Here is a 64,267-nt window from a genome sequence, read left to right as displayed (position 1 = left end):
GCCTCTCCACAGCTGTGCTGGGGGGATCTCGGGGACAGAGGAGCCCCACGTTGTACCCATTCTGCTTGGGCATCCGCCATGATGGTTGACTCAGAACAAAACGGGATCAGTCCACAGAAGGTATATTGCATCGTCCTTTCGGACTAATAGGGGGACAGGTGGGCATCTCCCTTCATGGCTCCACTTCCACATATCCATCAGCTTCACTCAGTTGGTCTGACCTTAATCAATTCAATAAGCGTGCCTGTGTGAGAGAATGGGAGCTCGACCCATCTGATCAGAGGCAGAGGGTGGAAAAAGATGGCCTCTGGCTCAGTTACCCCCTTCGTGTTTATCCAATAAGCACTTTATAGTTTACAAAATGGTGTCCTACCAACAAGCCTGCAAGTATTCGTATCATGCCCATTTTATAGATAAGGAAACGGACCTTATTCATACAAAGACATGGAGTCTTTGTATCTCTAAGGCCTATCATGCTGCCTGGGACACAGTAGGCACTTAAATATTTATTGAATTGAGACAAGAACCAAACCTTTTATCTCCTCACTCCTTGGCCTATCTTTGACCTTAAGATTGGTGATAAATGACTGAAGGCCGCTGGACAAGGTGGCCTCTTGGGGTCCATTGGGCTCAGTCTTCCCTCTTGACCCTTCAGATCCTGGAACCATCATTGACCCTGGGGGCAGAGGTATCTCAAATGACAGATGGTACCTTTCACTACCTCCTGAGGTGTCACCATTGGCCTGAGAGAGAAATGATAGAGCTGGAGGGTGGGTCCCAGTTCCTTGCTTACCTGACTGTTAATTCCCCCTGGGCCTATTATTGATCTCGGAAGGTAGACATAGGTATAGAGATGTCTCACTACGTCTCTTCTGAGGGTTAGACAGAGATGAGAAGAGTCCAAGCTAACAATGGGAACTGTGGTGCCCAGGCTGCTCTTCCTTGTCATCCTCTCTCTCCAGATACCAGATTACAAGAGTGGGGCAGGAGAGCAGAATCAGGTAGGTCTTGAGACGATGCAGCTATCACCACTAGGCCTTGACTCTCCAACTTTCTTTGCTTTCCAAGAAAGCAGAAGCTCTGGAGTTTTATGAAGGGGAAAGAATGAGCATTTATTTGGCACCTACTATGTTTTAGGAACTTTGTAAATATCCCATTTGATCCTCAAGAACCCAGGGAGAAAGGAACTATTATTATCTTCATTTTACAATTGAGGAAACTGAGGCAGTCAGAGGTGACATGACTTGCCCTGGGTCACATGGCTAGTAAGTGTCTGAGGCTGGACCTGAACTCATCTTGACTCCAGGCTCAGTGCTCCATCCACTGTGCCAACTAGCTGCCCTAAAATGTTGGACACCTGTGGGCACCTCGGATCAAGAGTCTGAGGGCCAGGGCAGAATGGGAGTGGGATAAAAGAATGTCAGGGCTGAGGGGAACTCTGGGAACCATCTAGTCTGAATGCTTCATCTTATGAAGGAGGGGATGTACATGTAGGGGGGGAAAGACCGTGCCTGAATGTTGAGAGGTGGAAGCTCTTTTAGCTTTTAGTCCAGGGACTTGCCCAACGATAAGGAAAAATTGAGGGCTTGGGGAGGAGGATGGAACATGGAGAACTAGAACCTAGACTTTTGTTTGTTTTGTTTTGTTTTTGTAGGGCAATGAGGGTTAAGTGACTTGCCCAAGGTCACACAGCTAGTAAGTGTCAAGTGTCTGAGGCTGGATTTGAACTCGGGTCCTCCTGAATCCAAGGCCAGTGTTTTATCCACTGTGCCACCTAGCTGCGCCCAAACCTAGACTTTTGAACCAACATCCCAAAGCCCGTCGGCCATCAGCTTCTCACTTCCACTCTTACACACAGGCTCCCTTGCAGAGGCAGGGAAGCAAGGTCAGGTCCTTGGAGAAGGGGGGAACACCCTCTCCAGTCCCTCCCTAAGCCAATGCTAATTGCCAACACCTAACTGGCTAACCTGCCCTGACCCCCAAGGACAGGGACCACACTGAGATTAGCTTGTGTCATAAGCCTCCTAGTTTTTAAGGCCGAAGGGAGATTTGGGGGCTCATCTCGGCAGCTTAGGCGATCCATTGTTTCTGAGTGGGGGTGGGGGAGAGAGGACCCTAATGCACCCTTCTGAATCCGGAGCTGTCTCCTCATAGGCTGTTGGGAGTACTTAGCAGAGGAGGAAACTAGGCCATGGGCTTTTGGGAAACTCCCAGGGGAGAACTGGCCAGGTGATTAAAACGAATTGGTGGCCACTGACAGGGCCTTACAGAAGTCAAAGCGCTTCGTCTCACCGCTTCCTTTCCCAATTGTCTACTGACTTCATTGCAGTGTGGCTCCCATGTGTGTCACAAGGCTTACGGTTAGAAGCTGCTGATGGGCTTGTCATTGGAGTGAATTGAGGCTGAAGACCAATAGCTACTTTGTGAAGGGGTTGGTGGTGGTGGTGGTGAAGTCAGGGGGAATAGTGAAAACCTGGAGGCATCCAGACCCCTGTGAGCCAGCCTGATGCACCAATCTATAAAAGTGTGGACTGAATGCACCTTCTGAGCGTTTCCTGCTCTGATGTTCTCAGACTTAACTTTCTGGCTACATCAGAGTCCTCTTAGCCAGGGCAACAGAGGCAAAATCCTGCTGCTGGGGCCCCTGCCCAATCATTCCTTAGCTAAGGCTAGCTCGGAGATCGACAGGATTTTAGAGCTTAAAGGTACTTTTGGAGACCAGTTAGTTCAACCCTATTTTATGTAGCTGGAAACTGAGGAACCCAAAGGAAAGGCAGAGACTCCTGAGGTCACCTAGCTAAAAAGCAGCAGGGCCCAGTCTTCTGATTTGAACAACAGTGGGCTTCCCCTCTACAAAGCAGGCAGCCTTGGTTCATAAGGGGAACCGCCTCCCAAGAGCATTTGCTTTTCCATAGGGAGTCTTGTGGACCAAAAAGCCTATTCAGATCCCTTAGGAGAGTGTTGGTAGTGTTGGGGGCAGGATATCTTGCCCAAACTTCCAAGGCCAACAGTAAGTCATTCTCCAGGGCCAGATAAGGGGGAAGGATGAGATGGATGGAAGGAGGGCAAGTCAGGTGTCTCACCACATTGAGTTACAGTATCACCTGCAGAATCAGTGTAGGGGCAGGAATTCCCCTTTTGAGTTCCAGAAGATAAAGGTGTTGGCAGAAGGAAAAGGACAGAGGTGATGCAACTGATTTCAACCCTAGAGGAGAATTAGAAGGGCCAGTGGCCCCAGGAGCTCAGGCAGGAAATGGGAAGCAGTGTCGATATTTATGCCATTTGAAGAAGGGTATTGACGTACTGGAGTGTATTTGTCGGAAGGAGATGAGGATGACAGTATAATGGAAAGAGGTCTGGGCTTGGCGTCATGAGACCTTGTTTCCAACATTTACTGGGTGACCCAGGCCAAATAACCCTTCAGTCCCTATCTACAAAGTGAGGATATAACATGGCTAGCTCTTCCTTCGAAGGTAGTCACAAGATTTGGATGAAAAAGGCCTTCAGGGGCAGCCAGGTGGCGCGGTGGATAGAGCACCGGCCCTGGAGTCAGGAGTACCTGGGTTCAAATCCGGCCTCAGACATTTAACACTTACTAGCTGTGTGACCCTGGGCAAGTCACTTAGCCCCAATTGCCTCACTTAAAAAATTAAAAAAAAAAAGGCCCTCAGAAACCATCTTGGCCCATCCAGGCCTGAACAAGAATCCCTTCTGGGGGCACCATCAACAAATGGTGACCCAGCCTCCTTGAGCATCTGCAGTGAGGACACATGGAGACCAAACCTGCCAGTTCTTACCTCTGGGTCCCTCTTCCATGTTGTGAGTTTTATCCACATGCCCCCAAACCCTCTTCTCTTAGCGAAGGATTCCTGGTTCTTTAAACTGTTCTGCATACAATCCAATTTACAGGGGGATGCACTAAAGTGTGTCTAGGGGCCCTTCTAAAGTCCTAGCACTTAGAATGAGGATAGGCCTTAGAGACTAGGCAGTTCAACCTCTCTCCAATGTAGAGGAAAGGAGCCCAGAGGCTGCCATGCATCCAAGGCTGTACAGCTAGCAAGCAGCTACCTGGTATTCCAGTAGTTTTTGATGCTTTGGGTCCTTGTGGTTCACACCAAGAAATGTGCTTTCTGGTGGGTCATGTAAAGTTCCTATCCCCAGCTAAGCCACAAACCAACCCAAGGATAAGAGCCCTTTGTTGCTGGAACCCTCTCTGTGTGTGCTTCAGGCCTGGGCCCACTGAACCACTTGGATACAGACTTGTTAGTAACAATCGTATGTGGAAGAAGGAACACTACATGGGGAGTGGCTTAAAACTGAACTGGACACCCTGTATTTGGAATCCTGAGACTTGGGTTCAAATCCTGTCTCTGCCATTGACTGTTGATGCCAGTTCGAAAAGTTGGGTCACCTTTGAGCCTCACCGGGCTGTTTGTAAAGTTTTTCAGCCCATTTTAAGTGCTAAAGAAATCTCAGCAATTTCTCTGGCCAAGCAGTGGCTGGTGGTTCATCTTTGAATTAAGCCAGGGACAAGTGAGAGAGGAGCTTGGCCTTTCATCTTCGTGTCTAGCCCAGTTTTTATCACTGACATCATACTTTAGGGAAGCCTAAGTATTGTTGTAGGGCAGCTAGATGGCACTGTGAATAGAGCACGGAGCCTGGAGGCAGGAAGACATCTTTCTGAGTTCAAATATGGCCTCAGACACTTATTAGCTGTGTGACCCTGGGCAAGTCACTTCACCTTCATCTGTACAATGAGCTCAAGAAGGAAATAAACCACTCTAGCACCTCTGCCACAAATGGTGTCGTGAAGAATCAGACTGAAAACAACTGAACCACAAAGGATTATTATTCAAAGCTGACAGAGGAGAAAACAGGCTCAGTTGGAAAGGGACATACCCAAGGTCACAAGCAAGACAAGTCAGTTCTTAGACCTAGGACTTCCTTTCAGGAAGGCCCTTGGAAGGATCTTTTCCAACCTCTGTTTCTCTGACCTGAGGTTCATCTTGGGATTAGAGTGAATCGACAAAGAGCACACAACTACTTCGGTAGAGCCAGTGCCCAAACTCCTAAGGGCCCCACCTGTGAAGATACTCCTGGGTCCTCCAGGGTGGTGAGGTGGATGGCACAAATGTGGTCTTTCCGCTGTTGCCTCCGCCAGCCTTGACCAAACCCTCCTTCAGGCTCGTGTGAGATGCTCTTCTCCTGGGGACGTGAAGGGTGGGGAGCGGGAGCCGGGGAGGCCCTGTTCTCACAACTGCCCTGCCAGGTAGGTCCTGCGGCTCATCAGTTAAGCCACAAGCATTTATTAAGCATTTACTATGTGCCCAGCACTGCATTAGATACTTGGAGATACAAAGAAAAAAAAAGTCCCTGCCCTCAAAGGAGCTTACATTGTATTAAGGAGACAAGTATTATCTCTATTTTGCAAATAGGGAAACTGAGGCCCAGAGATTAGAAGTGACATGAGTCACATGATTACTAAGAGCTTAGAAGCAGGACTTGAATACTGATCATCACCCAGACATCAGTTCTTTCCACTCTGCCACACTGGACCTGTAGGGAGGCCCAGGCTGCTCTTGAACCCTAGGTCTTTTCATCCCAAGATGAGCGAGTCAGGACAGGGCCAGAAGCAGGGGTGGGGGGTGAAGTTACAGGATATGCTTAAGCAGCCCCATATGGTGCTACCTCCTCTGTTGGCCAGTGGATGGGCTTTGGCGCTAGATTAAAGCCCACCAGAGAAATGCTTTCGTCCCTCCTAAGGCCGTTGTCTTCCCAAAGCTGAGTCGAGGTGCTGGTGATGGACACAGCTCGCCTGCTTTTCGAGGAAAGGTGGTTGTCCTCCATCTGTTGGTCTGGCTAGGCGTGCGGGTCTGGGGAAGCCATGGCGGCAGCAGAGATTGTGCAGGATGGTCCAGGTCTGGCCGGAGGTGCCCCAACACCAACCCAAGGGCCTTCTGTCTCCAACATGAAGAGAGGCCTGTGACGGCTCCCCCTCGTCAGAGTGGGTTGTCAATGGGGAAGGAAACTCCAGTTGCCTCCTGACCCCTCTGAGCTGACAACGACAGCAGATGCCCAGAGCTAGTTCTACCAGGGTAGAGGAAGGTGGAGCCTCTTATGGAGACAGGGATGGGGGGGGGGGGGGAGTCTCGGTGACTGTGCACAATTACAGGGCCTGCTAATTGTATTCTGAAAAACCAGCTGTCTTTGCCAAGTAGTATCCATCGGCTGGAGCTCTGACCCTTAGGCCTAATATATAAAATGGTTAAATCCTCTCAAGGTTCAGGAATTCAATCAAGGAGCTAGCTTGCATCTGGAGAGAGAATGGGAAGGACAGAGCTGGGGGCAAAAGGAGCGAACTGCAGCCTGCTCTCTGAAGGATCTGGTTTTTCCAGACCTCCCGAGTCTGGTAACATTTTCCTCTAGTCTAGCCCCAAAGAGCTGACCCACAAAAGGTTAACGATAGAAAGGGCCTTAAAACAGAAAACATCAGAACTAAAAGTACATCTAGTTCAACCAGGAAATACAGGCCTATCTGGAAACCAGGAATTACACTTGTCCAAGAACACAAAGCTAGTTAGGGCTGGAACCCATGTCTCCAGAACCCAGGGGTAGGAAAACCCTCAAGCCTGGTGCCAAGCATAAGTGGGGAGGCTGTGCTAAGACCCAGAGGGCCTTGGGGCAAGGCTGCTACCTTAAAGCCATAGCATTATCCTACCTGAGAAAAAGGTCGGGAAGCAGAAGCCTGGAGCACCAGAAGCTGGTCTTTGATACCTCCGGTGGCCCATAAGAGAGAGAGAGAGTGTGAGTGTGTGTGACACCTCTGTAGGCCCTGGAGACCCAAGCCTGCTTTGCTCCACCACCCTCCCATCCTCCCAGCTTCCAGTTAGTTGCAGCCACTGGACCTGGACTGCAGGCACAGTGGCCCAGCCCTTTCTGGGCAAGGTCCAGCAGTCCCCTCCCTGCCCTGCTGTGGAAGAAGACACACCCCGCACCTCTGAGCCGGAAACAGTGGGCACAGGCCTCGAAATGTAAATCTTTTTATTTAACAAAACACTATACTTTTGAATTCTGAAGAATGTGTACGGAAGGGAAAGAAAAATATTTGGGTTTTTTTTTCCTTTTTTTTCTCTTTACAAAAACAAAACAAGGATATAAGAAAACATATGTACAGAACAGCTGGCCAAAGAAATCAACCCAAAGCAGGAACTGAATCATGGTGTTTCTAAGTGGCTTGGCCTAGACCTTTTTTATTTTCATTTTTAAAAAACAATTAAATTAGGATACAAATATTAGAAAAAATTGGACATGAGCTGCCAGTGCTCCCAAGGAGTCAAGCTGAGCAACCTATTTTATACAGTCAAACTTAACTGGAGCTCTACCACATTTCCCACTGTTACCTGAAATGATATTGCTTCCTTGCTAGGAGAGTTGTTTATATAAAGGAAAACTGTACTGGGTTTGGAAAAAGGCGGGGAGGAGTGGAGGGAAAGGGAAGGAAGAAAACCGTTCAAATCGGTGGAAATCAGGTCCAAGGTCTCCCTTCCCACCTTGGGGGAGCCCTGGCCATTTCAGTGCCACTCCAAAGGTCCCCAGAGTGCCCTTTGTGACAGTTCGGCAGCTGGGTGGGGATCTCTGCCCAGCTTTGGGGGTGGGAAATCCCGACAGGAACCAGCACATCCCCTTCAGCCTCCCCATCTGCATTTCCGGGGTGAGTCATCAGAGGATTGGGAGGAAAGGCCCCTCCTATTGGCAGCACCCAGCCTGGGGGTGGGGGAGGATCCCTGCCAGCCCTATTCCCCTCACCCCCAATCACATGGGATTAGATCAGACCAGAGGGTGGCTCTGGGTCTCCTGACAGGCCTTCACCAGGAACCACACAGTCTTGGTCTCCCATCTGGCTCCTCCCCAGCCCCATCACATCCATTCTGATGAGGATTCCAGTAGGAGAAAAGGGAAGAGGGGAGGTAGATGGATGGCTTTAGGTTGCTGGAATTATTTTAGATGCGTCACTTCCCTTCCTCCACTTCTCCCCACCCCCCAACCTTCCTAAGAGGCAGCTCAAAGTGCTACTTAAGCACTGGGCTTTTTGAGGAGTAGGGGGTGGCACCTGGAGACCTGCTCTTCACCTCCCAGTGGGAAAGAGGGGAGGAGAGAGGAGGAAGACATGAAAGGAAGATCCTAGACCAGTGTCTGACTTGGTTACTCCAGCTCAGGAAACATGCCAGGGGTTGGAGAGCAGAACGCCTGCCTCAGAACAGAGGAGTTCAGCTGCTGGGCAGAGCAAGGCAGCCTGGGACAAGAACCTTCCACACCTGATTGCGTTTGGTTTCCAGGCAACCTGAGTGGTAAGAAGCAGGAAAGAATTGGGCAGCCCCAGATCTCCCTCCTCTCTGACCCCCCAACCCCCAGGGGACAGGCTCTGGAAAACAAAGTCAGCCAGATTTCAGCAAGAAGAGTTTCCAACAATATTCCTACTGTGAGGGAAACCTGTAACTGCTTGTAGACTCAACCCCCCACTTCCCACCCCCCACCCCCCCAAACACCAAAAAACTAAACAAAAACCTCTTTTGCCCTCCTTTCTCCTCCCTTTACCCTCAACAGTAAGTCACTGGCTTCTGTTTTGGGACAGAGCACTGAGCAGGAGAGAGAAAGAGAGAGAGAGAAAGAGAGATGCACAGAGAAGTCCAGGAACTTGTGGCTACTTCCCTCCCCGACATCCCCACCCTCCATCCTGTCACCACCACGGGGACAGAGCTGGTGATGGGTGTCTGCACTGTTTCGTACTGAAATAAACCTGAATTGGAGTTACCGAGGTAGCTGGCTAGAAACTGAGAATTTCCACACCTGGCATTCTTGAAGGGCCTCATTTCCCCACCTTGCCCCCCCCCCTAGCTGACCCCTCCCCCTCTGCTCTCCTCCATCCCAGTGGGGGGGGGCCATCTTGGGGCCTCCCACTGGCCATGGAAGCTTCCTTCCAAAGGGAAACTTGTCTACGTGCTTGTGTCTTCAAAATGCCAAGTTATTGCACTTTCAGAAATACAACAGCTCTGTGGCTTAAACCCTTCCCCCCCCCCACAACCTCCCTCCCCGACCCCTCACCATGGCTTCTTCTCAACTAAAATGATTCACTACCAAGACATTCTACATCATCTTCAGATTTGATTAAAAGGGTTCAAAAATGGGTGTTGGTTTCCATGAGGTGCAGAGCCGTGGGTGTTCCCCAGGAGGAACAGCTTGTCTCAGGAATTTTCTATCTTCCCTGCCCCCATCCCCGTTTCATTCCCCCCCAAGCCCTCCCCAAACTCCCCACAAAGTGCCCCTCCCCAAACCTTGCTAGGTTCCATCAGCCGCCACAGTCCCATCCCCGCCCCCATCCCTCCCCAATCATCCAAAGACCCAGCAAGGCATGTAGACAGTCAGGAATGGTTATTTAACAACAGAGAAATGCATGGAACTTTGGAGATGGCCTGGAATGGAGACATGGTCAATTGGGATTTGGTGGGGGAAGGGGGGGTGGGGGGTGGAGGCAGGAAGGTCAAGGCTGGCCAGGGCTGGGAGTCTCTTCCTGGGCAACTGCCTCCCATGCTGACTGCAAGGTGGACTCCATGAAACCCAATAAACCAGCCTGGGTGCCCCACTCCTTCCTCCAGGCTCAAATTTGTCTTTTTTTTTTTCCAACTGGGAAGCAGCTCAATTTTGTTGCTGTATGTGTGTGTGTGTTTCTGTGTGTGTGTGTGTGTGTGTGTGTGTGTGTGGTGTGTTTTGTTTGCTTGTTTTTAATTGTTAACTTTGTAAAGTCCAAAGAAACTAAAGAGGAAGAATGGGGTAAGGGGGTGGGGAAAAATCCCTCCTCCCTCCACACCCTTCACCCCCAACCAACCTGCCTCCCTCCCAGTTTTGTAAGCACCAGAGTATTCAAGTCTGTCCCCAGAGGACAATGCTCGCTCCAGGTCCCAGTCAGCAGGCGGAGACTAGACCTTTTTCATACGTGCAGCGGCGTTTGGGTTGGGGGCCATCTTCTTCATCTTCATCTTCTTCTTCCTCCTCCTCCTCTTCCTCCTCCTCTTCTGAGGATGAGCTGTCCAGTGTGAGGTCCACCACGTCAGCACTTGGCTTTCCGTTTTCACTGTTCCCATTGGGGGTGGGTAACAGCCCATTCACATCAGAGGATCCTGGAAAGATATATAGCCCGGGTATTTTAAATGTCAAAGACAGCCCAGAGGCCTGCACCAAGAAGTTGACTCCCTGGATTTTTTCTCTGCTTCCCCTACCAAGCTAGCCTACAAATGCCTTCTAACCCCCATTAAGACACAGCTCATGATTACTGTAAAATTTCAATTAAGCAGAATCTTCCATGAAATGAGATCCCCCTGGTAATAAAAGTTTGGGGAGAAAAAAAAAGAAAGACAGTGTGCTAATAGGAAGGATTTATTAATATTTTAAAAAGTCCTGGTGTGTCCCCCAAACCTGAGTCAAAGATTAGAGCCAAAAGGGGCCTTCAGAATGACTGACTCAAATCCATCCATTTTACAGATGAGCACACTGAGACACCTTCTCAGGCTCGAATCGTGATTGCAGATGTTCAGAATCACAATCCCTTAAAGGGAATGATCAAGGACATTCTCTGGAAACCTAACCCTACAGTTTAAGCAGAGTTTTCATATAAAACATTGGAACAAAAGTTTTCTAATTATTTCTCAGTTAACTCAAATCTGCCTTTTCTGGAGGGAACCGTTCCAGTTACTGAAGAAATCAGTAACTATATGGATGTGAATAGATGGCAGGACAAATCACACCTCCCAAAATATGCGGCCAAGGTCTGAGCGAGCTAGGTTAAAATTCTCTCCACCCTCCTTTCTCCCTCACCCACAGTAAGTGTCCTAGCTCCGTCTCTTCCTAACCTCTCTGTCACTTCGAGGTGAACTCTAAGGCTTCCTCAGGTCATTCAATCTACTGCTGGAGAAGTGAACTCATTGGGGCTGCCCCTCTACAACTGGGCCTCTGCTTTGAAGAGAGCAGGCAGTTTCTGAGAAGGGGCAGAAAGGGGGGCTCGCCTGGGGAGGCATAAAGGCCTTGGTTGCTGCTCCCTGGGGAGAGAGCTTATATTACAGGTGCCCTAGAAACGCACTGTGTGAATGGACAAACTGTTTCTCTTCCATGACAAACGGTCACAGAGTCTTTCTGGTTCCTTCCTGTCAAGTGACTCCCAGACTCTTTCCCCTCCTTCTAACTCCTCCCAGACCCTGCTACCCACTTCACCCACCAAGGACAAGGATTGGGCACTGGGGGCTGCAGCTCCTCTCCTTCTCAGCTCGGATAGGACACCAAGAACCATCCACCAGATACTCGATCTCATCTGCATCCTCGCATTCACTTAGGATCTTGGACAGGAGGCTGGGGATCAGAAAAGGAGGGGAGGGGAGTGAGACCCACGCAAAGGCATAAGGCAGGAGTCCATCTGCATTGATGCCTAAACATGGGATCTTAAGCACTGGAGTTCCTGGATAGAGAGGACTGTTTGTCTAGCTACTGGCCCTTTTGAAAAGTGTTTTCACATCCCTATTTCGAATGTTGTCAAGTAGCAGAAAAAGTCCTAGATTTGGAAACAGGCAGCCTGGTCTCCCACCCTGGTTCTGGCACTTCATGAAGCTGGGTGACTGTAGGAAAGTCACTTCCCCTCTCTCCGGTCCTTCCTCATCTGGTAAAACTGTGACCTCATCTATGCTCTCTACCTCTTGGGGTTGCTGTGAGGACCCAATAAGCCAACATGAGGCTTGGATGAGAAAACAGGAGGCATTTTAGAAACTATAAGGCACACAAGTTACCTTGGGCAAGTCCCAGTGCCCAAGGCAACAATTTAGAAAGCACTAGTTGATCTGTCTTTTCCTCACCAGGAGTTCCCCAATATCAATGAAGCCAAAGGTTTGGATCCTCAAACAGCACTATATAAAACATCACCCGACAGAATTACTTGTAATCTGGGAGGTGATAAAAACCAGCATTTACATAGCACGTTATAATTATTATCCCATTTTATCCTCACAACAACCCTAGGAGGTAGGTGCTATTACTTAACCTCATTTTACAGATGAACAAAATGAAGGAAGACCCATGTTGATGTTAAGCGGCTTGCCCCTGATGAAACAGCTATTAAATGTCTGAGGCTGGATTTGAACTCAGGTCTTCCTGCTGTCCAGGTAGGACAGGATAGAGCTCTGAGGCTTACCTACAGACAGGTTCTCTCTCCTACATACATGAAAGCTTCCATGGCCTGTGACTGCTTTTTCTGATCGAGCTGGGCTTCCTAAGCCAATCCCTAGCATCAGCTTGCCTGGGATGAGATGGGAAACCAACCTCTAAACCAGATCTCCAGTCTCAGAGTGTCTGGAGGCAGACGTTACACACAGAGATCAGGAGGGACAATGTGGGTATGTCAAGTCCAAGGGCAGCCTCTCTAGATGACTATCACAAACCAGCCCCTTTCCTCTTCCTGCCATGGCCTAAAAACCATTGCATTTAAGGTTCTGCAGCTCAACAGAGGCTCAGGTGCACAGCTTTGCATGGAACCTCTCTCTTCCCTCACTGCCCCCATTTCTTCCTGACCCTGCCCTCTGGTATTGTTTAGCTCTCAGGCCTTCCTTAAATAAAGTTCCATTTCCTTACACATAACTGGCTTAATTATTTTGTGAAATCCCCTTTAAATCCTATAACTGTTGGAGACAGCTAGGTGGTACAGTGGATAAAGCACCAGCCCTGGATTCAGGAGGACCTGAGTTCAAATCTGGTCTCAGACACTTGACACTTACTAGCTGTGTGACCTTGGGCAAGTCACTTAACCCTCATTGCCCCACCAAAAAAAAAAAAAAATCCTCTAACTGTTAAGGACTAAAACAAGAGGCAATATCACCTGGAGCTGGTCCTTGGAAGATAATTTCAAGTTAGAGAAGCTCAGCACAGAAGAGGGCTGGCCTTAAAATTGGTGCTGGTATTGTCAAATTTCAGTCTTCTATTTAATCTTTGTGACCTTGGACAATTATTTTCTATTCTATGCTCCAACTTCCTCAACCCATAAAACGAGAACATTACCTATCTCACAGGACTACTGTGAGCAAAGCATCATAGAAAAATCTATTCTTTCAAAATAGATTCTGGAGAAGTTAGTTACCGAGACGGATATGGAATGTGACTCTGAGAATCTGTTTGGTTCTCATTTTTGGTGCTGTCTGTGCATCAAGTTATTTTAGACATTATAATTAAATCAACATGGAGATTACTTTTAGGAAATTACCTTGAAAGTATCACAATCTAATGTTAATTCAAACTCTTAATACTAAAGCATGCTCCAAAGACCACAAGTGAAGTGGGTTTTAGGAGGCTGTTCCAAATGCTTCCTCACCTCTGTCTTCTGTAATTACATCTCCTAAGGGGAGCACCTCCTGCCCCTTCGAGTGAATGCTCTGTCTCTCCTCAAATCATCTTGTGTGTCTCCAGGGCAGGATCTGTTTTCAAATTTGGCTTTCTTTATCCCTTGTACCTCATAGGTTAGGTTATTTATGAGCCTTTAGCCAAAAGCAATAACCAGTTTACACTCCAGATGATAAATGATTTGTACAAAGTTACAAAGGAGCTGGGTGGGATTTTTGGTTCCCTGCTTTCTTTCACCAGATCACAGCCAGGGCCTTCCCCATTAACCAAAAGTGCCACTGCCCTTCTATGGCTACGAATGAGTTTTCCCATGTCATCAGCAATAGCTTTTGGTAACTACCAACCTGAACCAGCTCTAACCATCTGGAGAGAGTCTACCTCTGCAGAGGGCAGTTCTACCTGCCAACGATCAGGTTACTCTGGGAACAGCTAAGCAAGCTTACCATCTGTCGGCCAAGCCAGGAAGGGGATGGCCAAGGCACAGTTCTCCTGTTGACTCTACCTTGGCAACAACATCTCTTGTATCACCTCTTTCTGCTACCATTTGGGTTCAGGCTCTTATCAGCTCTTGCCTGGGCTCATATGCGTCCATGCTTCTGGTTTCCTTGTCTGCAGTCTCCCCTTTTCAACCTATTCTCCACAACCTGCCAAGATATTCTTCCAAATATACAATCCACATTACTTCCTAGGTCAAAAGGCTCCCCACTACTTAGAGGGTAAAATACAAACTCCAGGGCCTTCCATCATCTGGCTCAAATCTAATTTTTAGTCTTATTCTCAATGTTCTAGGCAAACAGACCACTGGCTGCCCTCGCATCAGCTTAGGAAGCCTGTCCTTCCACGCTTAGAGACTGCCCTCTTTGCCCAGCATTTCTCCCCCCCAAATCTCTCTCTCTCTCTCCAGAGTTGCCCCCTCCAGGGTAACCAGCTTTCTCCGGTGTCCCAGCTCAAAGGGAACGTTCTCTTCCTATTCTTCACAGTGCTCTGATCAGATTCTGCCCCCCTTCTCTTTCACAATCTATTTTGTCTTGTGTTTATTTGTGAACACATCTTATTGTCATTAAAAGGCAGTTCCTTGAAGGCAGGAGCAGTTTCCCTTTTTGTCCTTTTGTATCCTTACAGCAACAGGATCCTGAGACTTAAAAAAAAATTTTTTTTTTTGCAGGGCAATGGGGGTTAAGTGACTTGACCAGGGTCACACAGCTACTAAGTGTCAAGTGTCTGAGGCCGGATTTGAACTCAGGTACTCCTGAGCTTTATCCACTGCACCACCTAGCTGCCCCTGATCCTGAGACTTTAAACAAACTATATGGAAAAAGAAGTGAAGGAGTCCTACACCAAATCCCTTTTATGAGACAAATATGGTGCTGATACCAAAACCAAGAAGAGCCAAAACAGAGAAAGAAAATTATAGACCAATCTCCCTAATGAATATTGATGCAAAAATTCTAAATAGAGTATTAGCAAAGAGATGACAGCAATTTATCACCAGGATAACACACTGAGACTTTAAATGATTCAACAAGTTTCTCCAACACTTTTGAGTACAAAGGCTTTGGGGTTGGGGAAGAGTATTCAATAAATCTTAAAGCAATGGAAAAGCAAATTAGCAGTCATATACCTTTCCTTGCAAAAGTTTCAAAAAGGACCTCTCCCTTTGTCTTTATATTGTTGAACAAGTCTGTGTTAACAAGTTACTTTCTCGATTTTAATTCTATCCCTCTTGCCTTCTCCCCACCCCTCTACTCCACAAGACTGTTGTAAGGAAAAGCACTTTGTACACCTTAAAGGACAATAGGAATGAAATTGATCTCCATCATCTCCTCTTGTGTCTCCTCTCAGGCCCCAGGAGCCCATGTGTACAAAGTGCTTTCTGCCCAGGCAGTGACACTCACTGGCCAGGCTTTCCAGATTCCTCGCCCCAGGGCTGCTACTCAGGCATCCCTTACAGTGCTGGCATTCAGGGCGTGTCATGTGCCCGGCAGTACTAGCCCCCATAGCTCAGAGGCCTCCTCCACAGAGATTGGTTAAGCAGGCCCAGAGTACTGGTCTGAAGTAGTGACAGGATCAAGATCCCAGAAGCTTGACTGGGGGCTTTGGCAGCGCTCTTAGTGCAAAAACCTCTGGGCTGAGAGGCCTGGGGGCTGGGGGAGGCCCCCATTCCAGCACACACTGCCTCAACGGCTTTAGGCAAGCACAACTTGACCTCCGTTTGCCCAGACCTCCTTATTAGTGGAACAGAGAAAATAGCTCTGGTATCACCTCCCTCAGAAGGTCACCGTAAGTGCTAAAGAAATGGGAGTTTCTATTGGGTTCCCCAAAGCCTGGCTAAAGAGTACCATTTGGACTTCAGATTTTGTCATTTCAGTCAGACAAAACAAACAAGTAACTAGCTGCTGGACCCTTTGTTCTTGTTACAGGACTTTTGACTGTAAGGACAAATAAATCAAGGAGTCATTTCTCAAAGGAACAGAAGAAAGTCAACTGGACCCTCTCAAGTTCTCCCTGTTCCCCACTACATCAAGCCCACACTTGTCTGCCTGGTCACTGTTCTCTTCATGACCTGCTCCCCAGCCATCCTAGCTCCCACTGCTCCCCAACATGAGAGCTCACTACCTCCTGAAGAACTTCATCCCACTTTGGGATATCACAGCTTGTTAAGTAGTTTTTCCTTACACTGAGACATCATCTGCCTTTCTACCCATCCTTGCCTCATTTTGCCCTCTGGGGCCAAGCAGAACCAGTCCAATGTCTTCTATACATGGTACCCTTTCAGATATAGGAGACTCCCATTTCCCACGGTCTTCTCACCTCTCTAGGCTAAATATTTCTAATTCCCCAAACATCACGTGGCTTGGGTCTTGGTCCTCTTACAGTCCAATTCCTGATTTGTGCAGGAATTCTTTCTATGGCAAACCTGACAGTGACTAACCAGCTTCTGCCTGAACAACTTCAGTGATGGGGAGCTCACTATCTCATGAAGATAGTTCTGCTTATTACTTGAGAGTATCTGCTTCACAGTGAAGCAATCACGTCCTGTGGCTAGACCATGTGTCTGGGAGTCAGGAGACCTGTATTCTAAACTCTGATCCTCCCCTTTCTTGTTGGGTGGCTTTGGAAATTATGTTTTCCTAATCTGTCTCCCACAAACGGCACGGGGTGAGATATGTACAAATCACTAATTAAATGAGCCACAAACTTGTGTCATTTCATTTCAAAATGGCAAAGGACCTCATGGGTGATCTGTCTGGTCTAATCTAATCTGTTTAGTGTTAAGACAAGAAAGATTCCCTCCCTCCTCACTTCTAATTCTTGGAATTGCTCAGGTGTCCTCTGGGGCCTTTTCTGATAACCTCAGGTACTAGTGCTTCCCTCCCCAGAACCAAAAGACTGCCTTTTATTTTGTATATACTCATATTTGTACAGTCTCCTCAGTAGAAACATGAGCTCTTCGAGGGCAGGGCCTATTTCATTTCTATCTTTGTAACTCCAGGGCTTAATAAATGGTCTGTTAATCGATTCAAGTCACTTATCTAGACAAGTGTATCTTGTGTAGCCCTTGACTGTCAAGTCTCTTTGCTCTTAGCAAACATTTGCTAGCCAAGGCGGCTTTCAGTCTAACCCACTAGGACATTTTAAACTGAAGTATTTGAAGCACACTGTCAACATATCCCAGTAGATTTGTGACCTCAGTGATGCGTGTATTCCCATCCCATGATATGGACTGCAAGGCATCACTCTGGACCTCTTTCGTCCACGTCCTCTCTAAGAGCTCTACCCAACAGGATTTCCTTGGGTCTCAGTGTGAGGTAGGAAACAGTTCAATATGCAGTTGCCAGATTGATCTTTTTCTAATCCTGTCTCTGATATCTCTTGTGTCACTCTGGCTTCATTAAGAAGAGCCTCAGGGGCAGCTAGGTGGTGGAGTGGATAGAGCACCAGCCCTGGATTCAGAAGGACCTGAGTTCAAATCCGACCTCAGACACTTAACACTTACTAGCTGTGTGACCCTGGGCAAGTCACTTAACCCCAATTGCCTCACAAAAAAAGAAGAAGAAGAAGAAGAAGAAGAGCCTCTAGGAATAAGAGGCAAGAATTCCATTGCATTCTGCTCTAGCTAATAGTAATAGACCTGGGAATACTGTGTTGGCTTTTAGGCACATTTTAGAAAGACAAAACTCAAAGTCATTCAGAGGAAGACCACAAGGATAACAAAGAACCTCAAGTTCTTGTTCTAGGATGACTAACTAGAAGAACTACAGATTTTAATTTGGAGAAAAGAAGACTCAGGGTTGGGAGGGAGGAGAGGGGTTTGAGAAGGGAATGACATGACAAAAAAAGAGAGAGAGAAGGGAATGACAACTACCTTCAAATATCTAAAGGGCTGTCATGAAGAGGTATTCCAGAAGTACGAGGAGTGATTAAGTAAAAACTGGCAAGAAATACATTAGGCTTATTATGGGCCTGGAGTCAGGAAGAACTGAGTCCAAATCTGGTCTCAGATGTTTATTAACTGTGAGCCCTGGGACAAGTTATTTAATCTCTGTTTGTCTTAATCCACTGAAGGTGGAGATGGCAAGCCATTCCAGCATCTCTACCAAGAAAACCCCATGGACAGTGTTGGTGTGCTGTGGTCCATGGGGGCATGATGAGTTGGGAACAACTAAATAACAAAGGAAAAACACTCTAACACTCAATTATCTAAAAGTAGAATTGTCTGTTTTTTTGAGGCTATGGGTTCTAAGTAGAATCCTTCAAGAAGAGGGTGGATAGGGGCAGCTAGGTGGCTCAGTGGATAAAGCACCAGCCCTGCATTCAGGAGGACTTGAGTTCAAATCCGGCCTTAGACACTTGACACTTACTAGCTGTGTGACCTTGAACAAGTCACTTAACCCTCATTGCCCCATTTAAAAAAAAATAGAAAGAAAAAAAAAGAGGAAGAGGGTGGGTGACTCTTTCAGGTATGTAGTAAAGGGGATTCTTCTGGGTATGAACTGGATTAGACAGACATATACGTTTTCTTCCACTGAAATTCTGTGATTCTGTAATATGTCACAAGCTGTTTTATTCTTTCTATATGTTTCTCCACAATTCTCAATCTGCGGAAACTGCAGTACTCCAAAATTTAAAGGTATATAGCATTATGGGAAGAGTTAACTGTTAAACATGGGTCGATTCAGGAAGAAATCTGGGGTCATGGAAAGCACTACAGAATTACCAGAATGCAATTCGGTATGCTCTCTTCTTACTCAATTTTTGGTCCAGCTTAATGCCCACGTACAGATTCTGTCCAACACATATGTCCTGATGGACAGCTCAATGGTCTGAACAAAAGATATTTATTCTTCATCCACCTGGTTTTTCCTTGTATGGCTTATCAGGTTGAACTTGAGTCATTATGCATTTCATTTAGGAGTCTCTAGCACAAGATACAACTAACACAATGTCATTTATGAATAGGAGTGTCTGGAGAATCCATAGGGATCCAATCTGTGGCTCTCTACTGGAAGAGAGCTTCCATATTATGAAAGCAAATATGTCTTCCTATTCTTTGCCTCCCTTGCTATTGGTAATCAGGTGACTAAAATTCTCATTGACCATTTTGCTCCTAACCAAAAGCTTGAAAATAAAAAATAACATCTTGTATTCTTTGCACTTTTTAATGCAGTGTCTGATGACTGAAGACATCTACTATACAATATCATTTGTGCAAGCCTACTTGCTCCTTTGGTATGTGTGTTGATTATCATCAAAGATTTTTGTGGAGGTAAGAAAGTAGATGAGAAACAGTAAAGTACAATGGAGAGGGAGCCAGTCTCAGAGGCAAGAAGAGAGGTGTTTAAGTTTCCACTCTGACACATACTGGTAATGTGACTAGGCAAATTACTTCAAGTCACCGCAGGCAACTCTCTAAAATGTGAGTTTACAGAGCAGGTGCTAAGGCACTGATAGAGATAGGAACTCTCTATACTGGTTACACAATAAGTCTGTAAACTTCTTCCTTCCCACCAAAGGAAAAAAAGTCTGCATGTGGATTAGTAATAACCATTTATTGCATATCCTGAGATTTAAAAGAACAAAAACAAATCCTTCAGTATCTTTCTATTAAACATTTACGGAACTCAATCCTTCAATGATTCTCCAGAATGGACCTACTTAGTATATCCTTGGTCTGACCCAGCTGCTCTTCCTCAACTTAGTGTTCTTCGGGGCAATTTCCACTTCCTTAAGCAGCACAACTAAAGCTGGGTCGTTAGAATCCAAATGTCATATGTCCAAATTGAAGAAAATGGTTAAAAATATTGATGAATGATTTTCATTTTTCATGTTTTTGTCCTAGTTTCAACTTAAGTGTTCTTCTGTTAGCCTTCTACAGACTTCTTCCCGTTTTATGACGTTCTACTACTCAAAAATCTACCATGCTCCTAAGACTTAGAAAATGAGTTTACTATATCAAACTGCTTACTGGCTTCGGAAGGGGGGAGGGAAGGAAGGATGAGAGAAAAATCTCGAACTCAAAAAGTATTTTTACATGTAATTGAGAAAAATTAAAATAAATTATTAAAAAAAGAAAAGAAAATGAGTTTATTTTCTAAATGTGCATTTTGCCTATGACCATGACTCTTGGGCCTGGCTGAGGTGCTTTCTGGGCTCTTTTGTCATCCTTGTTGTGGCTGGTACTTTCTATCAGTTATGCTAATAAAAGAAAATGAAAGAAAATGGTACTAACTCCATAACACAATACCTAGTCCTTTAATCATTTCCCAATTTTTAGCATTAATAGTTTATTTAAACAGACCAGGGTGAAGTTTTTAATTGCATGCCATATTTTCTTATCTTATTGAGTAAGAAGAGAGCATACCAAAATGCATTCTGGTAATTCTGTAGTGCTTTCCATGACCCCAAATTTCTTCCTGAATCAAACCATCTTTAACAGTTACTCTTCGGGGCAGCTAGGTGGCACAATGGTTAGAGCACTGGCCCTGGATTTAGGAGGACCTGAGTTCAAATCCGGCCTCAGACACTTAACAATTACTAGCTGTGTGACCCTAGGCAAGTCACTTAACCCCAATTGCCTCACCAATAAAAATAAAAAAACAAAAACAAAACCAGTTACTCTTCACTTCACTAGGTGGCGCTGTGGATAGAGTACTGGCCCTGGATTCAGGAGGACCTGAGTTTGGATCCGGCCTTAGACACTTAAACACTTACTAGCTGTGTGACCCTGGACAAGTCACTTAACCCCAATTGCCCTGCAAAAAAACAAAAAAACCCCGTTCTTTATATTTACCATATTATAATAACTGTTTTTGTTGTTTTCCTGGTTCTGCTTACTTTACTTTAGATCAGTTCAATTCAGTCTTTCCATGTTCCCCTTTAATTCTTCATATTCATTGTCTCTTATGGTGCTGTAATACCCAATATTTTCATGTAGTAGAATTTGTTTAACTATTTCCCAGTTGATGAGTAACCTACTTTCCCCCGTTCATTGCTGAACTATACAACCTTTTTTTTTTTTAAGGCAATTGGGGTTAAGTGACTTGCCCAGGGTCACACAGCTAGTAAGTGTTAAGTGTCTGAGGCTGGATTTGAACTCAGGTACTCCTGAATCCAGGGCCGGTGCTTTATCCACTGCGCCACTTAGCTGCCCCTATACAACCTATTTTTAACCATCTTCCCCATGCCAACCTTTGTATTGACACCAGAACATCAAACTATATGTTGACTTTGAGGATGGGCAGGAGGGTTTTGCAGTCTTCTCTGTACATTTTCTCAATCTCCTCGTTCTCTACAACAGATGCTGGTACACAAACTATTAACTGCAGACTTTCTACTTTTCTGCATCATCAACATTACAAAATGAGCCAAGTGTCCCACAAAATGATGTTTCTTGCTGCATTTGGACACAAGATAAAACTAACTTTATAAAATCCTTTATTTGCCTTCCTAAGGACTATTGTCCATAAGCAGTACTTCCATTTAGCTAAAATTCCTAACTACCTCATGGTTTTATCAATAGCAAGACTACTGATACTAATTTCATTTGGTTTCTCTGATAGTCTGTTGAGACTTACTGGCAATTGGAAAAGGGCCTTGCATTTAAAATACCAGTAGTTAAATTCATGTTTTATAGTTTCAAAGCTTCAAATCTTAGCAAGCTCTCTGTTCACGTTTCTGCCTCTACCACTGTCACAATGCAGAAGGGCCATTTCAAATTTTTGTTGTGTGTGTTGACAGAGCCCAATAACTCATCATTTGGGGGACAATTTACTAGTGATGAACCCTTTGTACTTGGCTAGACTGGTTCGACAATGGGTGATTGGAATGACAGACTTGAAGCATTTTTAGCAAGAGAGAACCTGCCAAAGCTTACACTCTGATAGGTCATCTCCACACCACAATAAGTACTCAAGGTAGGCCTCAATAATATCCCTGATAGGGCATTATCTAATTTCTACTGGAAGACTCCCATTCACTGGGAAATCACTGCCTCTGAGTCCTTCTCCTCCATTGAGATGAAGCTCAAACACAATCTTCTGCATGAAGCCTTTCCTGATTCCAACTGCTATTGTTCTCCCTCCCAAACTACTCTATGTAACTACTTTATAGATACATATTTGTTAGTTTTCTATTTGTACCATATGTATTTTTACATGTACTTCTTTTTTTTTTTTTTGGCAGGGCAATGAGGGTTAAGTGACTTGCCCAGGGTCACATAGCTAGTAAGTGTCAAGTGTCTGAGGCCGGATTTGAACTCAGGTACTCCTGAATCCAGGGCCAATGCTTTACCACTGCGCCATCTAGCTGCCCCACATGTACTTCTACTAGATGTATTTTTACATGTCTATTTGGACATATTCCTTTCACAATCAGGGACTGTTTCATTCTTTGTATTTGTATCTCCATATAGTGCCTGGCACATAGCAGAGGCTTAATACATAATTGCTGATTGATTTGCTGATTCTACTTTTCAACAGCTCTGATTTCACTTAAGAATGAGGGGAAAACTGCAACCTGCATCCACTGATCCTATTTCTTATTTATGAGACCAAGCAGAATAAGTCTATTCCTTCCTTGTACCAAATAGCCCCTCAAACACTTGAAGAAATACGATGTGCACCCCATGCCTTCATCTCTAGACTAAGTATGCCTAGTTCCAGCTGATTGAAATAGCCTTAAAACATGGCACCCAGAAACGAACAAGGCTTCCTTCTCTTGACACTGGGCTTCTATTAACGTAGCCTAAATCACATGAGCTTTTTGGCTCATCACCCTTAGTTTAAGTTCCACAAGCCCCAGTTCCTTTTAACATGAACTGACATCTAGTCATCTTTACCAGTTCCTGTACTTGTAGAGGTGATTTTTTAAAACTCATGTATAAGACTTTCCATTTGTCACGGTTAATTTTTATCTGTTTAGAAGATGAATGTGTGGAGATTCCAATTTGTGGAGAATGTCTGTTGGATCCAAATTCCATTTTTTTTGCATGCCCCTGGGTCAGATCAGAACTCTGGTCATCTGACTTCAGTCCAAAACTCTGACCTCAGGAGAAGGCCATAGCAGAGAAGTAATTCGGCATTCTTGAAACAGCCAACAGTAAAAGATAATATGGTAGCTAGCCCAGAAAGAACAAGGGGGGCTATAAAACCAGTCACCATCTCATCTCACTTGGCCTGCTGGCAAAGACCAGTCATGCCCAAGCATTGGTCCTCACAAGGATCAGATTCATTCCTATCCTCACAGCTCTAGTTAGGGTGTTCCATCATCCATTCTCCACCCAAATTCTGCCTCTCCAAGACTCAGATCAAGGCTCATCTCTTCTGTAAAGACCCAACTGCTGCATCCATGCCATTATCTCCCCCTCCCGCCTTGGGCCCCTGTATCACCTAGAGCCTGTACACTTTACTACCCAGCATTTCATCATATGCCATTTAGTTTTATGTGCCATGGTTCTCCATTTTGTTTCTTTGAGATTGATTATCCCTATCACATTCAAGTCACGCTTAGGACTGATCCCAGGTATTGCGGGGCACAGAAGTTCTGCTCTGCTTCAGATTCCTCCCCCTGAAGTAGGCTCAGAACTCCTGAGCTCAAGCAATCCACCAGCCAGTAACAGAGATGGCAGTTAAGCCCCATGACACCTGGCTCTCTTCCACCTGACTGAGGGCCTTGTCTTCTGGCACTTCTCTATGGTGAGTGTTTCTGGGCATCTGGCAATGGAACAGTAGAAAGAGTCATAAGACCTGCATTCAAGTCCCACCTCCTTTCTGGCTCCCTGAGCTGATTAGGACAAGTCACCTTCCCTCTCCACGAAGCTGAACTCTTATGATTTCTAAAGAGCCTTCCAGCTTTTAATTTTGAGATGCTTTAAGTTACTTATTCTCTCAGAGGTTCAATTTCCTCATCTGCAAAATGAAGATAATATTAGTAGTTATTGTGCAAAAATGTTTTGTAGATCTTAGGCCACGGTGTAAATTCATCTCAAGGTTCTGCATAATTATGACCCTTCCCTACGTAGCCAACCTTTTCTCCCAATGTCTCCCCAACATGGGACATCTGCTTTGATCATTCAAGTCTTCAACACTGGCATAGCCAGGCCCATGTTCACATTCTTCCCCTAGAATCAAAGAGAGAGCATCACTGTTCACCACATAATACCTATAAGCTTTCTGCTTTCTCTGCTTTTGCACATGGTAGGCTCCTGCCCTGAATGCCCTCCACTTCTTAACCTAGGAAGCCTACCCTTTCTCTTGCAGCTTATTGTATATTCCACATCACATGCAGAAGGAAGCCTATGGGGAGCCTACAAGGAAAAAAAATAATGCCACCTTGTATGTTATCTCAGTAATTATGTGACCACAGAAATGTCATTTCACGTCCTTCAACCTCAGTTTCCTTTTCAGCAAAAGGGAGATAATCTCTGACCTAGCTACCTCATGGAACTGGTGTATATTGCTTATCATGCACCTCCAAAGAGGTGGAGAGGTTAGGCTGTCTCCTAACCACGGCCAATCCCTTTATTTGTGCTCTTAGGCCCATAGCCTCTCTTCCATCTTCAATCTCTCCTTAACCATCAGCTCTCGCCCTATAACCTAAAAACATGACCAGTTTTACCTCAGCCTTAAAAATACCTTCACCTGACTTGTATGAACTGATACAAGATAAGGTGAGTAGAACCAGGAGAACAACGTATACAATGACAATAATATTGTAAACTCTGAAAGACTTAGAAACTCTGAACAACACTATAACCAACCCCAATTCCAGAAGACTTGTGATGAAATGTGCTACTCACTCCATTAGAGAGGTGATGGACTCAAGAATGCAGATGGAGACCTGCCTGGGAGCAGAACATGGCCAATGTAGGAATGTGTTTTGCTTGACTATAAATGTTTATAACAGGGGTTTGTTTTTCTTCTTTTCTCAAAGTGGGGGGTGGGGTGGCAGGTAGGGGAGGTGGGAGGAAGAGAACATGGATCTGAAAATATCTTTTCCCAACCCTGTCACCCCCTCAAACTATCAGTGGCTCCAGCTCTTCTCCCTCTTTTCATTGAAAGTCATACAGAGAACACTGACTGCCTTCAGTTCCTTCTCCCCAACCATTTCTCAAACCCATGCAATCTGGCTTTTGACAATAGCCTCTGGCAAAAGCTATGCTTTCTATTTCCAAGGTTTTTTTACACTGGTAGATTTGATGGCCTTTCTTCAGGCCTCACCCCTATTTGACTTCTCCATAGTTTCTGACACTGTCAGATCCCTGCCCCATCTAAGAAGGATGCTTTCTTGCCCTCGCTCCCTTTCTCCTTTGCTTTCCCTCCCATCTGCCCCACCTCTCCCCTCCTAAATCTCCTGTACTGGGTCAGTATCCATCCATCTAATGCTCCTGAACAAAGGTATTTCCTAGAGATAGGCTCTGTGGCTTGTTCCCTCCTTTACACTCTGTCTATTGATAAGATCATCAGAGTCCAAGGACTCAATCATCATCCCTAGTGCAGGGGACTCCCATTTCTTATATCAAGTCCTAATGAAGTCCCAAGTTCTAGTCCCAGGTTAACAATCTCTACCTGGATGAATGCTCTGCAGGCAGTTTCAAACTCACTAAGTCCAAAAAAGAAATACTTATTTCCTTGCCAAGCCTCTTCCTCCTCCTAATTTCCCTATTTTTGTTGAAGGTACCACCATACTTCTATTTACCCAAGTTTCTCTATTTCTTTCAACTCCACCCCTAATACACACAATTAATCAATTGCTAAGCATCATTAAGATGCTATCTCACATCTTCTACATCCACACCCTTCTCTCTATTCCCATAGAGCTCTTAAGTTTAAGACTTCACCTCTTGCCTAAATTAATACAATACTCCCCCCAATTTTTCTGCTTTCTGTCTCTCCCATCTCTGATTAATCCTTCACAGAGCTGTCAAAGGAATCTTCCTAAAAGTGCACATCTGACCGTGTCATTCCCTGCTCAAGAAGCTAGAGGAGCTCCCTATCTGTTGCTTTTAAAAGGGGAAAAGGGCAGCTAGGTGGTACAGTGAATAGAGCACCGGCCCTGGATTCAGGAGGACCCGAGTTCAAATCCGGCCTCAGACACTTGACACTTACTAGCTGTGTGACCCTGTGTAACCCTCATTGTCCCATAAAAAACCAAAAAGGATAAAATACAAAATTCTCTGCATGACACTTGAAACCTAACAGAATCAAGCTACTTATTTCCCAGTAGTCCCCTTTACATATAACTGCAAGTCAAACTGGTTTGGCTAATGATTTCCCAATGTGCAATTTTCTTTCTTCTACCACTCGGCCCCTGAACGTAGGCATGATCATCCATGTTTGGAATGTACTTCTTCACTCTTCCCTTCTCAGAGGCCTCTTGCTTCTTGCACACAGTAGGTACTTAACAAATGTTTTTAAAATGGAATTGAACTATATTTTGTTTCTAGGCCACAGACCATATCTTCCATTGGAATGCCATAGTGAAGGCTGATCACAAAATTTAAAGCTAGGAGAAACCTTAGTGATCAAGCATCTAATTTAGCTTTCATTTAATGAAGGAGGAATTGGGGGCCCAGAGAGGGGAAACAACTTGCTCAAGGTCAGTTATGGTTGGAAATATCAAACACAGGATTCAAACCCCTCTCCTTCGATTCTCAAATCATGTAGTCTCACCACACCATTTATAAGGCTGACGTAAGGTCAGCTCTATTACGATATTAATGATGGGGCAGCTAGGTGGCGCAGTGGATAGAGCACCGGCCCTGGATTCAGGAGGACCTGAATTCAAATCTGGCCTCAGACACTTAACACTTACTAGCTGTGTGACCCTGGGCAAGTCACTTAACCCCCATTGCCTCACTTAAAAAAAAAAAAAATATATGAGTGATGTAGTAAAGAAGGAAAAAGAAATAACTGGTCCTGGCAGGCACGGCCTTTCACATTTACAACCAACAAAGATAGGTAAAATGTAAAACTGAAATATTAGTGTGAATACAGACAATCCTAAAGCGATGAGGTCATCAGCACCCCACCAGGCAGACTCACCCATCTATTATCAGCTGGTCATAGGGGGCTGGTTTGTCACACACAGGACACATCCAGGTAGGTTTCTTCTCATTCATCTGGAGGTAGAATACTGCATCGAAGCACTGCAGGTGGGCACAGGTCTCAGCCCGACAAGGCATGGAGAGTCGCATCTTTACTAGCTATAGACCAGACATGGAGACATCCAAAGTGAGGGAGCAGTTAGGAGAGAGAGAATTGGGCTAGCAATCCAGTCCTTTCTCTGACAGTGGAACTCTAAAGCACAGAGAGATCCATCCAGTGAGTCACTCAAAGGGAGGCAAATCTAACTTCAGTCCTACCTCTTCCCCAACTATTCCAATCCTCTGAACACTAAGCTTATTCTTTGAATTAGTCTTTTGCTTAACTATAGACAGTTTAAAATTACTAAGATTTGTTTTTTTTCATGTTGTCACCCCACCCGCAGTGATACTATAAGTTCTTTCAGGGCAGGGTCCAGGTCTTCCTTTATAATCCCTACAGTGTCTTTTACTTGATCAATTCCAATGGGTTAGTCAAATGACTGAGGACGAAGAGAGCAGCACTGAGGCTCTAAGTCCAGAAATGGCTGCTAAGAATTTACCTGCCCCTACCAAAAGAGACAGGCTACAAGATGAGAGAAGGCCTAAAGGCTAGGAGACTGTTTTTTCCTTGATTTATCTGGGGTGAGAAAATTGGACCCTCCAGCCAAGAGGCACAGAAGGTTTTGCTCTGACTTACCGGACAGATGAGAGACACTCGGACACCTGTGGTAGCAATTTCACTGTCAGGATCAAGGCGCAACTTCTCTTTGACTGAAGAGACAAAAGGAGGCCAACAAAGGTTGAAAGAGTAGGCACTGGCACCTTTTACCCACTCTAGGAAATGAAATGAACTGAGCAGAATGTTATGCCCCTAGCCTGTGATCTTCATATGCCCCCTAATTACCAGTTTTCCATATGGCAGATGCAAGATTAGAACTGTGGGCAGTGAATTCCTCTAGTCCCTTTGGGGGAATTTGGGGAAGGGAGAACTTCCTAACCTCTCCCCATTTGTTTGTTCTTCAACAGGGCCCCAACCCCTGCCTACTACCTCCAGATAAGACAGAGCTCCCAAGAAAGAACAGTGTCAAAGGGGTTCACATTTCTATCTCAAAGTTCAGGACTAGGCTAATGGCTAGCTGTGTACATGAGCCTGACCAGAAACTCTAAATAAGGGGAGTGGGGAGGGAGAGAGAAAGGCTGTTGATAAACAGATCTTCATACAGCCCAAAGGAGCCATCAAATGCTAAATGGCATAGGTTCTAGAACAGAACACCTAGTAGGTCAGGTGAGATTCAGGCAAGTCTCAGAATGGCTTCTGTAAATCTTTCAAGCTGTACTGGACCATGAGAGAGAACCTGGCAAGAGTTTGCCCAGTGGGCAGCTTAGATCTAACACAAGTGGTGATCACCAGGCAGAATTAAGTATAGATGAGAATTTTAAATACTCCATTATGGACAGAACACACAAGATAGGTCTGGAGTATATGACAACACCCAAGTGTAGAAAAGAAACGAATATGAGCTTCCATGGAAGGTAGGAAGAGAAGGGATATATGGAAAGGAAAATACCTCATTTAAAAGCCGTGGTATTGTCAAATCTAACATACCTACAACCTAGAAACTTAGGCTGAAAAGAAAGTCATTTTCTAGAAGCATCTTTTAAAAATACTTTTATTATTTGTGTGGCAACAAGACCTTCAATGTGTATGTACACAAAAAGTGAAGAGAATTAAAGCAATGACTGAAGTTAAGCAAAAAACAGATTTAAAACAATGAGGTATCCAAATAGTACAGGTAACTGGTCTGAATTATGTATCTAAACAAAAAGCACATCCATTAAAAATGTTACTGAAAAATAAAAACTTCAATAGAAAAAAACCCACCCTTTTACTCTGTATTCCTTCCTAATGTTGTTTTTAATAGTAGCGTGTCTATTTCTCTAATTTGTAAGTCTTTTCACATTTCATTTCATTTTAGTTTTTAGTTTTCTTTTGGGTTTTTTTGCAGGGCAATGAGGGTTAAGTGACTTGCCCAGGGTCACAGAGCTAGTTAAGTGTCAAGTTTCTGAGGCTGGATTTGAACTCTCAGGTCCTCCTGAATCCAAGGGCCAGTGCTTTATCCACTATGTCACCTAGCTGCCCCTCTCATATGTCATTTTAAACAAGGCAATAATATACCATTACACTGATAACAATTTGTTCAGACATTCAACTGTTGGACACATAGGAGCTTTATAGTATTTTACCATTATATAGAAAAGCACTTATGAGTATTTTTATGGATAGTCCCCCCTCCCTCTTTTAATAACATCTTTTAGGACATAATAGCAAGATTTTTGGGTCAAAGGAGATGCTTAATTTTGTAATTCATTCATGTACTTCCAGATTGGTATGCAATTCTTCAAGGATATTTTATTTTGCATTTCTCTGAGTTTGATTGATTATCTTTAGTTTTTGTTTTCTCTTTCAAAAACTGTATCTGTTGTAGAACAAGCTAACATCTACTTATGAACCTACCAATTCTTTATACAAATTCTGTGTATTTCTGGAGGCATTCTAAAAGCTGGGTTACAATTCATTCATTATTAAGCCTCTACCATGTACTGTGCTTCATGTTAAAGGGAGATACACAAACAAGGAGACACTGTAAGCTTCTTAAGGGCAGGGACAATAAAGAAAGGATCCAATTATGCTTCTGACACTTTTACCTCGGAAAGTCAATTCACCGAGCTTTGGGAACTAATTACTCAGTTTTCCCTTAAAGCTGAATGAATAACTACTACCTTTGCCACTGTTTTCTGACAACTCTTAAGGAAGAAGATGGTAGAGGGAGAGATGACTTGGGGAAAATTCTGGTAGATGGTTTGATTAAGGAGAAAAGACTGAGTCTCAAAGTGTTTGACCACCAAAGAGTCAGTGGTAGATGATAAAAGAGAGCCAAAGCTTCTGTCTCAGAGCACACTGCTATTTAATTGCTTCTCTCTGACTGTCAAAGGACAGCCAGACAAAAGCATTATTTTAAGAACATCATGATCAGTATTATTTGCATATGATGCAAACAGTAAGATAACCAGTTCCTTTATTTTATAGTCCATAGACTTATGTACTGAGTATATTTGAATAATAAACACATCACAACTTCCACAGCCTGGCACTCCAGTACCCTGCAACAGAGTCAGAATCCTGAGTTCTAAACCCAGTTTTTTCACTCATTAGCTATGTGGTATCTGGCAAATCACAGCCTCACCTTCCTCAGCTGTACGGTAAGATACTATGACTTGAGCTATTTGGGCCCCAGAATAGTTGTGGGAATCAAATAAGAGTATCTACAAATGCAAACTACCACTTACATACACAGGAACTACCGTTATTCCGAAAAACAAGACAAAAAACCTAGGGTTGCTGAGTCTGTCCACTGGAGAGTAGCTTGGGATCGTGACCCCTCCCACCTCCAACATTCCAGTGCTCAGTGGGGCCCCCATTCGCATAATTTGTAGAAACCCATAGCAAGGTCAAGGGGACCTTGTAAGCCACTGGGCTGGAATGTACCTTTGAGCCTGTGTGCACTGTGGCTCCATCACCTAAGATTCTCCCTACATCATCTTACTAGATCCTTACAACCACCAGGATGAGGTGGGTGGTACAAGTATTATCACCCCCAATTTAGAGATAGGATGCCAGTGCTGAGCCTGGTTGCAAGAATACCTAAGTTCAAATTTGGAGGCATTTAGCAGTTGTATGACCTGGGGCAAATCACTGAACCTCTCAGTATCAGTTTTCTTATCTATAAAATGGAGATAATAATAGCCCTTACCTCACAGGTAACATATGGAAGGATGTTACATAAATGCTTTCAAGTTATTGTTGTTTCACAGAATCAAGGTCTGAAACCCAGGTCTTCTGACTCCACCTTGGTAGAACAGCTAAGCTAAGCTAAGTTAATAGGGGAAGGCTATACCATCATAGGCTGTCCCAAAGAGTAGGAAGTTGATTATATAAACATAATTAGAGAGAGAAAGCTAAGTTCTGAGACTCCGGAATGAGAAAATTACTTATAAAAAAAGACTGACAAAAATAGATAAACCTGAAGAAGAGAAGATTTAGCTCAGAAATGATCATTCTAGTGGGTTGCAATATGAAGGAACAGACTTATACAGTGCTATCTCAGAGGGTAGTGAGTCCAAACGTGCCTCTCTGGTTATGAGCAGACTAGATTAGGTACATCACATAGAGAAAAAAAACAAGCACAGTAACTTTTGTGTTTGATAAATACACAGTTCCCAGCCACTGAGGCAAGAGCTTACTAACTGACAGAAACTTTTAGGAAAACTTGGAAAGTAGTCTGGCAGAAACTGGGTATAGATCCAACATCTCACCACATGGTATATACCAAGATATGCTCAAAATGGATATACAACAGACATAAAGATGGCATAAATCAATTAGAGTAATGAAGTAAGCAAGAAATTACCCGTCAAATATCTGGATAGAGGAGGAGTTCATAACAAAACAAGAGATAAAAAAGGATTATATAAGGGAAAATGGTAATTTACATACAATTTTAAAGGTTTTTACAAAAACAAAACCAATGCAGTTAAAATAAGAAAAAGGGTGAATGGGGGAAAAATCTTTACAAGTTTCTCTGATAAAGATGTAATTTCTAAACTATATGGGGAATTGACTCAAATATAAAAATAAAAGTCATCCCCCCAAGAAGTCAAACGAAATTAACAGTCAGAAGAAATCCAAGCTATCAACAGATATTTTTTAAAAAATACTCTAAATCACTAATTAGAGAAATGCAAGTTGAACGATTTTCAATTTCCACCTCATACCCTTCAAATTATCAAAGCTGATTAAAAAAAAAAAGGGAAATGACAAATGCTAGAGGGGCTGTGGAAAAACAGGTATATCAATGCACTATTGGTGAAACTGTGAACTGGCTCAGCCATTCTGAAAAGTAAATTGGAACTATGCCCCCAAAAGCTATTAAACTATGTATACCCCTTTGGCCCAGGGATACTACTAGTAGGTCTATACCTCAAAGAGATCAAAGAAAGAGGAAGGGAACCCATATCTTCAAAAATATTTATACTAGTTATTTTTGCAAAAGCAAAGAACTAGAAACTGAGGGAGTACCCAATCAACTGGGGAATGACTGAATGAGTCATGGTGAATGAATGTGATAAAATACTATTGTCCTATAAGAAATGTTGAAGAGGATGGTTTCAGAGAAACCTGGGAAGACTTGTATGAATTGACGGCAGAGTAAAGAGAATGTGGAGAACAATCTATACAATAACAACAACACTGTAAAGACGAACATCTTTGAAAGACTTAGGAACTTGACCCAATGACCAACAATTCCACTGAGTTTATAATGAGACATGCTAACCCATCTCCAGATAGAGAGTTGATACACTGAATGCAAATAGAGACATATTTTTGGATATGGCCAATGCAGGGTTTTGTGTAACTGTACAGATCTGTAACAAGGGCTATGTTTTTCTTGCTTTCTCAATATAGGGGGTAGGGAGCAGAAGGGAAGAGGGGAAAGGGAGAGAAAGTGGATCTTTGTGGGGGGGGAAAATTTTAATTTGAAAAAAAAAAAGTGCCTCTGTACAAAGAACTTTCTAACAATCAGAGGTGTCCAACAACAGACACAACTGTGTTTGATGGGTAATGAGCTGTCTTTATAACTGTTTACCTGCTAGGGATACTATAGAAGGGATTCCTGCACTGGGTAGAGGATACTCTAGAATGTTCCTCTAAATACCTGGCTAGGCTTCAGCCAGAAGTCCACTGTACTGTGGCCAGACCCAGACTAAGTCTCCCAGAAAACTACTGCTTTATCTATTTTAACAGTTGTCTTCTATTCCCTTAGCAAATCTGTTCTTAGGAAGGACTCTGATGTAAATTTGCGCTAAGATTTAACTCAAGTCTTGTTATATTACCCTGGAATATTTGCACTTTCAGTATGATATTTCACTGTGGAGTGAAAGGCTCTCTGGAAATTAAAAGAATGGTAAATAATGAGGATATGATGGGAAATGTATTTTGGGCAGAGAATACCCTTTTCTCTTAAAAGTTTTATGTGTATATGTATATATTATATATATATACATACATATACATACACATGTGTATATATATATATATATATACACACACATATACATACACACACACACACACACACACATAAATATATATAAAATCATGTTAAACATATTTCCACATCAGTCATGTTGTAAAAAAGAAGAATCAGGGGTAGCTAGGTGGGCGCAGTGGATAAAGCACTGGCCTTGGATTCAGGAGGACCTGAGTTCAAATCCAGCCTCAAGACACTTGACATTTACTAGCTGTGTGAACCTGGGCAAGTCACTTAATCCTCATTGCCAAGGAAGGACGGAGAGGAGAGGAGAGACAAAAACACACTAAAAAGGTGAAAATAGTATGCTTCCATCTATATTCAGATACCATAGTTCTTTTTCTGGATGTGGAGAGCATTTCCATCATGAGTCTTTTGGAATTGTCACTGTAATGCTAAGAAGAATTAGGTCTATCACAGCTGATCATACCACAATGTTGCTGTTACTGTGTACAGTGTTCTCTTGCTTCTACTCACTTCACTCAGTATCAATTCATGTAACTCTTTCCAAGTTTTTCTGAAATCCACCGGCTCATCATTTCTTATAGCACAAAAGTATTCCATTACATTCATACCACAACTTGTTCACTCATTCCCCAATTGATGGGAATCACTTCAATTTCCAGTTCTTTGCCACCATGAAAAGAGCTGCTATAAATATTTTTGTACATGTGGGTCCTTTTCTCTTTTTTATGATCACTTGAAGAGAGAGTACCCTTTTTAAAGTAACCCTGAACTCACCCAATGTAAGACTGTGGCTGAAGACAGAAGACAGACAAAGAAGGACATGTCATGGGCTTTAGAGTTGGAAATGATGCTAGGGATCATCTAGTCCAATCCCCTCCTTTTTACAGATAAGGAAACTGTGGCCAGAGGATTCCTGTTACACCAAAGGAAAAGAAATCCTGATTGCTAGTGTAGAACAACACTGGAATTCAGGCAGAAGAACTTGATTAGGTCTGTGGAAGGAAATTAATTAGACTGGCAAGGCTGGAGGTTTAGGAAAAATTAGAATGGTCCAGAGCCCTAAATTTCTTCAGTCTATGATTAAGTAACACAATAGGTGCCGTGAGCTGTGATAGCTTTGTAAACCTTCAGCTGGATAACAGTCAGTATACTACAATTTGAGGTGCAGTACTGGGTTCCCAAGGAGGACCTTCCTAATTCAGAAATAGCCACAGATTGAGAACTAGAAGGGCCCTCAGAGGTCATTGAAGTCCAACCCTTTCATTTTACACGGTTAAGGAAACAGGTGTAAGAGGTAAAGTGAATTGGCCCAGGTCATATAGGGAGTAACAGGAGAGGTGGGGTTCAGACCCCCAGCCCTTAGTCCAAGGCCAGTCCTCTTTCTAGGGTACAGCAAGCTAACTCTTCAGTTCATCTGTCACTAGAGTCAACAACGTCTCCCTGCTCCTTCAGTCCCACAGGCATCTCCTAACTCTCTTGGCCAATGCTTATAGGCCAAAACCAGCCTGATTTGGGTGGCAGCCAGTTTCCTTTCTTGGCTACTAACAAGTGGATTGGAGAGGTGGGCTTTTGTCTCGTGCCAGAAAGCTGATCAGGAAGAGCTTATGGAGGTCACATGTCAAAGCTGGAAAGGATCTTGAAGACCATCTTGTCCAAACTCTTTATGCTGAAGCTCACAGAGATGGAGTGATCTGTACAAGGTCCCCCAGTCAGTGGTAGAGCTAGAGCCACAAGGTTAGCCTTACTATAAGCAGCTCTGAGGTCAGCAATCCTCCTGCCACATATCACGCTGCCTCCTGTTCTTAAAGGAGCCATGGGTTTCATCTTTCCCAAAGCCCTACAACTGCTACAGCAGATTTTGTAGAGCAGGCAGTCTGTGCCATCTGCTTGTCACACCATACTCAAGGCCAGGGAAATGAAGATAATGTATCTTCCCCCATAGGCCTCTTTTAACGTGAAGCCAACTGCAAAGGCTACACCAAACCAGTGGCTGGTACATAGATTAATCTCCATCATGTTGAGGAGCTCCCAGCAGTGAGCCTGAGTCACAGCAACATGGGCTTGTGGAAGCAGGTTTGAGACTTCTGCCAGGAGAAAGGAATGGGCGGTGCTGGGGGTGGGGGGATGACAGAGAGGGAGCAAAGGAGCAGGTGAGAGACAGATACGTGAATGTTGCTGCCACCTCGAAGATCTGGATCATTAGGAGGCAGAGTGCTCTAAATAAGTGCAGTGTAGGTTAGAAGACATCCTGTGGGCTGATGGAAACTTTTTAGGGGTGGCTTTGGAATTTCTACCTTAGGTAGTCATCAAGGACAGCACTAACTTGAGATGGCTTTGGCCTGCCTTCCAATCTGATCCCAAGGTCAAAGGCCTGCTCACTTGGATTGAGCACTGCAGCTCGGCTTTGTTTGGACATGGAAAGAATACTCGAGTAGGAGTTAAGAGACCTGGGCTCTTCTAGTCTTGGGTACATCACTACCTGGGTGTTCCTCTCTCTTCATTCAAGAAAAATCCCAAACACATTAAGCACCTACATGAAAGGCCCTGGGCCAGGTACTTGGGTGACAAAGACCCTACTCTCTCAGTTTCTGTATCTGTAAAAAAGCCAAAAAGCAGCTGAGTCTCCTAGAGGAGTGCCAGCCCTAACATTAGGAGACCTTGACTTTAAACCTGGCTTGTGTGACTTCTGGCAATTCACTTCACTTCACCTCAGTTTCTTCAGTTATAAAAGGACGGGGCCAATTAAATGACCTTTAACACCCCTTCCAGCTCTAAAATCCTCTGATCCATGATTTTGTCTCCAGTGGGTGAACTGAGTTGCTGAGGCCAATTTCTAAGTTTCTATTTCAAGTTCTAAATTTACTCTTCTGCTAAGTTTCCAGATAGTTCCGAAAAATGGCAGCATCCTTTGGGGCAACTCTCATTTGGATGTACGGGTTCAGTCATGTTTGTTTACCATAAGCCATATTACTTTGTAGGCAATATTTTAGGAAAACTATTGCCAAATTTTAGATGCTGTGGTTAATTTAGTCTAAACCCTTAATTTTAATGAGGAAACTGAGGTAGAGTGTAAGTGATTTGTCCAAAGTCACACCACTGGTTAGTATCATAGTGACACAGACTTCTATTTGTGGGGCCCTTCTCCCTAAGGAGCTTGGGCTGTTTCACAAATTGAGTCCATCTTCAATAACTGGGAAGTCTTGTGGAAGGGATAGGGAAGGTTGTTCTGAGTTATATAAAATTTTAGCAAAGGTAGAGGTTTTAGTACTTTGTGGTATATATGTTAAATTACAGGGATTCAAGGAGAGGCCCTTAGGGTTTGCTTTAATGAAAAATGATGTGTAACTAGCACACTCTTTACAAATGGATGCTGGTTAATGTGCCTTTAACTGGTTTATTTTCCTCTTTAGAAAGATCTGTTGTTCAGTCGTTTTTCAGTCATGCCTGACCCCATTTGAGGTTTTCTTGGAAAAGATACTGGAGTGGTTTGCCATTTCCTTTTCCAATTCGTTTTATAGATAAGGAAACTGAGGCAAATAGGGTTAAGGCCAGGGTCACACAGTTAGACAGTTTTGTTTTTTTGGTTTTTGCGGGGCAATGGGGGTTAAGTGACTTGCCCAGGGTCACACAGCTAGTAAGTGTTAAGTGTCTGAAGCCAGATTTGAACTCAGGTACTCCTGAATCCAGGGCCGGTGCTTTAACCACTGCGCCATCTAGCTGCCCCAGTTAGACAGTTTTTGAAGCCAGATTTAAACTCAGAAAGATGAGTCTTCCATTTACACTAGTTCCTCAAAAAATGTATTTGTTCCCTCCAGATTGCACAAAGTAAACTTCAATCCCATCCTGTCCAAATGATCTCAACCTCATATTATCCGTATCTTAAAAAGAACCCTGGGGGCAGCTAGGTGGTACAGTGGATAAAGCACAGGCCCTGGATTCAGGAGGACCTGAGTTCAAATCCGGCCTCAGACACTTGACACTTACTAGCTGTGTGACCCTGGGCAAGACACTTAACCCTTAACCCTTACTGCCCTGAGGGGAAAAAAAAAGAACCCCCCGAGGTCATCTAAGCCTCCCACAATTCTAAAGTATCAAAATTTCAGTTTCCTTCTAACTTAGAGGGATTTCCAAAGAAATCCCCATGAGAACTGAAGGTGGAAATTCGGATTTTAATTTTAAAGTCACCAAATCAGGAACTTTTTTTGCAGGGCTCTTCATTTTGTTCACATACTTAAATTCAGAAAGGAATTCCAATCAAAAAGTTAGCAAGAGGGGCAGCTAGGTGGTGCAGTGGAAAGAGCATTGGTCCTGGATTCAGGTGGACCTGAGTTCAAGTCTGACCTCAGATACTTGACACTTACTAGCTGTGTGACCCTGGGCAAGTCACTTAACTCCAATTGCCTCACCAAAAAAAAAGAAAAAAAAGAAAAAGAAAAAAAATCCTTAAAAAAGTTAGCAAGAAGTGATATATGCTATCACTTGGTTCACTCCCTTAATAAAGGCTTAAAGGGAACAGTATCTTAGACTTACAGAGGACTGTAGGGGGAGATGAGGATCAGGGATTATCTAGTCTACCCCCTCATTTTACAAATCAGAAAACTGAGGCCCAAAGAGGGGAAAGACTCACCCAAGGTCACAAGAGCCAGGCCTAGAATTGAGATCTCCTGACTATTCCAAGTTCAGGGTTTTTCCACTTTATTTTCAATGCTTTGTTTACTTGGTGTCATAGGCATAATACTACCAGGAACATAACTGACTTTAGAAGTATAAACATCCCAGAGCTCCTAGGGTAGGAGACCAAATGCAAGCACAGGGGAACCGTGTAATGATATGTGTAACATCAGATTTCTCACTCATTTCCCAGTTCCCTGTCAGGAATAAGCTCAATTGCTTACCAAGTGCTTTGCAGAGTTCCGGATGTTTGATTCCGATAGTTTTCAACCTCTGCAGGAGTTCTGATGAGGTCAGCTGCCGTACTAAGTATAAACCCACTGAGTAACTCTGGAAAGAGAGACAAGGAGTCAGCAAACAGAACAAGGAGTCCTGGGTAGTCCAATGTTACCAATGGTCATATTACTCACCTTTCCATAATTCCCCCAGGTGACAGTGATTCGGTTTGTTGCTGAAGATAGGTACATGAGGTGTGTGAGATTAATGGGACGACAGGGCCGTTTTGGCTCCACTCCGGGTTTATTTGATGGATAGTAGCCCTGAAATCAGAATTTTTTCTTTATTTCATCCAGGAGAAGGAAAGGAAATGTAGTTAATTTTTGAAACAATGAAACCATCACCCAGCCAGGGCTATTTTATGATTTATTTTATTTTATTTTATTTTTGGCAGGGCACTGAGGGTTAAGTGACTTGCCCAGGGTCACACAGCTAGTAAGTGTCAAGTGTCTGAGGCTGGATTTGAACTCAGGTCCTCCTGCATCCAGGGCCAGTGCGCCACCTAGCTGCCCCTCTATGATTAATTTTAAATATCAGATCTACTATACCCCTTCCCCTCCCTTCAAGCCCATCTTGATTAACAATCCTTTCTGGCAGTAGGCCCAGCTCCTTAGCAAATACCCAACCAACAGTAATACCGTGAGGCTGGGATGACTTACCGGAACTGAGCAGTAGCTGTGGTTGACTTTCACTGCGATGTTAGGAGGGTACTGATCTTCCTGGGGGCAGCTAGTGTCTGTGTAGCAGATTCTGCAACAGAAGGAAGGACTGTGTGATGCTTCACACCCCCCCACAGATCCCCTCCCTCTCTTACTGAGCCTCCCATTCTGTTCTGAAATCAGAACCAGCACATACTACCTGCTCCCCCCTCCCCAAGACCTTCATCCATCCCTGCCATGCAGGATGGGACAAACGTAGCTGTTCTGAGCCAAGCCAGTAGTGGGTTGTAGGCCGGCAAGATGCAGCTCCACTGCAGAGAGCAGCCAGCTTTCTCTCCTGCACTGCTTCAGCACCAGAGCTGCTTATCAAAAGAGCTTTCTGGGGTTGTGGCAAAGTCCTTCCTGGATTTCCCTAAGACTCTCTTCTCTTTGTATGCCTTCTGGGCTTTGATAGAGCTACAGAACTTACTTACCTTAGTACCACTTGAACCGATTTCACTCCAGGCTGCAACTCCCTGGCAAAGTAAATCCAACGAAAAAGAAAGAAACTAATAAGGGAAAGAACATTCTAGGACATCAATACTATACAGCCAACATTTACAATACTATTTTTCTTTGCTTCGTATCTTGTAATCTAGGTAGTAGCCTTCTTCCATAGGGTTCAAGATAATTATAGATAATCTTTAGCCAAAATACCAAAGAACAGGGGCAGCTAGGTGGCGCAGTGGATAAAGCACTGGCCCTGGATTCAGGAGGATCCGAGTTCAAATCCAGCCTCAGACACCTGACATTTACTAGCTGTGTGACCCTGGGCAAGTCACTTAACCCTCATTGCCCTGTTCCCCCCCAAATCTTTAAAAAATAAACAAAACAAAAACAAAATAACAAAGAACTCATACTACAACAGCACAAGGCTAGAACCCACCCATGAGGCAGATGTAAACAGTTTAAATAAACCCACAATGTGTGGAGTTCTTATTGAGGGACATTCTTCTCTGGCCCAACTCGGTCTGGAAGTACCAATGGAACCCCAAAGTGACAGCAGAGTGCCTCTTCCCAACCAGCCCGTCATATCCATTTTCAAAATGAAGGAACTGAAGCACAAAGTGGTGAAGCCGTTTGCCAGCCAGCTAATGGTACAACGTGTACACATACTACCCACCAAACTCTCTCCTGCCTAGCTCCTCCTCTAGGGCAGGGGCTCCAAATCTCTGCGGTGACAGCATCTACTTTTCTTTTCCCCCAAAAGACACAGGGAACTGCCTGACTGGGAAGGAGCTCAGGGTCAGCACCCCATCCTTCACTCAATGGTCCAATGTGTAGAGCTCTCTCAGTGAGTGGCTTTCACACAGACCAATTCGGTCCAATCCCCAAGTATTTAACATCTGCTGAATGCCAGCTAGTGAGCTAAGAATACAAAATAAAACATTCTCTGCCTTCAAGGAGCTTATAATCTGTTGGGGAGAAACAAGTAAACATATAGGTAAAGAGAAAACAAAGTATTTTGGGGAAGGCTGAGGTGGGAGAACAGGTCTAATAGGAAGGATGGTTTATTAACATGAAGAGTTTCAAAGGGGCCCAATGAAAGGGTATAGAAGAGTTAGACAGGGACACTGGACAGATGGCACTGACATAAATGGGTATGAGGGGAGACCAGTAGTCACAGAAATAAGCTTCAGTTTTGACTGTCCATGGCTTTGAATTACAGGGATTTTGAGTAGCGCCAAAGGGCAACAGATTACCGTGCCTTTCATAGTGGCAAAAGAGACTTGGATTTGATTATCAATCCCTGGAAGAAGTAAAAAGGAGGTGAAAAAAGCCAATCTCAAAGATTAAGAGTTAGGGAACCCCAGTATGGAGAAACCAAAATTCCATTATTTTCCTTTCCTTGATTTTGCAGCTCCCAATTACTAGGTACATTCCACATAGTTACTGGGTATCCCTGAACTCAAAATGCACTAAGCATCTGGCCAATTTGTTTTTCTGCTTCCTTCCTGGTGGTATTTCCAAGTATGAGAAAAATGATCAAAAAACACTCAAGGTACAGGATTCTAGGTAGACACTGGTTAAACTCTAAGCAGGGGCTAGAAGAATCTTTAAGCAATATGGTCCATAAGGCTACAGATCAGTTTGAGGGGCCTTCCTACTCTAAGATGCTGTGAGCCACCCCCAGAGACGGAGTATATGATGGAGGGAAAGCTACATGGTATGGTGAACAACTGGACAACCAAAGAAAATGTATATGTATATGAGGTTTTTTTCTTTAAAATGATGCTAGATGGGACAGCTAGGTGGCGCAGTGGATAAAGCACTGGCTCTGGATTCAGGAGGACCTGAGTTCAAATCTGGCCTCAGACACTTGACACTTACTAGCTGTGTGACCCTGGGCAAGTCACTTAACCCCCATTGCCCTGCAAAAAAAAAAAAAATTTTTAAATAAAAAATAAAATGGTGCTAGATAATAGTATTTCTAAAGTCTGACATTCTATGACTAATCTGGGTCTTCCCCTAGCCATTAGGGGGCCATTTCAACCCTTACTGGTTTTTTTAAAAAAAGCAGTAGCGGAGGAAGGAGTAGAGAAAAATTAACTAAGCTCATTGTAGCACGAGTAGCTTTTAGGATGGCTAGATAAGGAAGGAATTTGGATTCAGTGAAGGAACCATCTAAATCTGTCCCCAAAAGCTGTCTTGGCAAACACAGGGCAAACAGCACAAGCAGGATGATCTCCCGAGTCTGGCTCTGACTCCTACCACACAGGGCATGGCAGCCAGGACACTGATCTCTTACACAAAAGCATCCTGCCTCCCAGGGAAGCTGGCCAGACCATTTGGAGAAGTCCAGGACAAAAAGCCATATACCCATAATGCAGACTCAAGCCCACAAAATCTAACCTGGCATCCCAAGAAGGCACAAAAACAGTCATTTCAGCTTTACTTCTGAAATATCACTGTTCTGAAAATAGAGTCCAGGCCATGTTTCAGTGAAGACAAAGCATGCAGAAGAGTGATAGTTATTAGAATGTACTGTGAGAAGAGTGTTTCTTCGGGTGTTGGGGGAAATTGTTTGTATTTCTATTTTTGGTGTATCTTCTCAGCATTTATACCTCTGTTTAAAAAAAATATAGCACTGAGAGATGATACAGTGAGGCTGAGGACTCAGTTCAAAAGTACTGCATTCAGATACTGAATCTTCCCGGGAATGGGCCTAAAGAGTTAATCATTCTGGGATTTATACCCAGCTACTCTCTTGTCCTTCAGGTAAACCCAATCCCTTTTGTGACTGGATCACAAAAGGAAGTAAGTCGTCCTGGAAAGACTGTTGGATTTCTAATCAGAAAACTTGGATTAACCCCCCAGTTCTGCTATAGCACCAATGGGATTTTAAGAAAGCCACTCCCCGCTCTGTGGACCTCAGTGTCCTCTTTTATAGGACAAAGGGATTGAACTAGGCATCCCTAAGGTACCTTTTGGATTAAATCCTGTGATTCTAACAACAATGAGCTCTAATCTGAAGACCCCTCTTTAATTAGCATTTGTAGTCTAAAGGGAAGAGTGCTGGATTTGGAGAGAAGAGCTAGGCTTCTGTCTTGGCTCTGATGCTTACTAGTTTGGTGCTGGGCAACTGACTTTACCTGAGAAAGTTTAAATTTTCTCATCTGTAAATGAGGATAATAATACTATTGACCTCATAGCTATAAGGTAAGTGCTTTATAAGATGAAAGCCATAAAAATGCCAGTCGTCAGTTCTTAGCAGTGCTTTTGTAAGAGTGACCAGCAGGTCAACAGTAGAGAGGGCAAAGGGCATCGGACTTGCTTTGAATCTCTGGCCCTGCTACTTACTGCCTTGTCAGAAACTGCTCACCCTCTCTGGGCCTCAGTTTCCTCCTCTATAACACGTGTGGGAGTGGGGGATGGGGAGGGATTAGATTAGGTTAATTCTGAGATCCCTTCCAGCTTCACGAGCCTGTGACTTTCCTTTTCCTTTTCCAACATCAACTTCGGAGCTTTACTAACAGTTACTAACTAGTTCCTCTAGAACCCCAGGTCATATTTAATAACATCTAGAGATCCCTTCCTTCTAAGGTAGGTCAGAAGCCTGAAACCACATGAAATAGTTCAGTTTTCTCAGATTAGTTCTCAGGGTATTGTAGAGTTAAAATGACTCAGGGAGAAGGCAGGAAGAGAACCCTAAATGGAGGCTGGAAAGTGATGAGTGAGGTAAATGTACCTGGAGTTTCTGATCAGTTCCACTTGTCTCGGCGTCAACGCAAAAATGCATGGGCTCTCCTGCAGCTTCTCACTATTCTGTGGGACTGAAGACAGAGGAAGAAGTTTTATTTTTCAACACCAAGCAGGTTGATAAGCAAGTTTCTGTGCACTAGAACTTTGAGATCCTGAAAGAGGAAACAGACTAGGCTGTGCACTAGAGAATTAGATGGAGAAGAATCTCAGGACTAACAAGAAAGAAATCAGGGGGGGAAACCCCAACACTTTCTTATGGCAAAGCAGATACATGATGGATACAGTTATTTAGCAATGGGTACTCATAAAATTAACAGAAATCTGGTGTGCTAGAAAGGGAGCTGCTTGTCCTGCTGACTTCCACCCTGGTCAGAATCAGACCAAAGCTACAACTTCAGCTCAAGTTCCACAAGCCACATTTTAAGGACCCTGAAAAATTGTGATGTGTGTACAGATAGGTGATCAGGTCTTTGAGGCAGGCCTTGGGATCATATCGTATGAAGATCAGTGAAAGGACAGGAAGAGGCTTCCCTTGGAGAAGAGCTGCTGTGGAGGAGGCTCCGAGCACATCTGCCGGCTCTTGTTCTGCCTGCCCACAAAGGGCTGGATGAGAGCCCCAAAGAGGAAGACCCAGAGATCTGGGAAAAGCTTCCTAACGATAAGAGCTGACAAGAGAATGGGCTGCCTCGGGAGGCAGAGGTCAAGCAGAGGCGAGATGACTAGCCCCTCAGAACGTAGACAGTACGACTACTGACATTCTCTCAATCTCCTCATTTTGCCATTGGACCCACACATGTGGCTAGAGGGTTTTATGACCTCCAAACCAAAGTCTGGCCTTCAGTCATCTGCAAACTCCTAAACAGTTAAGCCAGGACAGGAAAGGAAAAAAAAATAAACCTCTTTCTGCAGTAACTTAAAGCCTTCCCTCAAATACATGGGATTTCAAGCTCGAAGAGATCTTAAGAATCGTTTAATCCAATCCCCTCATTTTATAGATGAGGGAGCTGAAGCCAAGAGAAGCTGTGACTTGTTCAAGGTAACACACCAGCAAGTGAGTAGATGGCGAACCCAGGACCTCTGACTCTGAACTAAATTAAGCTCTTTTTTCATTATTCCATTATACAGGCAATAAAAAACATAGGCCTGCCATTGAATAGGAGCAAGAAGGATCCTCAGAGGACCAGGTATCTTGTATCAAGTAGGATATTATGAGGTCATCTACAAAATTACAGTGAGGGTTTTGATTCTTCTGGTTTTCTTTCAGCAATATAAGATAGAAGCAATTCTCTGGACAAAACCAATTCTGTTTCTTCTGCAGATGTTGGTGTCAGGAAGACATGAGGGGAAGAAGGAAAGGAGATGGCATACATGGGGTCAGGAGAAATGGTCGAGTAGAAGCCAGAGCCAGGTACTGAAAAATGTGAAGGGGAAGGACCTTTATTTCCTCCCTCTGAGGTTTCTTGGTAACAGCTGAGAATAGAAGGGGAGATGTCTGACATTCACCCATAAGCTCACTCAGCTAGCAACTGTTTATAAATTTCACATTTCTAATTTCTACAAGGCTATATGAGTGCAAGGAAACAACAAGATGGCTGGCTCTTCCCTCTCAGGAATCTGCATCACTAAGAATCCCTGGAAGTTTAATAATCCTAAAGTCTCTTACTCTTCCCCCAAACAAGGTGTCATCAACATATCGAGTTACAAGTAGCGGGCTTGAATTTCTTGTAAAATATGATGGCGTAAAATCTATTCCCAAGGTATCTTAGGATCAAAGAAATATGAGAGCCCAAAGAAGCCTAAGATGTAGGTAGGGCAGAGGTTCTTAACCTCTGTTATGGACCCTACTGGCAGGCTGGTGAAATCTATGAAGCCCTTTGCAAAACAACATTTTTAAATGCATAAAACAAAATACATAGAATTACAAGGGAAACTATATTGAAATACAGTCATCAAAAAAAATTTTTTTTAAGTTCATGGACTCTAGTTTAAGATCTAGATCAATGTGATGTTGTGACATATGACATTAAGGCCAAAAGAGGTGGAGAGACTTTGCCATTAGTCACACAGCAAGTGTAGAGCAGATTTCCGAATCTAAGAAAGAGCTAGAAGTAAGATCTAGCACCAAAACAAGTGGCCCTTCTACAATATAAACTTGGTGATAAGTTCCAGAAAGCCAGGTGATTTGTTTTTATCTCCGACAGCCCTCTCCCTCACCACCACCAACTTCATAAAGATACTTTTCTAGACTGGAGTCCCAAGCATCTTTGAGGAAAGAAGCTGCCTGAATTTCCCTGAAGCCTTAAGATCTTCAAGGGGTATTGATTAAAAAAACAAAAAACAAGTATGGGGCTTGTAGGGAGCTGTAGTTGCCTTTAGCAACATCCCTAAAATGCACAGGCCATGTCGCTGCCATCTAGTGATCAAATCAATGGAGACTTCTGTTTTCTGGATCTAGTGTTCAATCAATTCACTACTAGACTACCCCATATATACAAGGCATGCAGGAGACAAGAAGTCGAGGATTGGATTCTCAAGGTTGCAAATATGTTAACGTTTTTCAATGTGTTTGTTTCCTGAAATGTACCTTCCCTTCCTCTTATTTGTCATATAGGTTAGCAAGAGGGGAACACAGATGAGGTAAAAACAAAACATATCAATAATAATTAGCAAAAGATGAGGCAGAGACAGTAAACACCACAGACATCCAGAGGAGGAAAACAGTTCTTCTGAACCCAATAGTCAGGAAAAGCTGAATGAAGAATGTTTGAGGCTCAGATTGCATCTAGGGCTGCAAGGGATCAAAGAAGGAATCTAGTCTAACCCTGAAAACATTTCTAGCAGGGAGAATAGGGTGAACAAGACACAGAGGGAGAGAAGTGTGCTAAGTCCTGCCAGGTTTCGCCAATTTTTTTCCTTTGGTCATTCATTTTTTACAGTGCAATAATAATACTCCAATACAATGACATAACATAATTTGTCCAGTTATTCCCCCAAATGATGGGTACCCATTGCTTCCTCTTTTTTGCTATAACAAAAAAAAAAAGAGCTTAAAAAAAAAAAGCTTCTAGAAAGCTTTTAGTACATTTCTCTCTTGAGGAGAGGAGGCAAGTATAGACCTAGTAGTGACGCTGCTGGGTCAAAGGGTATGCATAGTTTAGTGCCTTTTGGGATAAGGTTCAAATGTGCTTTTAAGAATGGTTGGGGGGGGGCAGCTAGGTGGCACAGTGGATAAAGCACCGGCCCTGGATTCAGGAGTTCCTGAATTCAAATCTGGCCTCAGACACTTGACACGTACTAGTTGTGTGACCTTGGGCGAGTCACGTAACCCCCACTGCCCCATAAAAAAACAAAACAAAACAAAACAAAAAAAGAATGGTTGGGGGCAGCTAGGTGGTGCAGTAGATAGATCACGGGCCCTGGATTCAGGAGGACCTGAGTTCAAATCCAGCCTCAGACACTAGACACTTACTAGCTGTGTGACCCTGGGCAAGTCACTTAACCCCAAATGCCTCACCAAAATCAAAACCAAAACAAAAAACAAGAATGGTTGGATAGTTGGGTCAATTCTTGGCTTCTTTAAAAGGGTACTGTGTGGGGCAGCTAGGTGGTACAGTGGATAGAGCACTGGCCCTGGATTTAGGAGTACCTGAGTTCAAATCTGGCCTCAGACACTTGATACTTACTAGCTGCGTGACCCTGGACAAGTCACTTAACTCTCATTACCCCCCCCCCAAAATGTGAAACTTTCTTTTTGGTGGGGCAATGAGGGTTAAGTGACTTGCCCAGGGTGTCACATAGCTAGTAAGTGTCAAGTGTCTGAGGCCGGATTTGAACTCAGGTCCTCCTGAATCTAGGGCCAGTACTTTATCCACTGCACCACCTAACTGCCCCTGAAACTTTCTTTATCCATGTAACTTGGGGAACAATTCTAAATAAATAAATAAATTTAAGATAAAAAAAAAAAAGAGTATTAACATGCCTGTCATTCCAGAGCTCCTCTACCTTTGTCAATCAGATCCTGGATATGAGGAAGAACCTTATAGTTGTTTTAGTTTGCATTTCTCAGTGATTCAGAGTATTTTTTTTTCATATGGTTGCTGATAGCATAATATTCTATTACATTCAGGTACCACAATTTTTTTTATATTGTTTTATTTTACCTTATTCTTTCCCTTAATCACTTGGTAAAACATTTTTTTATTTGTTTGTTTTTGTGGGGCACTGGGGGTTAAGTGACTTGCCCAAGGTCACACAGCTAGTAAGTGTCAAGTGTCTGAGGCTGGATTTGAACTCAGGTACTCCTGAATCCAGGGCCAGTGCTTTATCCACTGTGCCACCTAGCTGCCTCAGGTACCAAAATTTTTAAAAAGACAACAATCTCTTCCCTATTTTTTTCTAGGCTTTTGTTTTTGCTACTACAAAAGGAGGCACTATAAATATTTTGGTGTGTGTGGGCATCATATAAAGAAAAACTTCCTAACAATTAAACAAACATTTAGTAAGCACCTACCTATGGGCAAAGCATAGTACCAGGTATCTGGGCTACAAAGATGAAAAAGGCAAACAGCCCTTGCATCTTACAGGGGAGTAACAATTAAATAATAATTCTTAACAATCAGAACTGTCCAAAAGTGGAAGAGGCTGCTTCCAAAGTATTAAATCACCTAAGCTTGGGAAATCTTTCATGGAAGCTGCCTGATGATTTGTTGAGCATGTTGTGGGATTCCTGCTCAGGAACAGGTAAGCCTAGATGCCCTCTGTGGTCCTAGCCACCTTGATTTTCCAGGCACCAGTACATTTGACCGGATTGCTAATAATTTCTCCTTCTGCTACTCTAGATTCCTGCCTGTGATTTTTTGCCCTTTGGTACTTACTGTCTCTTAAATTCTGCCTGTCTTTCCAATGCCAAGATCCTTAGCTAGGCCCTAGTCATCTCTTGTTTATACAGTAATTTTCTTCCCAATTTCTTCACCAGCTCCTCTCCCTATAAATCACATTTTTATACGATTTAAACAGGCTTCTGTTTGGCTACTTCTTCAGTCTTTTCAATCCATTCCTTAAACTACACATGGCTTCTCTACCACTGGACTCTTGAAATCACATTTTGAGATGCCCACTCATTTGGTTCTTTTTGACTCCTCTTTTCCCCAAACCCAAACTTGCTACTCTAATGAGTAGCAAAACTTTTACTTGCCTGCAAACACCAATGTCTAGTTTTCCATCTTGGAACTCATATTTGGGTTCTGATCCTTTGACAAAACGTTGGTTTAAAAATCCAGGAATTTAAAAAAATCAACTACAATAGGGGCAGCTAGGTGGTGCAGTAGATAAAGCACTGGTCCTGGATTCAGGAGGACCTGAGTTCAAATCCGGCCTCAGACACTTGACACTTTACTAGCTGTGACCCTGGGCAAATTACTTAATCTTCATTGCCCCCCACCCCACCCCCAATCAACTACAATAGTTTGGAGAGAACGTACAAACTCACATTCCTGGCTGAAACATTTTAAAATACCTACTATGTAAACTATATAGATAAAAACACATGGTTCTTGACTTCTAGGACTTTGTGTGACCCTGGTTAAGTTTTATGTAGCCTCTCTGAGTATCAAGTTTTTTTTCTTTTCTTTCTTTCATTTATAAAATGAGGAAGTAGGACCCAAGAGTCCTAGGGTATCTTTCAGCTTTAAATACTATCCTATCTTAATGTATGGGCAGCTAGGTGCCACAGAGCACTGGGCCTGAAGTCAGGAAAACTCAGCTTCCTGAATTTAAATCCGGCCTCTGACACTTACTAGCTGTATGACCCTGGGGAAGTCACTAACCCTGTTTGCCTCAGTTTCCTCATGTGTAAAATGAGCTGGAGAAGGAAATGGCAAACCACTCCAGTTTCTCTGCCAAGAAAACCCTACTGGAATCACAAAGAGTCAGACACAACTGAAAAACAACTGAACACATATCTTACACAATAGTGTTCCATCATAATCTCATCCCACAATTTTTTCAGCCATTCCCCAACTGATGGGCATCTCTTCAATTCCAAATTCAACTTTTTGGTTTTGATCTCTTTCTGGATACTGACCTAGAAGAGGATGCATGGTTTATAAAACCCTTTGACCATTCTGCTCTACAGAATGTTTGAATCAGTTTACAACTCCACCAACAGTGCATTAATATCTCATTTTGCCCATATCCCCTACAACATTTGCTGTTTCCTCTGCTGTCTGAATACATATCTTAATGTATATATCCTTTCTTTAAACTAGGATGCTTCCTGAGGACAGGTATCTCATCTCAGATTTATCTTCACGGACTTAGGATTCCACCTTAGAGTAAACTTTTTACTGAGTGTCTGCTATTATTCTTCCTATTACTCTATTGATAAGAGCTAATGGGACATAGTAGACTAGGAGAAAGGAGCATATGGGCTCAATTCACCATGGGAGTGCTGTGTTAACCTCTCTTAACCTTTGAGTAGCTCAAGACTATTTAATTATAAATGTATTATGATGTATGCTGAGACAGGGGAGTTCTTACCCCAAACAAAACTAAAGGAGGCCTAGAGGAGGCCTAACCTCGGATCACTGATTCTTCATTCATTCTCTTAGCATCTCTTTCTCAAATGAGGACCCCTAGGGGTGTTGAACACTAGTCTAATGTGGGACTGGAGTACTAAGGAAAAGAGAAACTATTGGGTATGTTCAAGTTTCAAGCCAGAAACTGAAGACTCCAGAAGATGGAGCTCTAAAGTGGGAATGATGATATGGTATCATATTCCAAGCTCCCTGAGTACATGCTGAGCTCAAGAAGAAAATACCCTTTGCTCTTTGGCCCCACCCAGCTGGCTGAACCTATTTTGGGTGGGAATGAGAGAAATGCACTAGCTTCTCCAGGGTATTTGATGAGGGTTGAAGACAGGAGCACTAATTTAGAAGGACCAACTGGGATCAACCAGCAGGCCAAATGTTTATTCTGTGGCAGTAAGGACCATGTATCAAAATAAATTATCTTTAACAGTGATTCTTATCACACATTTGAGAGAAAACTGTCCAGTCTGGTTAGCAATTTTAGCGGGGTAGGGAGAGAGAAGAGAAGAAGGCCAATCAAAAATTCAAAGGATGAGCAAGCAGGTATTTAAAAGCAGTATGGTACTGCTGAAAATACAGTGAATTGTGTAACCCCAGTTCTAATCAGAGCTCTTGTCACTGACAGGTTAGATCACCTTCTTTCTTTAAGCCTCAGTTTTCTAATGTGTTTAAGGAGGATGCTGGATTGGATGAGCCAAGTTCCCTTCTAGCTCTGATGTTATGTGAATCTATTCTCTCTTATGGCCTCCCCATCCCCCCAGCATCAAGCAGTGCATTCTATTTGATTTATGTTTCCTCTCTGCCAGGACATTCTCCATCGGGGATCCATCTATTGTGGCCTGCCCTTCAGAAGAACACGACCACTCAGGAGTACTGGATGTTTCACCAGATTGCTAGCAGCAGGCGGGTGCAGAAGAGACAAATGGAAGGCAAAGTGTCTTCTCTCCTCTATTATTCCAAAAGAACTAATGTAAGGTGCCAACAATACAGGATTTGGTGGCTCCAACACCTGATGGCAAGGGATGGTGTTGGGAGGTCCTCAGGAATCTTGCTCCTTATTCAGATCTCTGATAAAAATGCCTTTTTAGTCCTAGAAAAACAGGGACCCAGAATGGCACAAGACCCTATGATTTACAGTTGGAAGGGACCTTAGAGATCCTATCCTTTTCAAAGTTTTGATGTCATTCTTTGCTGTCTTGGTGAGTGGGGAGGGAGGGAGAAAAATTTGAAACTAGGAATCTTATAAAAACAAATGTTGGGGCAGCTAGGTGGTGCAGTGGATAAAGCACCAGCCCTGGATTCAGGAGGACCTGAGTTCAAATCCAGCCTCAGACACTTGACACTTACTAGCTGTGTGACTCTGGGCAAGTCACTTAACCCTCATTGCCCCGCCAAAAAAAAAAGAAAAAAGAAAAAAAGAAAAAAGAAAAAACCCCCACAAATGTTGAAAACTAAAAAAAAAAAAAAGTTTTGATGTCTTTATAAAAATCTGTCATTTCCATATACAACCCCCCAGGTACACCTTAGTGAGTCTTTCTTGTAACAAAGAAAAACTATTAAGCAAAATCAACCTCAGCAACCTTAGCTGAAAGCACATGGAACATTTCACAGTGATAGTGCTCATCCGGGAAAGAGGGAAGGTACTTTTCTTCTCTTCTCCATTGGTAATCATAACATTTAGCCTTCCGTTGTAAGCATAATGATCAAACTTAGCCCAGTAGAAGAGGTGAGATCCCCCCCCCCCTTTTTTGTCAAGGCTTGAGGGTGAAGGACTATGGATATAGAACACTATGTATGGTGTCTTTCAGATGATGTGCTTTGTTAGTTCTGCTAAAATGCCCCCTCCTTTTTAATTTTTTGATACAATTCTGTGGAGAATGGAATGAGGAAGAATCTATTTGACATGAAGAGAATATAAAAATAAAAAGTAGCAATAAAATTTAAAACACGACAATGCACAGGGTTCAGTTTCATTTTGGTCCAACCTCCTCATTCTACAGATGAAGATTACACGGGATTCAGACCCTGACTCCAAATCCAACTTTCCCCCTCTACTTTATATTCCATGGTCTCTTCCTTGCCCATTTCACTGACTGTCTCCCTGGGAGATTTCTATTGGTTTTAGCTCTTCAAGCTCATCTCAAGCCCAATTCTATGGAGCAAAACTCTCGATCCACTTTCCCTTAAGAGAGCTCAGTAGTTCATTTTGTTTGTTTGTTTTTGGGGGACAATGAGGGTCAAGTGACTTGCCCAGGGTCACACAGTCAGCAGGTGTCTGAGGCGGGACATGAACTCAGGTCCTCCTGGATTCAGGGCTGGTGCTTCATCCACTGAGCCACCTAGCTGCCCCCTCCCTTCATCTTTGAAGAGAGCAGCTAACTGCCAATCTAGACTGGTTCTGTCTAAGACTTCTGGGAGACAGTCCTTTCCTCCTTCAATTTCTAACCAGGAGATGGCCTTTCTCCAGGCATACATCCTCAGTAATCACCCACTATGGCATCTTCAACTCTCAGCTGATGCTTCCATCCTGCTAACTATCTTTTTTCAGTGGGCCTCTCACTTCTTAACCTCTTATGATCTGACTTCCCACCTTATCATTCCACCCAAACTCCTCTCTCCAAAGTTACTAATGTCTTAGTTGCCAAATCCAATGGCCTTTTCTCAATCCTCATTCTCCTGGATTCCTCTGCAGCCTCTGACACTGTTGATCATGATGTCCTCCTTGACACTCTCTTCTCCCTAGGTTTTCATGACATCGCTCGCTCATGGTTTTCCTACCTATCTGACCTCTCCTCTGTCTCCTTTGCTGGATCCTCTTCCAGCTCATGCCCACTAACTGTGGGTGTCCCTCAGGGTTCTACCCTGTCTCTTATCAATATTACTTAGCTTAGTGATCTTATCAGCTCCCATGGATTTATTTTCTCTCTCTATGCTGATCATTCTCAAATCTAATTGTTCTACCCCAAATTTCAATTTTGCATCTCCCAACTACCCTTCAAATATCTTAAATGAGAGGTCTAGTAGACATCTTAAACTCAAGTAAGTCCAAAATAGAATTTATTATCTTTCCCCCTAAATCCTATCTTTTCCTTATTACTGTAGAAGGGCTACACCATCCTGCCAATCCCTCAGGCTTGTAACCTAGGAGTTATTTTGGACTCCTCACTATTGCTCATGCTTCATATCCAATCTGTTGCCAAGGCCTGTCCATTTCACCTTTGTAACATCTCTCAAATACACTCTTTCTCTCCTCTGCCACTAGGGCAGGCCTTCATCACCTCATGCTTGGATTATTGCAACAAACAGCCTGATGGTGGGTCTTCCTGCCTCAATTCTTGTTCCTACTCCAATCCAGCCTCTATTTGGCAACTAAAGTGATTTTCCTAAAGCACAGGTCTGATGTCACACCATTACTCAATAAACTATCCTGGACTCCAGGAACAAATACAAAATGCTGTTTGGCATTCAAAGCCCTTTATAACCTAGTTCCCTGCTACTTTCCTGGTCTTTCTATACTTTACTCCCTGACATGTATTCTTTAATCCAGTAACAACGGCCTCCTGGCTGTCCCAGGAATAAGACACTCCATCTCTCAGCATTTTCTCCGACGGCCCCATCCCCACCCCAGACTCCCATACCTGGAACACTCTCCCTCCTCCATTCCAACTATTCACTTCCCTGGCTTCCTTTTAAATTCCGACTAAATTCCCATCTTTTACTGGAAGCCTTCCCCAACCTCTCTTAATTCTAGTGCCTTCCCTCTATTAATTACTTCTTCTTTATCCTGTACATAGCTGCCTTTGTTTGCATGCTGTCTCCCCCATTCGATTATAAATTCCTAGAGGGTAGGGTCTCTTGCCTCATTTTGTATCCCTGTCCCCATCCCCATCATGGATCATTCCCTGATGCCTTCAAAAATGCCCATCTCCCAATCCTTACAAAGCCTTCACGACACCCTACCATAGCCTCAAGCTTTTGTCTTCTATCACTCTCTTCTCTGGCTTTTTGGGACAACTCTCTCATGACTGGTCTCCTGCCTGTCTCTCTATTCTTACTCAGCCTCCTTTCCTAGCTCTCCATGCATACCATAACCCCTCACTCTAAGTGTTTCCCCAGCTTCTCTCCTGGGCCCTTTTCTCATCTCCCTCTATATACTCTTTCAGTAACTTCATCAGTCCCGAAGGGTTCAATTATCATTGCTATGTAGATGATTGCCATACCTAGATATACAGTCCCAGTTTCTCCCCAAGCTTCAGTCCAGCAATATCATTTGCCTAGTGGACATTTCAAACTGGATGAGCTGGAGACATCTTCGCCTCATTATGTCTAAAACAGAACTTCTCCCCTAATTGAAATGTTTCTCTCTTCCAAATTGCCCTATGGCTATCAAAGGCACCACCATCCTTCCAGTGTCTCAGGTTTATAATCTTGGCATTCTTCTGAACTCACTCTTCCTCACCCCACACAGCTAACCAGATGACCATTTCTACCTTTACAACATCTCTCAAATCCAACCTCCATATTCAAACTACTACCACCTCAGTTCAGATTCTCATCACTTCTTGTCTATGTTCTTGTCTCTGTCTCATCCTGTATATGCATGCCAGAGTAACTGGCCTTAAATGTAGATCCAATAGAAACTCTTCTGTCTAGTTTTTTAAGGCCTTCATAGCCTAGCCCAAACCTCTATTTCCAGCCTCACCGGACACAACTCCCCCTCCTGCATGCTGTGATCTGGCCTTTTATGCTCTCATGACCTGTTACTCTATCTCCACTGCACTGACCATCCATCACACATGTCTGGAATTCACTCCTTCCTAATATGTAACTAAAAGGCCTTCTCCTTTAAGGTGCAGTTCAAGTACTGTCTTCTGCATAAAGCCTTTCCTGATCTCCCCAACTGCTCATTAGTGTTTATGTGTTTTTATTCATCTTACATTTATGCTTCAAATACTTCTATATGTACTTGTCCCCTCCATTAGAATGGAAGCTCTTTCATTTTTTTGTATGCACAGCATGAAGCACAATATGCCTGGCACATAGGAGGCACTTAAAAATGCTTGCTGTTGACCAATGTTAAAACAAGGGTGTGTGGGTTTTAGGAAGAAGAGAAGAATGTCTTTTGAACCAGAAATATAATTCTTAGTATAGACCAGAGACTAGATCCCTTCAGAGGTAGCAAAAAGAGATGCATGAGTTTGAGAGCTGTGGTGCTAGGGAGCTATAGTTTTCTAGGTAGTATATGAATAGCCTTGCTGGCACCAAGTTCAAATTTACCAGAAACATGTTTAATTCAGGCTAGTTTCTCTTTTAAGTAAGCCCACCTTCAAAGTTATCTTTCTCTTTCATCAACTCAAGCCTGTTTAAAAAATATGCATTACTTTCAAACTCTGCCATTCTAAGACTGAGTAAAGGAAGTAGGGCTGATAAAATACCTTTTCCCCTTACTTTGAAAGTGCTCAAATTTTGAATCAAATCACCCTAGAAGGAGTGAACCAAGCAAAATTTTGTCCCTTGCATAAGCTGGGGAGACAGGGAAGGTCTAATAAGGAAAAGTTTTCTACAATACAACTGTGTGTCTAAAAATTATGAAAGTATGGGAGAAATTATGGGAAGCAGAAGAAAAGCTTAAGAAAAAGAAGGTTCAGGGGCAGCTAGGTGGTGCAGGGGATAGACCACCGGCCCTGGAGTCAGGAGTACCTGAGTTCAAATCTGGCCTCAGACACTTACTAGCTGTGTGACCCTGGGCAAGTCACTTAACCCCAATTGCCTCACTAAAAAAAAAAATAATAATAATAATAATTAAAAAAAAAAAAGAAGGTTCAGTAAGTCCTTTCAGTTTAAATGATGATTACAAACTAGAACCAGTCTGCATTATGCCAGCTGGGTCATACCACACCAAAACAAAATGTATGAGAGTAAACACTATGTTAAAAGGCTGATTCTACTTTCCTCCCATTGTCAATCCAGTGACTTCTTTCTTCCATGTTCACTCAAAAACAATACCTCTCATCTTAAAAATTATTAACTGTACACTTAGTGAATGAGGGGATACACACCCATCCACCACCCAAACATATTTTTCTCACTGACCAATGATCCCAAGTTCTAGACTCTGTTTAATATCATCCATTCTTCCCTTAAAAGTTTGTGAGAGGCAGCTAGGTGGTGCAGTGGATAGAGCACCAGCCCTGGATTCAGGAGGAACTGAATTCAAATCAAGCCTCAGACACTTTACACTTACTAGCTGTGTGACCCTGGGGAAGTCACTTAACCCTAACTGCCTCATAAAAAAAAAAAAAGTTTGTGAGAAAAGTGTTCATGATTTATCCTTTTATTTCTAACATACTGGCTGGACTCTAAAGACCAGGTAGCTAATTAGTAGTTGAGAAACTAAGAGTTGAAAGGCTAGCAATTACATTCAAGTGGAAATTGTTAAGACGTTTTTTCTTTACCCCTAGATTTCTGGTTGCCTAATAGGATATGATGTATGGTACAAACAGTGAAAAATTGACAAAAGTAAATAGTATCTAAAAGAAGAGTGGAACAGGACTGAACAAATGAACAACGACAACAACAACAAAAAGAAAGATTCTTGACTTTGAAGACAGTATAGTAAGTGTGATCAATTTTGACAACTTTGTTAAAAAGTGTTGTGGGGGAGACAGCTAGGTGGCACAGTGGATAAAGTACTGGCTCTGGATTCAGGAGGACCTGAGCTCAAATTCCGCCTCAGACACTTGACACTTACTAGCTGTGTGACCCTAGGCAAGTTGCTTAACCCTCATTGCCCTGTGCAAAAAATAAATTGATTTTTTAAAAAAGTGATGTATGGGGACAGCTAGGTGGCACAGTGATAAAGCACCAGCCCTGGATTCAGGAGGACCTGAGTTCAAATCCGACCTCAGACACTTGACACTAGCTGTGTGACCCTAAGCAAGTCACTTAACCCTCATTGCTGCCCCCCCCCCCCAAAGTGACATGGCAAAATTTGGACAGCATCTCCCTCCTTCCCCCTCTTTTCTCAAGGGTTGATGATGAAGAACAACTGCTATTGTGCCTAGTTTGGAGGCAAGTGGCAGTTCTCATGTAGCGTAGGCAACCAACCCACATCCCAGGGTTTGTGGGGCCAAAGGTCGCCAACCCCTGCACCAAAGTTGGAAAAGAAAAATCAGAGGCTTACATATAAATATTTGCAGAAGACCATTACCTTGATTTCACCTCATTGTAGGATAAAGATGCCTCCATGAGTACAAAGAGGATCTCGAGAAGGTAAGCCCATAGGGAATTTGAACACAAAGGACCTTAATGTTTAATTCTTAAAATTTTGGTTTTTAAATAAACACACACTCCATGCATATCACAGGCTCAAAGCCTGCCTCACTCAAAAGACTCACCTAACTCTGTTGGCTTCAGCAATTCATCCAAGATATTAAAGAAGGGCAGTTTCACCAGGCGGACTTCTGGCTTGACAACTTTAGAGGGTAATCGTCCAAGTCCATTTAGGTATTTCCCATACAGCACAGGATAGTCAATGTTGGGAGTAGAAATAGAAGTCCTGGGGACAGTGCTTCCCCGATCATAGGAAGAATGTATGGAGAGTGGGTCCAAAGGCCGGTGGGGTTGTACAGGGTCAGAGCTCTTCTTGGCATATCGAGTCTCATAGAGTTCCTTAATTTTCTTGAAGACTTCAGGGCTGCAGTCAAACTGGACAAGCTGTAATGCCCTGGTGACAAGTTCATGTTTAAGTCCGCTCTTACTTCGGCCAACAAAACCAAGAAGCATCTGGAGATCGGAGACTCTAAAACTCATCACCATGTTCTAAAGAAGAGCAACCGTAGGAAGAAAAAAAGTCCTAAAATTAGGAACAACCAGTGAAACCTAAAAGCATTCCTGTAATGTGGTAGGCCAGGTTTCAAAGTGATGATGTGAAAAACACTCTCAATGCAACACCTACTCTTCTGAATTCATCAGATACTCTCATCTAGTCCTGTCCTCACCCTCCACTTGTGATGTGGTTGCTAAGAAGGCAGCTATCTTTCCAACCTTTATCCTACTATTCCTTTTCTCCAGTCACTAACCCACATCAATACCTTTGCCCCGGCCATCCTCCCCATTTCTTCACCTATCTATCTTCCAAGTTCCAGCTCAAGAACCCTGTCTTCCACTAAATTGTCCCTGACTCCCAGCCCACCAGTAATCTCTCTTTGCTCACCCCCACCCCAAACTGAAAGCACTTATTCTGTATGCCTCTAACAGTTGTCTTTGTTCAACTGTCTTGTATCCCCAGATACATCTTACATTTATGTAATCTCTACCATACAAACATCATAGTAGATACTAAATGAATATTGTTCATTAGACCATAGCCAACTGAAGCTATGGAGAATGTATGCACAACTCTGTGAAAGTCCAATATATTTATCTGGTATTATCACTCAAAGAGGAAAAAGCATAAAAAATCACATTAGTAGTAACAATTTATGTTGTCACAGAAGTATTTTTCAGTTTTTGGTAAAATGGAATTAAGAAGTTATTAAATACTGATAGTCAGACTGCACACTGGTCGTAATGTTCAAAGTTAGCCATGGTAGATGAAATATGATAGAAATTTGGAGGAGAATTGAAAACACACAAGGCAGAGGGGTAAAGGAAGTGAGAATTCAGCTGGATGAGGCATAAGAACTCAAGAAAAATATATCACTTTACTAGTACTTTACCATTCTGACTCAATTTTGGTTTGCTGGGAATATAGACAATGATGCTTATATAAAGTCAACTCCAACAGAATATTTATTTCAAATTTCTCATTATTTAAATAGACAAGCACAAGCCTGCATTAGTATATTTCTACATATAGTTTGATAAACAGCTTAGTAGCATAATAGAAAGAAGACTGGACCAGGAGTCAGAGACTAGAGTTATAGCCTCAGCTCTGCCACAAGTAGCTATGGGACTCCAGGCAAGTCAGTCCACTTGACCCTGGTTTCTTCATTTATAAAATGAAGGATTAGGTTGAAGTCCCCTACAGTGACCCTATGGATGAATGGGCACCCAAGGCCTAGATGGTGCTGTACTATCAATACCAATGCAAAAAGGTTCGTTCAAAATACTGTCTAGAGCACTTCAGTTTCAAAGAGTTCTAAGGAGAAAAATCCTTTCCAGATCTTAAAAGCACTAGGTACATGAAGTTTTGGGGTGGGTGAAACTAAAGAGGAGCAATTTAAAATAGGTTTTGTGTTCTAGTTCTCCATGAGGGGTCTTAACCTGTGGCCCGCCTACTTTATTTTACATTTTGATAACTCTATTTTAATATATCTGGTTTCTTTTGTAATCCTATGTTTTATTTTATACATTTAAAAACATTGTTCCAGGACAGCCAGGTGTCACAGTGGAAAAAGCACCGGCCCTAGAATCAGGAGGACCTAAGTTCAAATCTGAACTCAGACACCTGGCACTTACTAGCTGTGTGACTCTGGGCAAGTCACTTAACTCCAACTGCCTCACCAAAAAACTCAAAAACCAAAACAAATAAAAACACTGTTCTAAAAATGATTCTAAACATTATTCTAAGGGCTCACAGGCTTTACCAGACTGCCAAAGGGGCCCATGGCACAAAAAAGGTTAAGAGTCCTTGCTCTCAACCTTCAACTCTGGTCTAGTTACTTGAAATCTTGCATCCCTCAAATGGGCAGGATAATTATGAACAAGCAAAACTGAGCACTAGCAATAACTGCTCTGTGGCTATCTGTGGAGGGAGCTACAAAGAAAAGGCTAACTCAAGTAACTCAAGCTAACTCACATGTGAATATGGAGAACACCACATTGATAATGCTGGGCAGATGGATAATGTAAGAGAAAGGTTTTCAACTCTATATGCCTTCCCCAAATTGCTTGCAGGCAAGAACAGGCCTCCTGGAATAGGCCCAAGCTCTTAGAGGTAAAGGGCTATGTCATGTTGAAGTAGAATAGTAACAAATAGAAACTGGCCCTTTGAGTATGAAAAAAAAATCCAAATGAAATTATGCGAACTGCAAGCCTTAAAGATAATATAAACATAACCTACTATCGATATTGTTCAGACACTCTCAAAATGACCTGCCTATCAACCTAGGCCAAGCTAAAAAAGCCCCCAATAATGATCTTGGAATATCTTAAATCTTCCTTGCTCAAGAAGCTTCAGTGGCTCTCCATTGCTTCTAGGATAAAATATCAACTATTTGACATTTAAAGTCCTGTGCCATCTAGCTCCAGTCTACCTTTTCAGACATCACATTACTTCCTTTTATGCACTATACATTCTGGCCTTTTTGCTGTTCCCTAAAAAACCTTCTGTCTCTCCCATCCTCCATGCCTAGACCATTTCCCTTCTCACTTCTTTCTCCTGAAATTCCTTGTTCCACTAAAGGTCCATGGGAGGAATTTCCTGATTTCTCCAAATAATTTCATACCTATTTACTTATTCCTGTGCTTATTTCTCTCAGTAGAACGGAAGCTCCTTAAAAGCAAACTGTAAATTTTTGGATCCTCACTGCCTAACAGTACCTGACAATTAATCAACAAGGATACATCAGCCATCTACAATGTGCCAGGCAATGAACTAGGCACTGGGGATACAAAAAGTAAGCCAGTCCTACTTGCCCTCATGAAGCTTAAATTCTATTGGGGAGACAACATGTACAACATATGAGTACATACAAGGTATCTGGGAAGGAAGGAAGTATACTAATCTTTGGGATGAGTCTTAAAGAAAGCAGTAGTTGAGGCAGGAGTATGTTCCAGGCATGAGGACAGCCCCAGGCACATAGTAGAAGGTGCTTAATAAATACCTCTTGAATTGAAATGTTGACTATTACATGTTATTTACTCAATAGCTCTTACTACAACCCAATCTCCCAGACCCAGGAGAGACGGAAGAAGAATGTGAAAAGAAAGATGACAAGAAACACCTGCAAAGGGAAAAACCCCACCTTCATTAGAAATCACATCTGGCTCTGGCTAGTCCACATCAAAAGCACCAGAAAACTTTGCACAGTGTCACTGCATTACAAGTAGCCTAATCTTAAAATTAATCACTACCTTGTCAGAAGTTTGTCTTCCTTATTACGGTACTCTCCCCACAGCCCAAATTTCAGCCTTGACTGGGCCAGTAGAGCAAGCCAAGTCTCACACTGGACAACAGAACTTAAAAAGCATTCTCTTCTAGGCTTTTTTTTTTTTGGTGGGGGGAGGAATTTAATGTAGCCCAAGATCCTCATTATTACACCACTTTTTTGTGCTCCATATAGGAAAAATTTAGAAGTTTGATCCTGATCTGTAAAAATATTCAAAACAATAAGTATTAAATAACTATGAACCAGGAGAGTAACAGAGTACTGGATAGGGAGCTAGCATTGAAATAGGGAGAGCTGGGTCCAGCTAAGCGCCTCAGGCAAACTCTCTTAAAGATTTAAGTTAACTGTGTTAAATTCAAATAGAAATGTATCCCAAGAGGCCATAAAATGACTTGGAAAATTACTAATTAACATGATCTATATTGTACTATATTTTTATTAATTTTGTTAAACATTTCCCAATTACATTTTAATCTGGTAAGGGACACACACTTTTTAGTTTTGTGCTTGACACTTCTGCTAAGTTACAGATACAGCAGTTCTGCTTTGGTTTTCACAAACCTATAAAACTGAAGGTCCTTAGGATACAAAAAAATAAAGAAAATAATAGCTAGGTAGTAGGCCATCACTGAAAACTAAAGGAGATAGAAACAAGAAAGTTCCTGGCCCCCCCACCCCAAGAGTTTAAAATCTATCAGAAGGTGAGAAGCCTTGTACACATTATCTTGATGGGATGGGAAGGAGAAATGGGGGAGGGGGAAGGAAGGAGTCAGAAGCCTAGTTCCCAAACTTCACAGTGAATATTAAAAAACAAACATCTCCTTAGCATTCTGAGTCCAGTCTTCTCCATCAACTTTCTCCTAAGGGAACTGAAAAGCAGTTGGGGGGGGGACATGAGGAGTGAGGATGCTATAGAGACAGAAGGAATAAGCGGTAACCTCCCCTCTTCCCCAACCTTGGGAGCAACTGGTTCCGAGAAATGGTACAAGAAATAAATGGTAAGCATGCTGTCCAAAAAAAAGAACTAAGAGGAAGAAGTAAGCCCAGGAAATAGGGAAACCTGTGCAGGAGGGAAGAACAAGCCCCGCAAATGAGATGCAACCTGTTCTAGAGGAAGGACCAGAATTGGAGGAAGAAGACTAGGGAATGGGATGCAACCAGTCCCAGGAGAGTGGGGGGCGGGGAGTAAAGGTTGTATGGTCCCCAAGTGGAAGGCAATCTTCCAGGAAAAGGGGAGGGGGTTAAAAAATAGAAAGGGGGTGTCAAATCCTGGACACAGGAAACACCTGTCCCAAGAGAGCAGTTAGGGGTGTCAGGGTGACTAGGGGAGGTAGGAGCAGGTGTCGGGTTGGAGATTGAGCGGTCCTGGCCTGCGGGGAAGAGGGTGGGGGGGGCAGCAGTTAGGGGGGCGAGTGGGGGAGGGGCGGTAGCTGCTAGCCCCCCCGAAGGGGGAGGGGTTCCTGCTGGGGCGGGGGAGGGGCGAGCCGGGGTCAGGGCGGGGGTAGGGGCCGGCGACTTAGGGGGGAGGAGGTAGCCCCAGCCCCCAAGAGTAGAGAAAGCCGGCCTGGGGGAAGCGCAGAGGCTGCCGCGGCGGGGGAGGGGGCGGCAGCGGTCGCGGCGTCCCGGGCCCCAGGACGGCAGGACGGCCTAGGCAGGCCACCGCCCCGGCGCCCAGAGTCGGGGGGCGGAGGAGGCTCAGGAAGAGTCTAACGCCGAGGCCCGACCGCCCCAGCTCTCCCCAGACCAGCCTCCCTTCCGAGCTTGCCTCCGAGCAGCCCCACGTCCCGCCCCCGCCCCCCCCTCCAGCCTCTTGCTCACTTACTTTGGCCTCCACCAGCTCCGCCGCCATCTTGGCCACCAGCGTCCCCCGCGCCGGGAGCCCCAGCCGTCGCGTCACGTGACTGCCCGCCGCTCGCGGTCGCCGAAACCAATCAGCACCCGCCTCCCCGGCCCCTCTATGCCAGCCTTAGCCCTTTCTTCCTTGGGCCGCGCAGGCGTCTGGAACTCCGCCCCTCCCTCCAGCCAACCACCTCAGCCGGAGCCCTCTCTGGGCCCCGCCCACTAGCCCTCCTCCGGCCCTCGGCTGGGTTTCTTAAAGGAGCACCGGAGCTTGCGAGATGGGGTACCGAGTCGGAGCCGGGTGAAGGAGGTGGCCGGTGGCTGGGGCAAAGGAGGGGAACAATGTAGTTCAGGGCTGTCCTGGGCCAGCGAGGTCGAGAAGGTGGCAGGGCTCGGCTCGGTGCGCGCACCGCCGCACTGCAGCCGAGCCCCAGCCGGCCCCACTCGGGGTGGGCGGGGGAGCGTTGCTCGGGGAGGAGAGCTGCTTCCCGAGGCGGGGCGGCGCAGTATCCATAACGCCGGGCGGCCGCCCGCCTCTGCCGCCCCGAGCTCTCCCGACCCCGCCGATGCTAATAATGCCTGACAAGAAGTCGGGGAACGTGGGGAGGAAGGCCCAGAGACCGCAGCCCGGGGCGTCTGGGTTGTTCGTGGCCTTTGTTGTCACTTAGTGGGAGATGCTGCTGAGTGCCCGGAGGTTGTTTGGCTCGGCGTAAACCCACGAGGGAATGGGGGAGGAGGGAGGGAGCGGAGGAAGGGGCGGGGAAGGCTGGGGAGACGGCCGAAGGGAGGGAGCGCGCAGCGCGGAGGAGGGAGCGCTTCCTTGGAGACTCACCCTTTAACTCTGTCCTAGGAACTGGAGGAGGAGCTGGAGGAGGAGGAGGAGGAGGAGGAAACACGGCGGTGAAGGGGCGGGGCCGCGGGGAGGGAGAGCCTTTTGTTCCGCCGGCCCCGCGGGGGACTCCAAGGAAGGGGTGGCGGACCCTGCTCTGCTCCGAGCTCTAGTCCCACCTTCCCTGGGCCCCTCCAGCCCTCCTGGAGTTTGCAGAGAGCCGGATGCATCCAGTCCGGACCAGCCCGTCTCCTCTCCTCGTTAGCCGAGGGACGGGAGTCCTTTCACATCCTACCCCCCAAAGGGCTGTAGGAAAGAAAAGGCGTTTTAAAAGTATATCTAATAAGACCCTTCCCTTCTAGCCCAGCTAGCTTCATCTTAGATATGGGGAAGCTAAAGAAAGGCAATAAACATTTATTAAGCAACTACTGTGTGTCTGGTACTGTGCTAAGCGCTGGGCATACAAAGGCAAAAAACCAAAAATAAGTCCTTGCCCCCAAAGGAGTTTACTCTCTATCGGGGAAACAACTCGCAATCACCTCTGTACAAACAAGTATAGACAGCACAATGAGCGTAATCGCAGAGAGAAAGCACTAAAATTAAGGGGCATCAGGAAAAGCTTCTTGCAGAAGGTGAGATTTTAGCCGAAGGAAGCCTGGGAAAGTAGAGGGCAGGAATGAGGAGGGAGAGATTTTTAGGCATGAAGGAAAGCTAGTAAAAAACATGCAAAGCAGAAGTCATAGAATCAGTCAGCTAGTATTAAGTACCTATTAGGTGGGATACAAATAGAGAAGAGCCCCGACTCCCAAGAAGCTTCCTGTATATTGGAGAGAGACATGCAAACAACGATGTACAAACTTTGTACAGGATAAATTGGGGGATAATTTGGTGGGGGACAGGCAGGAGTGTTGAGAGGAAAAGCTT

The 64,267-nt window shown here is 44.0% G+C and overlaps 1 protein-coding gene and 2 long non-coding RNA genes across 4 annotated transcripts; 2 read left to right on the top strand and 1 right to left on the bottom strand.

Moving 5' to 3' along the window:
- Positions 1–7,504: 7,504 nt before the first annotated feature.
- Positions 7,505–8,815, top strand: LOC122734464. Its single transcript, XR_006354066.1, has 2 exons — positions 7,505–8,348; positions 8,605–8,815. It is a non-coding gene; the product is annotated as an uncharacterized LOC122734464 (long non-coding RNA).
- A 539-nt stretch (positions 8,816–9,354) lies between these two features.
- PIAS4 (protein inhibitor of activated STAT 4) lies at positions 9,355–62,606 on the bottom strand. 2 transcript variants are annotated; one of them, XM_043975301.1, is made up of 11 exons: positions 62,498–62,590; positions 56,959–57,416; positions 42,961–43,045; positions 39,206–39,247; positions 38,733–38,823; positions 38,208–38,336; positions 38,022–38,127; positions 27,708–27,781; positions 26,970–27,130; positions 11,267–11,397; positions 9,355–10,175 (listed from the first exon to the last, which is right to left on the bottom strand). In XM_043975301.1, the coding sequence occupies exons 2-11, from the start codon at positions 57,377–57,379 to the stop codon at positions 9,961–9,963; spliced, it is 1,455 nt and encodes a 484-aa protein (XP_043831236.1). In that variant the 5' UTR covers positions 57,380–57,416; positions 62,498–62,590; the 3' UTR covers positions 9,355–9,960. The 2 variants fall into 2 exon arrangements, with proteins under 2 accessions (XP_043831236.1, XP_043831235.1); XM_043975300.1 differs by having other exon boundaries at positions 9,356–10,175; positions 56,959–57,382; positions 62,498–62,606.
- Positions 62,607–62,748: 142 nt separating this feature from the next.
- On the top strand, positions 62,749–63,768 carry LOC122736511. The gene is made up of 2 exons (XR_006354205.1): positions 62,749–63,208; positions 63,365–63,768. It is a non-coding gene; the product is annotated as an uncharacterized LOC122736511 (long non-coding RNA).
- The last annotated feature ends 499 nt before the right edge of the window (positions 63,769–64,267 follow it).

The sequence above is a fragment of the Dromiciops gliroides genome, chromosome 1 (assembly GCF_019393635.1).
Source record: "Dromiciops gliroides isolate mDroGli1 chromosome 1, mDroGli1.pri, whole genome shotgun sequence".
NCBI lineage: Eukaryota > Metazoa > Chordata > Mammalia > Microbiotheria > Microbiotheriidae > Dromiciops > Dromiciops gliroides.
This window is presented reverse-complemented; position numbering and strand designations above follow the sequence as displayed.

Excerpts from the sequence above, each read along its gene's own strand:
- PIAS4 (XM_043975300.1), bottom strand. The coding sequence starts at position 62,524 with ATGGCGGCGGAGCTGGTGGAGGCCAAA. Across the intron at positions 27,131-27,707 it reads GAGTGTCTCTCATCTGTCCG|CTAGTAAAGATGCGACTCTC; the intron begins GTAAGTCAGAGC and ends TCTGGTCTATAG. Across the intron at positions 11,398-26,969 it reads GACCAGCTGATAATAGATGG|CCTCCTGTCCAAGATCCTAA; the intron begins GTGAGTCTGCCT and ends TCTGATCCCCAG.